General features: G+C 40.2%; 2 protein-coding genes across 2 annotated transcripts; one reads left to right on the top strand and one right to left on the bottom strand.

The window, feature by feature from the left end:
- The first annotated feature begins 41,832 nt into the window (after positions 1–41,832).
- On the top strand, positions 41,833–58,347 carry LOC143878879 (uncharacterized). Its single transcript, XM_077381091.1, has 3 exons — positions 41,833–41,944; positions 45,469–46,711; positions 58,184–58,347. The coding sequence occupies exons 2-3, from the start codon at positions 45,595–45,597 to the stop codon at positions 58,345–58,347; spliced, it is 1,281 nt and encodes a 426-aa protein (XP_077237206.1). The 5' UTR covers positions 41,833–41,944; positions 45,469–45,594.
- Positions 58,348–68,978: 10,631 nt separating this feature from the next.
- LOC143878878 (uncharacterized) lies at positions 68,979–70,268 on the bottom strand. The gene has a single exon (XM_077381090.1). It carries the CDS (start codon positions 70,266–70,268, stop codon positions 68,979–68,981), a length of 1,290 nt encoding a protein of 429 aa, XP_077237205.1.
- Positions 70,269–72,089: the final 1,821 nt, after the last annotated feature.

The following is a 72,089-nucleotide window of genomic DNA, read 5'->3' as shown; positions in this document are numbered from 1 at the left end:
AGAAAAGGAAGTTACATTGGAGGCTAGTGAGTTACCAATCGTTGGTAGCGAAGTATATTCAAAATTTAGCGTGAGTCAAATACCTGAAATCACAATTCGAGACCCACCAATTGCGAAGACCAAGGGCCGTCCAAAGAATCCAACACACTTGAAATTTGGCTTAGAGACATATGTATCCCAACCAAATAATCGGACGTGCAAATCTTGTGCCGGAAAAGGACATTACAAGTCGACATGTAAAAATAAAGGCCAGGTTTGTTTTCTTGCCTATTGATTCATTTGTATGTGTACATGGAGTGATATTTGTTAATGTTTATATATTGATTCTGTTATGGTGAATGCTAATAGAAGCCTAAAAGAAAGTGCCAAAGAGAAAGGTGACGTAGATGAAGATGAAGATGAAGAGGAAGAGGAAGAAGAAGAGGCATAGGAGGAGTACGTATAAACTATGATGTAACTCATGTATTTATTTGAACCATTTTTAGTTCAAATAGATGGCAACAGTTCTTATTATTATTATTTTTATGATCCAGATGGAGGACCCTGGTGGATGAAGATACTTTACAGACTGGGTAAAATATTGTCTTCTTTCACAGTAAACTAATACTTTACATGCTTAAATAATCCACTTCATCTTGCTGTCCTTCTTTAAAAAATGATAATATTGAACTGCGAGTGGTGTTTTCCTTTCTAAATAATAATGAAAACAACATGAATGGTAATTGCTTTTCTTCTTTTTGCAGTTGAGTTCGCATAAACAATGCTTCCTAGTTGAGTTCGCATAGACAATGCTTCCTGATATGAAGACACCAATGATATCAAGACACCAATGCTTCCTGATATGAAGAAACCAATGATATCAAGACACCAAATGCTTCCTGACGTTGTGGCAATTTTGGGGCCATTGTGGCAATTTTCTCACTTTTTTCTCACATTGTTGTGCATCTCGGCAATTTTTTTGGGGCCATTGTAGCAATTTTTTGGGGCCAATGTGACAATTTTTAAGGGCTATTGTGCCAATTTTTTTGGGCCAATGGATACATTATGACTCTTTGTAAGACAAATTTGGAATGCAATTAGAAAAATCCTGACTTTCCTAATGGTAACGCCATGATGCCATATTAAGACTAGCAATGATGCCGTATCAAATTTGGGGGAAGACACTTTGGCGAGTTATGATTGCCTGAATTAGGAATTGGAATCGACATCATATTCTGGTTTATATTCCGATCCTCCCTTAAGGGGAATGAGAAAAAGAAATAAAAATAGACTTTTTAATTCAAAAATCTAATAAAAGTTCCATGTCAATTCTGTCCCTCTATTCCTTTTTTTTCTGTAACCAAACGTTGGGTGGATTGGAATCAGATCTCCATTCCAATGCCTGAGTCAGGCAATCGGATCACACCATGACTTTCTTTTTGGAATTGCATTCGTAGATTGGAGCAAATTGTGGTGGCCTGGAGTAAAGTTGGGGAGCTGTAGGAGTTGGTGAACACTTATCCCTCATGAAGTGGCATAAGGGACTCTTGGTTCTACCAAACCCTTGTGGGCTGCCTCTAGATGTTCTACAAGATCAATGGCTCTAATCTTGCATAAATGCCCCCCTTATGCCCCTTGTAGGACATTAAAGTTAGCTTTTACCATTGATTGTAAAAGTGACTTGCTGTATAGTCTTTCTTCTTTTTGAACAGTTGGGTTTGTCCAATTATAAGAACATGGCCACTTCATGAGGAAAAATATTAACAGTAAGCAATTTGCAATTCATACTTTTTCCCCACCATCTGCCTTTGATATTCAAAAGGGAACAAAAATCTCCCATCAGATTTTTAGTCAATTGATGGGTGTATTTTTCATGGTTGCCAATTCGTTTGTTTATCTACAACCATTAAGAATGAAAATAATCAATTCACAAAATGCTCTTATGATTTTAATAAATGATTGGCAAGATAATGGAAGGCTGAGCAGTGTCAGATTGGTTTAAAGGAAGAAAAGAAATCATATAATGGAGGCAAAGTTTCTACAAAGAACATATGCTATTTAAAACAGCATTTACATCCCAAAGTAGCAGAATTCTTGTAATTAATCAGTTAGTACCCATCAGATTATGTCACTTGAATAGATATCAAAAACCCAAGAAAAAAGGGCAACAACTCCAAGTACTTTATTCCACCCATTCTCATTCACTAGTCCTTTCGAGCGTCGCAGCAAAAGCTTCAATTCAGCTACCGCTTCCTTCGTCTCTTGATTCGACATGTTCAATCTCGATACCTCATCTCCCAACCTTCTCAGAAGGTTATTGGATTCCCTCTGGCACCCAACCAAGCTAGATAACGCATCTCCCAAATCAGCTACCGCAAGGGCCGTCTCTTGCGTCGACATGTTCAATCTGGCTACCACTTCTCTCAACCTTCTCATATGGTTATTGGATTGCCATTCGTACCTAAATTCTGGGTTGTTTAACACATCATCCATCCATAGAAAATAATTGCACCTCCAAGTAATGCCATCCTGCGCGTTATACAGATGTAAGTTCGACCTCTGAAATTGCCTAGAAATAAAATATCACTTAAACCATCTTTACTTACATTGAAATGGCATGAGTAGAAGACCCGTTCTTAGTTACCATGCACATCAGTCTCGGCTATTTTCAGAGTAGCTTTCTTCTTACAGTGACATTGAAGTACGGGGATTCTGAAGAGGGTTGACCTTCCATCAGTACGGGAAGATGAAGCCATCAATAGCAGCTGAATGCAAAAATAGAAAAAGGTAAAAAGCTTAGTTTCCGTCGAATGAGCAGCCTGAAACCAAAATGGGCAGAAGAAGGGGAAGCAAAAGAGAAGAAGGGGCAATATTCTTGGGACAACTGAAATAAACAGCAATTATTTATACAAAAATAACTAAGGAAAGAGAATTGCTTCACAGACCAGGAAACATCAAATCTTTTCAATCCCTAGTTTGGAATAAAAAAGAAACAAAAAACACTGGTTTGTTAGCTCAAATCAGATTACAAACCCTACAAAATATAGCTTTTTACTCTCTTGTTCAGTGTTTTCACTAAATAACTACTCTCTCCAGAATAACAAACCCTATTGGCAACAACCTGTGGACCCCGATCCGAGAGAGGCGGGGGGACGGGCCGCCCCAGAAAGTCTCTAGATCATCCACGTGAAGGAGAGCTCCACCAAGGAACTCTCGAAAGAGTGCCCCTCACAGCATGAGTGGCGATGTAAAGTGAGATACCTCTCGATTCGGGGACCAACCCGGATTCGAGACGCACCTTAAAAAAAGAAAGAGTCGCCATCCAAGGAAGTGGGCCCTGGATCCCATGCAGTGCTCTGTCGCAACAGATAACCAGAGATATAAAAGGTCCATGCCTGATGACGAATGGGGAAGGGGTTAGGTGCCCAAATTCGCCCAAGTGCAAGCACCTGGTCTCTTATGCCATTTATTATTAACTTTGAAGAGTTTTGGGCGAAAATCATGCGAAATGGGAACGAATATCCCTGAGATAACGTCTAGCTAATCATGCATGTCTCGGAGATGAATAAGAAGCACACACAAAAGAAATGAAAGACATGACACCTAAGAATAGCTAGGTTATGAGTGTCATGCCTAATTGGTGTCTAAGTTCTGATGGGCAAACACATGCATGCTAAAGCTAAAGGTATAGGGTCTGTACATGAAAGTAAGAAAACACAGCAAAACATACAACACAACACGACTCCACACACGACTCGACACGACAAACCCTAGACTCTAATGTGATACTTGACTCGGACCAGGATGGCCGTCCATCCTGGCTGCACTACGTATCCCGGCCTCGGGAAGAATCAGAGTCAACGTAGTTCGGCGACCTATGCTAAACTACAATGCCTAACCTTCTAGGACTGCTATCCTAGACTCGATCAACTAGACTCGACTAGTTTTTAAAGCTTCTTGCTATTACTTAAGTTCAAGTGAATTGTAATTTTTAGGACTCCCTATATGCCCTAACTAATGCAAGTGGACCCTACACCCTATGTGTGACTAGGCTGTGCGTCCTAAGGAAAACCATGGGCTATCTAAGCGCATTCTAGTCTAGCCATCGGCTCGACTAAGTGTCCAACAGACCACGACTCGAGGCCTCCTAACTCTGAGGACACCCACACGACAAGACTCATTATATCAACACAAACAGGACAGACTGCTAACTCTAAGACACCCCAAATGCCTAGGACAGACTCCTAACTCTGTGGGAAGATCTTTTGAAAATGATTTGCAAGGTTATTTTGAAGAATTTTTGTATTTTGGGAAGATTTGAAAGGTTTTGAAGCTTATGGAAGTTTTTGAAGTTGTGAAAGTTGTGACTGAACTCAGGATGCTAGCTGCACGCCTGAGCTGCCTACGTACCCCTCAGCTAGGGATCAAGCCATCCGTAGTCCGGACTGGGGTTTCCTAACTACACTCTTAAAGACTCAAGATTTTTGAGATTTTTAATGTTTTGAAGTGTTTTTTGTTATTTTTGACACAAGAGGATAGAATCCTATCATCATAAGGGTAGGACAGACTCCTGATATCCCGTAAAGGTTGGACGACATCCTATGCTTTGTGGGGGGATTTGACAGAATCACGACTCTGCAAGGGTTGGACAGCATCCTATACCCTGCAAGAGCGGATAAAAATCACATGACTTGATGAGAGGATGAACAGAATCCTAACCCCTATGTTAATAGGACAGACTCCTGAAAGATTGACTCTCTAGGTAAGGACAGAGTCCTATGCTAAAGGACTGACTTTGAAAGATGGAAGGACGGAATCCTAAACTTTATGAAGGGATAGGACAGAATCCTAAACTCTACAAGGGTAGGACAGACTCCTAAACCCTGGGATGGTAGGACAGACTCCTAAACTCTCTATGACTGACTCTAAAGAGGAAGAAATCCCTTAACCTGCGAAGACTCTAAGGCAGGAAGGGAAGGGGTTGGCTCGAGATACATTCCGTCATAGCCGAAAGCCGAAGGGGGGATTTTTACCCTAGAAGAGGTCGTTCAAATGCAGATATTCTTATACCAAGGGTTGGATCCATAGTCTTATTATCGAATCGATATTTAAGAAACTAAAACTCATGGAGAAAATTTAAGGAATTGGAGGCATACCTAATCATGGGTGAAGTTAGCCTAAAAACAGCTAACCCGAGATATCAAACAAGAGGATTATTCTCAAGTGACGAAATAGGGATACCAAGCACTCAAATATGACTCCGAAAACTGTAAAGGTCGACCTCTTGTTCCAAAATTCCCAATTAGTACTAACCAAACTAAAAAAAGAAACATTATGAATGCCAATCTCTAAACAAAATTAAAGAATAGCGTAAATTTCAGACCCTGAATCAAATGAAATTAATAGGGTTGCTTTCATGTAAGTCCAAAGGCAAATTAGTGAATGGGTTTGAACAGCAGAATGAATAGCCAGCTATGGAATAACTAATGGATTGTCCGAGGGAAGATAACTCAGATCTAATGGGTGCAGAGTTTAAGCAAAGTCATACGCTACATGCTGTAAATCAATATAGCATTTCCATCAAACAAGAGAAGTGCAATTCCATTTCAACATGAAGAACTTCCTGACACATGCATCAGAGCTATAAATGCACATTCAATCAAAACACTTGACATACGCATAGGGCCTTCACGCACGTCTCAACAACACTTGGCACGCATACATTATAATACCCTTCGCTAAAGTGAAATCATCCTGAATTCCACTAACCCAAATGAGCCCAAACAGTGAATTTCCGAATTGGCAAATCCAAACAGGGCACCTTCCGATTCCAACCACAATACAAGTAAAAACCTTGTTATAAGGAAATGGAGGCCAACAAATCATCCCTTGCAATAATACCTTGAATTAATAGCTCATGTATTTTGCTTCCAAAGCCCACAGGCAATACAATTGGTCATAAGATGCATAGCATATCTTCTAAGACTATTGAACTCAAGCAGTATAAGAAATCAAGAATGCAAAGAGGGCATTAGCAATTTGTTGCCTGTCTATGAAATAGGCCAATGACATCAATATTATTAGCATTTCCCTTAAAGAATATCACAGTCTCTATAAATGTCTAGATAGGAAATCATTTGGAATAGAGAAAAACAGGCCGAGTTTGCTATTTAACCAGAAATCAAAGCATTTTACCAAGGAAATTAAAAGAGAAGGAAAAGGTTACCGGGTTGGGACGGCCTCGAATCGCCTTTGCCGGAGCTCTTTGACAGAGAACCAATTCCCACAATGTCGAAGGCAAAATTTGCGAAGCAAAAATCAGGTTGGCGGCCGACTAAGATGAGCCGCCGACCCCTATCTCTCTTCCTCCTCCGCTCAGATTTGGCTCAAGTACAATAGAAGCTATGTGGATCGAAGCCACACGAAAATTTTCGGAATATGATGACCAAATCCTTGGTCCTCTCTTCTTATTCCTGAACAGGGAAATTGATCTTTGATTGAGATAGAGATGGGAGTGAGAGAGCAGAGGTGGGTTGCAAAGGTGTTGGTGACCGGATTCCGGCAGGATCGCCGGAATCAGTGGCTGTAGAGGTGAAAGCTAGAAATGGGTTTGCGGAAAATGGGGTTTTAAGAGGAGATGAAGATGGGTTTCAAGGGGACGGCTGAGAGAAGTGAAGAGGGTTTGAAGATAAAAATCGAAGTGGGTTTTGGGGGGAATGGCAGAGGATGGAGAAGATGGCTGAGGAGAATGGTGGTAGAACCGATGATGATGGTGGAGATGGTTGTATAAATCCGGCCGGATTTAATGGACTTCTTGGTCGGAGCTATGCCGGAACGGCCGGAGAGTGAAGAAAAAATGTAGAAAATACGGTGGCAAAAGGGGTTTAATGGGGTACGGTGGCTGAGATGGCAGTGGAAGATGGGTGTGATTTGCAGAGGAGGTGGGGTATGGGTGCAATGGGTTTGGTGGTGGGTAGGGATCGGAGATGGAGGTGATGAGGAGATAAAGCTGAAATGGGTTTATGGTGGCCGGCCGAAGTTGGGTTCGGTGGCTAGTGGGTTTCAATGGGTTTTGATGGTGTGGTAGAAGAAGAAGAAAGTGGAGGTGGTTGCGGTGAGGGCAGCTGGCCGAAATGGGTGCCAGATTCTAGCAAAATCTGCCGGAGGAGATGGAGATGGGCTGGCCGGAGATGGGGCCGGAGGTCGGATTCTAGGGTTTCAGGAGGAAATGGTGATAGAAAGGAGAGAAGAGGGTTGCTGGAATGGGGATTACGACTGATGTGGGAATGGAGAAAATGGTGGAGAAGGATTCCGGTGGGACTTGCCGTGGAAGATGACCGGAAGTCCCCCTCTTTTTTTTTCTTTTTTTTTCACAGCTCTCTGTTTTCTCCTCTCTTCTCTTTGTTGAATGAAGAAATGAAATGGGGGGAAATGGTGGTGGTAGTAATGAGAAGAAGAGAAGAAAAAAGGGAAAAAAAACGAAATGGGTTTGGGCAGAGATGATGGCTGAGATGGTCGGAAATGGTGGGCGGCTGGCCGGAGATGGGGATGGTAGGAAGAAGATGAAGGTGGCTGGCAATGGAAGAGGGGAGGAAGAAGGTGGAGATGGTGGTGGTGAATGGATGCCGGATTCCGGCACAACTTGCAGGAGAAGAAAGGTTTTCTCCTCTCTCTCAGCTCCTCTCTTGCTACGAAAAAATGAAAACCCTCGCTATTCCCTTTGTCCTTTGTTCTTTTCTAAATAGGGTTAGGGACCTAGTTCTAATCCTAACCCTCCATCTCCTTTGATGGCCTAGATCACTTCTCCTTGTGCTAAAGTCTAGAACCCTAAACATGTGCTTTCCATCATGGCCCTACACTTGTCTTTTTTTTTATCTTAGGGTCCTTGCTCATTGCTTATAGAGGAAGCAATGAGAACATCCAAGAATACCGTTAAAGATGGGTTGATTTCCTTCTTGCCCAACACCTCTATTTTGATTTTTTTATTAAAGAAGAATGATATACCCGACCCCCCTTTTTGCTCTAGACAGCCCCATCTAGTGTATTTTAACTACTCTTCTCTTTACAGGGGGTGGCTCGGGTAGGAAAAGGGTAATAATAAAAAAAATAAATGATAAAGTTGACCTCCCATGCACTTGCCTTGGACAGCCACTTTCTAGTGTATTTCATTCTCTTTTTACTCTATTCAGGGGGTGGGTCGGGTAGGAACATCGATCAAAGGGCTTGGCAACAACAATATTTTTTAGGTTTTTCGGGTTTATTTCGCACTTCGAGACCTTATTCAACCTCGGGATTTTATTCGAATACGCGGGTTTAAGGCCTTGTCAAAATGGGGTGTCTACAGATGCCCCTCTTTGGCAGAGTGTGCTTGTCGCACGAATGCCAAAGCCGAACAGACATCACATTTTGACTGGCCCAAGGCTTCAAACAAAAGGGATGTAAGGGGTGAACAAGGTTGACTGACGAGACAGATTCTCATCGGATCAATCAAGAAAGAAATGATAAAATGAATTGACGAGACGGATTCTCGTAAAGGAAACTGAGACGCTGAAATATTGAGACAGACTCTCAACTGAAGTGTGAGACAGACTCTCAACGGACTAATGAGACAGACTCTCAAAAGGGGGAATGAGACAGACTCTCGAGATGGCACAAATGAATGGTTAGACAGCCTCTAATTAAGCCACTCAGGGATTTAGAGGATTACAGAGCAGAATGATTAGACCATAATTAAGATCAAGCCGATCCAGGATCTGAGAAGACGGCTTCTTAACAGATCAACAAAGCGGAAATGACTATGTAATTATCATAATCAAACCCAAATTAGGATCTGAGAAGACGGCATCTTGACAGATCAACAAAGTGGAATGATTAGACCATAATTAAGATCAAGCCGATCCAGGATCTGAGAAGACGGCTTTTTAACAGATCAACAAAGCGGAAATGACTAGGTAATTATCATAATCAAACCCAAATTAGGATCTGAGAAGACGGCAGCTTGACAGATCAACAAAGCGGAATGATTAGACAATCATCATGATCAAACCACTCTAGGATCTGAGAAGACGGCTTCTAAACAGATCAACAAAGCGGAAATGACTAGGTAATTATCATAATCAAACCCAAATTAGGATCTGAGAAGATAGCATCTTGACAGATCGACAAAGCGGAATGATTAGACAATCATCATGATCAAACCACTGTAGGATCTGAGAAGACGACCTCTAAACAGATGAACAAAGCGGAATGACTAGACCATCATCATGATCACTCCCAAATTAGGATATGAGAATACGGCATCTTGACAGATCAACAAAGCGGAATGATTAGATGATTTTTGACTTGGAAAACGCGTTCAAGTTTCTCAAATCTTGATTTGTCAAGACTGCCATCTCAACTATCAACGCATGCTAGGTATCTTTTATGGCTTGGCTTTCATCAGGACATAAAAGATGCCCCTAGTACAATTTCATTTCCAATACAGGATTCTTAACAAAACTCGAACAGATTCAAGCTTTCTTTCATGAAATTTGGGTTACAAAGATTTTGAAGGTACAAGAGACTGATTCTTGCTGAAGGGTCTACCACTTTTATGTCAATAGCAGGGGCTTCGGGCCTTAAAGGCTTTTCAAATGTACAAGAGACTGGTTTTGCCTGAAACACCTTCAATTTTCTACCACCTGTCAGAATTTCAGGTTACAATGGTTTTCAACTTCCAAACAGACTGATTCTGCTTGACACATCTTCAACCTCCTGCCTGCTGTAGGAATTTCAAATGGGCCTAAGAGCTTGCCGCGCTTCTAGACCATGTATAGGTCATTTCGCCTTCTGGAGATGCGACTTCATTTTTTGGTACCTGTTACCCCAGCTTTTGAAAGGATACTGGACCAAACAAGTCATTTTGGGACACACCTGACTCGACTGAGTACATGACTTTGACTTCACAAAGAATGACCTTGACAACTGCTTGACAAAGGACTTTTGGTGAGTACACAACCGAGTTACAAGACTGACTTTCAAGAAAGACTGAATCTACTTCTTAATTTGATAATTGTTTTAAGATGGTACAGCTTACCACTCTTGGAATTCTTTGAATACCGCATTTTAAGGTGATTCCGCCTCTTTCTGGTATTTAGTCCTGGTTATTATACCCTTTGGATTGCTCGGTTTTAACCCCTAGCTTAGAGGAATATCAAAGGAAGCCTTGTCGGCACTATTCAGACCTTAGAAGTGATGCCGATACAGGTATGAAAGTCTTGCTAGCTTCTAAAATTTAGTCCTTCGTGAGAAGCCACTGCCATGACCAGATTGCCCTTTTGGGTTTTCAATCTGACGGACCGTTTGCCTTAATTTTTGCCTGGACTGCCTACCCTTGCAGGTTTTCCGTCCAGCAGGCTCAGCACCCTGATTTTTGCCTAAGCCGCCCTTTCGGGTTTTCGGCTTAGCGGACGAATGACCCTAACTTTTGCCTAGACCGCCCTTTTGGGTTTTCAGTCTAGCGGGTCTAAGACTCCATTATTCTTTTCTTTCTTTTTTCTGTTTCTCCACAAACCTTTGCCTTATCACACCAGGAGGACTTCTAGGTGGGTTAGGGTTTGAAAGAATTGGATCAGGTTGTTTGCATTGACTGGACCAAATCTGGACCCTTCCAGATAGCCTACGTACCTCCAAAGAGTGAGGATCAGGTCCGCGTAGTTCGCCCATTGGGGACTTTGGGTTGAGATTGTTTTGATTTGACTTCTTTTTTTTTATTTTTTTTGAAAGTTCCCCCCCCCCCCGTTTTTTTAACAGCTTTGAAAGATTTGACCGAACCCGACCTTGTCAGGTTGCCTACGTACCCTGTGGAAAGGTATCAGGTCATGGTGTAGTTCAGGTCTGTATCTTTTATGACGCAAGTCATAAAAGATGCCCCTAGTTTGAGAGTGACAAAGAAATTTTGATTTTACTTATTGGCTCAAAGGGGTTGCAAACGGTATTTGACTTTTCCTTCTTTTCTTTTTTTTTAACTGGATTTTTGGATTTGAAGCTCAGATCGGCCAAGGATGGCCTCCTGGTGTCTTAGGCATAATACTTTTTAAGCTGATCAAGGTTTGTAGGTTCTGTTAGATTTTCACCATTTTGATCAAGGAGTCTGACGGCTTTTCCAGGCAGGACTTCATCGAAAATGTAAGGACTTGACCAGTTTGGTCTGAACTTCCCTCGGGGATCATAGACCGGTGCCCTGTAGGATTTCAAAACGAGGTCTCCCTTCTGGAGATCTCTGATCTTTACCTTCTTGTTAAAAGCTTTCTCAATTCGATGCTGATATCCTTGGACATGATACAAAGCTCTGAGCCTCTTCTCATCAATCATCTGTAACTCTTGATACCGGGCCCTTGCCCACTCTGATTCTGGCAAATCAGCTTCCATCATTACCCTTAACGAAGGAATTCTCAGCTCAACTGGTAGTACCGCTTCCATCCCGTACACTAATGAATACGGCGTAGCTCCCGTAGAGGCCCTGATCGACGTTCTGTAAGCCCACAAAGCATATGGTAGCTTATTTGACCAGTCCCTGTACGTCTCTGTCATCTTGCTGATGATGGTTTTGATGTTCTTGTTTGCGGCTTCGACGGCTCCATTCGTCTGAGGCCTATATGGTGAGGACTTGTGATGCTTGATCTTGAACTCCTCACATAGGTGTACCACTTCTTGCTTGAAGTGTGATCCATTGTCTGAGATCATCTGCAGATGATATTTGTCCGAATGAATTTGGTGACTGAGGCTGAGGTCAGCGATGCGAAGGATGCGGCTTCGATCCACTTAGTGAAGTAATCGATGGCTACCAGGATGTACTCATGCCCACTTGAAGATTTCGGAAACACCTTCTCAATAATATCGATTCCCCAGACTGAAAACGGCCACGGCGAAGTCAGAGAATATAACTCAGAAGGCGGCACATGGATGAGGTTGGCATAAACCTGACATTTATGACACTTCTTCACGAATGCAAAGCAGTCAGCTTCCATGGTTGGCCAGTAGTACCCAAGTCTCAGGATCTTTCTTGACAGCATGTTTCTGTTCATGTGAGGCCTACAGACTCCTTCATGCGTCTGCTCTATGAGATTAGCTGCTCGACTTCATCTACACAAAGAAGATGGATTCCATCAAATGACCTCCTGAAGAGCTCATCGCCGCAGATAATGAAGTTAGCCGCCAACTTCTGGAGAGACCTCCGCTCTTTTCCTGACGCTTCAGGGGGGTGCCCTTGGCCTAAAATAAGATTCTTTATATCAGTGTACCAGGGCTTTCCATCTGGACATCGGGCTGCTATCTCTATAGCGTTCACATGCGCTGGAGCCCATTGTAACCGCACTGCTAGAGGCTGAACTTCCATCGATGCAGAGATATCTAGCATTGAGGCTAGTGTAGCCAAAGCGTCCGCGAAATGATTTCTTGTCCTCGACAGATGAGTAAACGTAACATTCTTGAATCTCCTGACCAAAGAATCTAGATACGTGTTATACGGGATCAATCTATCTTCTTTTGTTTTCCATTGACCATTGATCTGACAAATGATCAAGATTGAATCCCCGAAAACATCTATCTCTTGAATATGCAAAGCCAAGGCTGCTTCGAGACCAGCAATGCAAGCCTCATATTCGGCCTCATTGTTGGTACACTTGAACTGTAATTTGATGGATACGGGGATGTACTCTTTCTTCGGAGATATCAACACTGCCCCAACCCCTTGACCTCGGTTGTTCACAGCACCATCGAAATACATCAACCAACTGGTGCTTTGGACCTCATCTTCTACAGCCATGATCTCTTCATCAGAAAAATCTGCCGTCAGAACTGCATTCTCATCTATAGGCGTATCAGCCAACTGCTGAGATATCACACGCCCTTTAACTGATTTCTTGGTCACATAGGTGATGTCGAATTCAGACAATAGCAGCAACCATCTGGATGTTCTCCCGGTGAGGGCGGGCTTCTCGAACAAGTACTTCAACGGATCCATCCGTGAGAGTAAGAGAACCTTGTTCGATAACAGGTAATGCCTAAGCCTCTGAGTTGCCCAAACCAGTGCCAGACAAGTCTTTTCCAAGACAGAATATTTCATTTCGTACTCTAGCATCTTCTTGATGATGTAGTAGATAGGCTTTTCTTTCTTCGACTCAGGGTCTTGCTGGGCTAACATGCAACCCATAGTTGTGTCAGTGACAGATAGGTACAGCAACAGTGGCTGGTCCGGAATAACTGGTGACAAGACAGAAGGCAAAGTTAGACACTGCTTGACTTTCTCAAATGCTTCCTGACACTCATCATTCCACTTCTTCAGAGTATTCTTCTTCAGCAGCTTGAAGATGGGTTCACACGTCATTGTCACCTTCTTAGGTACTGAACCTTTCCCAGGAAACCACGGATCTGCTTTTCGGTCCTTGGCGGCTCCATCTCTTGGATTGCTTTGTTCTTTTGAGGATCTACCTCGATTCCTCTTTCGCTAACCATGAACCCCAACAACTTCCCTGAAGTGACCCCGAATACACACTTGCTCGGATTCAAGCGAAGCTTATACTTCCGGATCCTTTCAAAAAACTTCCTCAGGACTACGGCATGCTCTGGTCGAGTCTTAGATTTAACAATCATGTCGCCGACATAAACTTCGACCTCTTTGTGAATCATGTCATGCAATAAGGTGGTAGCCGCCCTTTGATAGGTTGCCCCAGCATTCTTCAGCCCAAACGGCATCACTCTGTAGCAATATGTTCCCCATGCAGTGGTGAACGCAGTTTTTATCATGTCCTCTGGAGCCATCTTGATCTGATTATATCCGGAAAACCCATCCATAAAGGATAACAAAGCATGACCAGCTGTATTATCCACCAGGAGATCAATGTTCAGCAAAGGAAAGTCATCCTTGGGACTCGCCTTGTTCAAATCTCTGAAATCCACGGACATTCTGACTTTTCCGTCCTTCTTGGGCACCAGTACTATGTTAGCGAGCCATTCTGGATATTCAACCACTTGAACGAAGCCCACATCTAATAGCTTTTTGACTTCATCATGGACTTTCAATTCCCATTCTGGTTTTAATTTTTGAAGTTTTTGCTTTTTGGGCTTGGCACCTGGGATTAGGGGAAGACGATGCTGGACGATGTCTTCGCTTAATCCCGGCATGTCATCATAGGACCAAGCAAAAACTTCTTTGTATTCCTTAAGCAAAGTGATTAATTCTTCACGCTCCTCCGGGGATAACGTTTTGCCAATCCGTATTTCCCGGATTAAGGTTTCATCACCTATGTTGACGGTTTCAATTTCTTCTTCAAGTGGTTTAGCTCGACACTGCTCCTCCTGAGTAATCATGTGTTTGATCTCAGGGGGAGTTTCGTTGGCATCCTCATAAGAGGGGGAGTTTTGATCATTGTTATTAGTTTTATCAATTTGAGAAGCAGAAATAGAGACAGGAAGATACTGAAATGAGTCCTTTATTTCATTCATAGAATCAAGAATTCCATCGCTGATCAATTGGCCCACAGCAGGCTCTACAGTATGCTTAAAAGAAATGTTTGTATTGTCAACTGAAATGTTGACACCTGACTCAACTGGACTATGTATAGACTTTGTGGTATATTCTATAACAGACTCATCTTTATAGACAGCATCTATACCGGAGGACTCGCCATCTACACCAGGAATGTATAAGCTTCCTAAGGTACCTGCATCCAAAGAATTGTTAGAAATAAAAGACTTTATATTCGACTCGGAAACAGACACATACTTAGAAACTTTAGACTCTTGTGGAGGAACATGATCATACTGAAGAACTAATTGAGGAATGACCTGAGAGGTCCAGTTATCAAGGGGTACCTCAGCTGGGGTAATTCGGCCCTTAGGGTTTAGGATGCGCGCATCTTCTCCGATCACGGCAATGACCGGTGCCTCAACCTCGAAGAGGGAGTCTAGAAGCTGCGGCTCTAAGTTCTCAGCCCAATCGGATTCCTGTTTTTCAACTGCTGTAACCTGCCCATAGAAGTACTCATCTGGCAATTCATCAGTGAAGAAAATTTCAAAGCCTGGCAGCTCTTTCCCAGACTCATCAAACCACGGCTCGGGGAAACCATAGAACGGGTGATCAGCTCCTTCTTTCCTGTACTTACCGTTCATCATCAGACTGAATGGTCCCATAGGCAGCTCTAGGCCCCGACGACGCAGCTCTGCCCACTTCAGCATGTACTGTTTCCTTTCCCTGATCTCCTTTCCGGTGGGTTCATATCCTAACCCAAATAGATTATTTGCGACCTTCAGCTCCGGCCACTCAGTTAAACCTTTCAGATTTCTCCCTAGACCAGTTCCATGAATATACCTGAAATAAACAAGAGGGGGGTGAATTGATTTTAACACTAAATTATGCCTTTTTAAATTTAAGTATTGAACCTAATTTGAATTTTCTTCTCTTGATTAGATTTTGGTTAGTTCAAATGAGATCAAAACAAAATGAAATGCCAAACCAAAATCAAGAATGAAAGTGCAAGAAAAAGAAGGAACACACCGATATATAGTGGTTTGGGCAAAGCCCTACTCCACTCTTCTTAAGATCGTCCTTAAGGATTTCCACTATGCGAGACCTCCACAATGCCCGGCTCCGAGGCGATTACACTTCCAAGGGATATTAAATGAGGATGCCCTTGACACCTTTACACCGACTCTCCTTCTTCGCCGAGTTCTAAGCGATACTCCCTAGGGTATTAAGATAGGATGCCCTAGCTACCTTTACAAGAAAATAAGATGAATAGCTTGGCTTCTCTTGAAAGCTTGATGCACGTTGCAGTCCCTTGAATGCTTCTCCAAAGTAGGTTGCAAGTTGAAAACCCTAAATCCAAACTCAAAAGATTTGCAAGTGCAAGGCAAGTTTGGGGAGAAAACAAATTCTTAAGCTCAAATGGGTTGCAAGTTTGTTTGAATGCTTAAGGAGGTTTTTCCAAAAATTCAAGAGAGGAAAATAATCCTCTTGAATGTGTATTTATACCCTCTTGACAAAATATGACCGTTTGGGGTTATAAAAATAAAAAACCAATTTTTAAATAAAAAACCAACGGCTCTATTTTGAGCTGTTGCGATGTTTTCGGAGTTCCGAGACAAATTCTCGGAGTTCCAAGAGAACGGCCAGAAGAAGAAAAATTCTACTGGACCATTTCTCGGAGTTCCGAGAGAATGGCCAGAAGTTGTCAAAAGCTACTGGACCATTTCTCGGAGTTCCAGCTCGGAGCTCCGAGAAAAATCTCGGAGTTCCGAGAAGCCTAAAATCAGCACTCTTTATAATTTTTATTGCTATTTGATTTTGGGCTTTTGGAACTCAATTTCTAAGATAATTTGGAATGTTATGAGGGTCCCAACATGTTGGTCCACCACATAACCATTCACTAAACCATTTAAGTTCTAAAGTGTTTTTGAAAACTCTTTTGAAAAATCCTTGCCTTGACTTATAAATCTAAAGAGAAAAGATGTACATGGAATTTAGGTAACCTTCAAACTTCTCTTTAGCCTTGATCTTCAATTGCTCTTCCATTTTGTGTATGCTTGCTTGAGAGATAATGTGAGCTTCACTTAGCTCCTTTTGACTCTTGTGTGGTACATCTTCAAGCATGACCATGTGGTGTGTTGGTTCCTTCAATGATCAACCTATCTTAACACAACACTTCAAGGCAAATTGATTAGTATTCAAGAGCATAATTAATTATGTTTAGAATCATCAAAACAAGATAGGAGAGTAGACCCTTGGGCTTACAATCTCTCCATTTTTTATGATGACAAACAAAATTGATTATGAGGTGTGTGTGGAGTGACATAATAGGCAAGTGAATGCAGGAACTCCCCCTCAATATATGCACACTGATAAATGATGAAAAGTAAAAGCATATAGTGCATATAGGCAATTGAATAGATAATCAATTTCAAACTTCTCCCCGTTTTGTCATCGACATAAAGGGCGAACTAAAATGTATAGCAGTTTAGGAGTGAATGAAGATTGAGTTAGGTACTCCCCCTAAATCAATGCTTATGGTATAAAATATGTAGCCAAGTAATGCACATATACCTGTTCATGATCGAGATGTTGATATATTGTCAAATTGTTAGGTATTTTAATTAAGGTTAAGGTACCTCTCCATTTTAGAGAACTAAGAAGGCCAAGAGTACCAATTGAGTGATTTTTAAGATTAATGTTTGACATCTCATTCATGCAGATACTACCAAACAAGGATGATATATATATATATATATATATAATAGATAAGCTGTTGAAAGGCACAAAGTATTTATTTGGCAATTTCTTTGACTTGATCCACACTCCAAATGTTTAAGGACTTCAGATATAACATATTCTATTATCACTAAGGGGTTTTATAAAGATATCAGCCAATTGTTCCTCAGTATTGATATATTTTAAGCAAATATCCCATTTTTGTGAGTGATATCTAATGAAGTGGTGCCTAATCTCAATATGTTTTGTTCTAGAGTGTTGTATGGGGTTCTTTGTCAAGCTTATAGCACTAGTATTGTTACATTGGATGAGAATATTTTCCATTTTAATTCCATAGTCCATCAATGTGCTTTTCATCCATAGGACTTGTGCACAGCAAGCTTCAGCTGCCACATATTCTGCTTTTGTTGTGGACAGAGCTACTGAATTTTGTTTCTTTCTAAACCAAGAAACAAGTGATTTGCCCAAGAATTGACAAGTCCCACTAGTGCTTTTCCTATCCACTCTACATCCAGCGAAGTCTGCATCTGAATATCCAATGAGAGTGAGGGCAGTAGATCTTTCATACCATAGTCCCAGACTTTGGGTTCCTCTTAAGTACTTGAAGATTTTCTTGACTACCGATAGGTGAGACTCCTTTGGATCCGATTGAAATCGAGCACAGAGACAGACAGTAAAGATAATGTCTGGTCTGCTGGCTGTCAAATAGAGTAAACTACCTATCATACCCCTATACATCTTTTGGTCCACCGATTTGCCAAATTCATCCTTTTCTAGCTTAGCAGTTGTACTCATGGGAATTCTTGATATCTTACTGCTATCCATGCCATACTTCTTTAATAACTCATTTGTATATTTTTCTTGATTTATAAATATCCCATTTTGGTATTGTTTAATTTGGAGTCCTAAGAAGTAGGTTAACTCACTCATCATACTCGTTTCAAATTCATTTTTTATTAGAGTTGCAAATTCATCACACATATTTTGATTTGTTGAACCACAGATGGCGTCATCCACATAAATCTGGACAAGGAGGATATCTTGATTTTCTCTTTTGATAAATAATGTTTTATCCACCTTTCCCATCTTAAAACCTTTTTCCAATAGGAATGTGCAAAGCCTCTCATACCAAGCTCTAGGAGCTTGCTTTAAGCCATATAAAGCTTTATCAAGCCTGAAGACATGATTTCGATGTTTATAGTCTCCAAAACCTGGAGGTTGCTCAACATACACTTCCTCTTGGATATAGCCATTTAGGAAAGCACTTTTGACATCCATTTGATATAGTTTAAATCCTTTATGAGATGCATATGCCAAGAGTATCCTAATAGCTTCCATACGGGCAACAGGAGCAAATATCTCATCATAGTCTATTCCTTCCTCCTGATTGTACCCTTGGGCTACAAGCCTAGCTTTATACACCCATTCGTGCCAATGACTGGATGATCATTAGGCCTAGGCACTAGCCTCCACACCTTGTTCCTTTCGAATTGACTCAACTCTTCTTGCATAGCCATCAACCAATATTCATCCTTTTTGGCTTCCTTCATGGACTTAGGTTCTAATTCGGATAGAAACGCCAAGTTATTACTCACACTATGATAGTATGATCTAGTTCTTACCGGCGATGTGGCATCACTTAAGATTTAGGATTCAGGATGATCTACCAATATTCTCCTATCCCTAGGCAATGAGTCATCATCTACATTCTCAACTTCCTCACTAGGTAATGTATTACTTGTAGATGCATGGGGAAGAGCATTTGTCTTAGGTAAGAGATGTTCAATAAGTTCATCCTCATCATGTAGCCTTTCTTGAGGTGTTGGCTCTCTCTCATCAAATGTCACATGCATGGATTCTTCTACAACTAGGGTTCTTCTATTAAATACTCTATATGCCTTGCTATGTGTAGAATATCCTAAGAATATGCCATCATCCGACTTCTTATCAAATTTGTGTTAGTTATCTTTAATGTTCAAGATATAGCATTTACAACCAAACACTCTAAAATAGCTTATATTTGGTTTCAAGTTTTTCCAAAGCTCATAAGGTGTTTTCTTAGAAATTGGCCTCATATATACCCTATTTATATAGGAGGCGGTGGTAACCGCCTCCGTCCAAAAGTATCTAGGGAGATCATTTTCATGCAATATAGTTCTAGCCATTTCTTGGAGGGTTCGGTTCTTTCTTTCTACAACCCCATTTTGTTGAGGTGTCCTAAGTGCCGAAAAATTGTGTTTGATGCCATGTTCATTACAGTAAGTGTCAAAGTGTACATTTTTAAATTCCGTTCCATGATCACTCCTAATGTAAGATATGACAATACCTTTTTCATTTTGGATTTGATTACACAACTTAAGAAAATTTTCATAGGTTTCATCTTTAAGTGCTAAAAATATGACCCATGTAAATCGTGAGTAGTCATCCACAACTACAAACACGTACCTCTTTCCACCTACGCTACTTGTCTTCATCGGTCTAAAAAGATCCATATGAAGTAGTTGCAAGGGGTAGGTGGTTGAAATCATATTTTTATGGGCAAATGAGCTCTTCAATTGTTTGCCTAATTGACAAGTTCTACAAATGTGATCTTTGGTGTATTTGAACTTAGGCAATCCTCTAACAATGTCTTTTGAGGAGAGGGTCGAAATGAGATCCATTCCGGCATGACCCAACCTCCTATGCCACAACCAAGAATCTTCACTAATGGCATTAAGACAAGTCACATTTTGGAGTCTAAGATCATCTAGTCCAATAGTGTAAATATTATTGTCTCTAGAACCTATGAATTTCACTTTTCCATCTATCTTATTTTTAACAATGCATTTGTCAGGGTTGAAGACTACTTCAAAACCATTGTCACACAATTGACTAATGCTAATAAGATTATGGGATAAGCCATCAACATAAAGTACATCATGTATGGGAGAGGTAGAGTTTACCTATGGTGCCTTCTCCTTTGACTTTTCCTTTCTTATCATCTCCAAAGGTAACATCTCCACCATCCTTGAGTGATAGGGATGCAAATTGAGTGAGATCTCCTGTCATGTGTCTAGAGCATCCACTATCAAGGTACCATGTGTTCTTCTTGTTATGGCTTTTAATTCATACCTACATATGAATAGGCAAGTGAGATCCTTTAGGTACCCAAATCTTTTTAATCTTGCCAAGTTCATTTATTTTCACTTTAGAGTTCAATTTGATTTTATCTTGTTTAGCATACATGCAAGCAATCTTATAATGTCCTTTTAGACCACAATAAAAACAAGTTTTAGTACCACTAGAAGAAGCCTTTATGAATTTGTTTTTATAGTTTGATATTGTCGTATTCCATTTATGTCGAAGTCCACTTTTATCATGTGACAATCTTTGAATATTAACAAGCCTATCCAATTTTAGTGAACTATGTTCAAATTTTTCAAAAAGTTTCTTTACTTCATCATGTTCATGAGATAGTTTACTATTTTCATGCTTTAGCTTGTTGTTTTCAATAGATAGTTCTTGTCGATTTTCATTTAAAATCTTGATGGTAGCATTTAAATCATGAATTTCAACTTTATATTTTTCATTTTCATCATCTAAAAATTCATGATCCTTTTTTAACCAACCAAATTCTTTTGTCATGTTAGAAAGAGAATTTTCAAGTGATGCATTTTTATCAAATTCAATTTCAAGTTCATCATGTGCATTTTGCAAGGAATCAAGAACTTCTTTTAAAATAATGACATCATTTAAAGAATTTACCTCTTGATTGTCATTTGTTGAGGCCATGAAGCAAACATTTTTTGCTATCAAGCAATCTTCTCCATCATTTGGTTCACCTTCACTTTCATTTTCCTCATCCCATGTGGCGGTCATTCCTTTCTTGCCTTCTCTTCTCTTGAAACGATTATTTGAGGTAGGCTCATTGTTGAGTGGACAATCCGGGCGAATGTGTCTGAGTTTCTTGCATCCATAGCATCGGGGTTGAGATGATCCGTCACCGAGCTCTTCTTTCTTCTTGAATGGAGGATTGGTCCTTTTATTTCTCATGCCTCCCATATTCCTTTGCAAGAACTTGATCCTTCTTGTTAGGAGGGCTACTTCATCTTCCATGTCTTCCTTTGCCTCTTCGTTATCACCTACATTGCAAGCAAAAGCAACACATTTGAAAGAGTTCATATTGCCTAAATAGATGATTCATTTTAGATTCTTTAACTTGGTTGGTTCCCTCATGTGTAACTTCTAGGATGTCCCAAATTTCCTTTGCCGAATTCAAATTTGACACTCTATTGAATTCTCCGGGTGACAAAGCACAAATTAGGCAATTCATGGCTTTAGCATTGTAGTTTGAGGCTTGTTGTTCGGCTTCGGTCCAATCATTTAAATTTCTAGTGTGTAATGTATATCCATTATGAATGGCTCTCCACATTTAGTAATCTTGGGTTAAAAAGATTTTCATTTTGGTTTTTCAAAATCCATAATTGGTTCCATCAAAATAGGGTGGCCTAGTGTTTGAGTAACCTTCATAGTGTTGAGGGTAGTTTGCCTTTTTTTTGGAATCTTTTCTCTAAACCGGTTAAGGTTTTAAATTAAGTAGAGACGAGGCTCTGATAGCAATTGAAATAAACAAGAGGGAGGGTGAATTGGTTTTAACACTAAATTATGCCTTTTTAAATTTAATTATTGAACCTAATTTGAATTTTCTTCTCTTGATTAGATTTTGGTTAGTTCAAATGAGATCAAAACAAAATAAAATGCCAAACCAAAATCAAGAATGAAAGTGCAAGAAAAAGAAGGAACACACCGATATATAATGGTTCGGGCAAATCCCTACTCCACTCTTCTTAAGATCGTCCTTAAGGATTTCCACTATGCGAGACCTCCACGATGTCCGGCTCCGAGGCGATTACACTTCCAAGGGATATTAAATGAGGATGCCCTTGACACCTTTACACCGACTCTCCTTCTTCGCCTAGTTCTAAGCGATACTCCCTAGGGTATTAAGATAGGATGCCCTAGCCACCTTTACAAGAAAATAAGATGAATAGCTTGGCTTCTCTTGAAAGCTTGATGCACGTTGTAGTCCCTTGAATGCTTCTCCAAAGTAAGTTGCAAGTTGAAAGCCCTAAATCCAAACTCAAAAGATCTGCAAGTGCAAGGCAAGTTTGGGGAGAAAACAAATTCTTAAGCTCAAATGGGTTGCAAGTTTGTTTGAATGCTTAAGGAGGTTTTTCCAAAAATTCAAGAGAGGAAAATAATCCTCTTGAATGTGTATTTATACCCTCTTGACAAAATATGACCGTTTGGGGTTATAAAAATCAAAAACCAATTTTTAAATAAAAAACCAACGGCTCTATTTTGAGCTGTCGCGACGTTCTCGGAGTTTCGAGAGAACGGCCAGAAGAAGAAAAATTCTACTAGACCATTTCTCGGAGTTCCGAGAGAATGGCCAGAAGTTGTCAAAACCTACTGGACCATTTCTCGGAGTTCCGAGGGAACTCTCGGAGTTTCGAGAAGCCTAAAATCAGCAGACTCTTTATAATTTTTATTGCTATTTGATTTTGGGCTTTTGGAACTCAATTTCTAAGATAATTTGGAATGTTATGAGGGTCCCAACATGTTGGTCCACCACATAACCATTCACTAAACCATTTAAGTTCTAAAGTGTTTTTGAAAACTCTTTTGAAAAACCCTTGCCTTGACTTATAAATCTAAAGAGAAAAGATGTATATGGAATTTAGGTAACCTTCAAACTTCTCTTTAGCCTTGGTCTTCAATTGCTCTTCCATTTTGTGTATGCTTGCTTGAGAGATAATGTGAGCTTCACTTAGCTCATTTTGACTCTTGTGTGGTACATCTTCAAGCATGACCATGTGGTGTGTTGGTTCCTTCAATGATCAATCTATCTTAACACAACACTTCAAGGCAAATTGATTAGTATTCAAGAGCATAATTAATTATGTTTAGAATCATCAAAACAAGATAGGAGAGTAGACCCTTGGGCTTACAATACCCATATCGGCACATTATTCGGGCTACCTGCGCATTTGCGCTAGACATAAACAGAATTTCTTCGCTCATAGCTTCTTCCATATTAGTGGTCGAAACTTCAAGCGAAAACCCTGTCAGACTGACATCTATGGTACTTGAACCGATCTGCTCTTGGGAAATCTGTCCAACCTCTGGTTCTGGATCCCCTCTAACTGTGATAATTCTATTATTCTTGATGAACTTGAGCTTCTGATGGACAGTGGAAGGAACCACTCCGACTCTGTGAAGCCAAGGTCGGCCGATAAGGAGAAAGAAAGAGGTCTTGATATCAAGAACTTGGAATTCTACGTCGAATATTTCACCTCCGATCTCAATTTCGGTGACTAAAGTTCCAATGACATCCCTTCTGGTCCCATCGTAAGCCAGTATCCCCTGCTCTGACGGAATATAGTCATCTGGCCTAAACCCCAAGGCAGTAGCGTTGTTCAAAGGACACACATTCAGAGCTGACCCGTTGTCAACCAAAACCTCCGGTACTTTCTTCTTATTGCACACGCCGGTAATTCTGAGAGATTTTGTATGATTCTTACCTTCTGGAGTCAGATCTTCATCAGAGAAAGACACGTTCATAGCTGATCTGGCCATAGATACGAGTCCAACCAGCTCATCAAGGGTTATATCAACGGACACCTGTGCTGTATTCAGTTCACAAAGTATAACCTGACGATGCTTAGGCGACGACATTAACAGACCCCAGATGGAAACATTAGCCTGAGTCTTCCTAAGCTTGCTTCAATAGAATGTCTTCATCTTCTTCCGGACTCAACCTCTGATTCTGGTTTTCAACGGCTCTGGCAATCTCAGCGGGATTCTCTGCTCTCAGCTCAAGAGGCTTAAAGACACGTCCACCACGAGTAACATGGCGAACCTCATCACAGGGATTGTTCAACAATAGCAAGTCCTCATCCTCAAGCTTAAGGACATATGGGACTCCGCTTTTCTCTTCCTCCCCCTCAAATCTGAGGACATAAGGACATTCAGAGGTTTCCCATCTTCTTGCTTAGAGGACAAGACATAAGGCCTTTCGCATTCAACCTCGTCATCATCGGATTCCCACCTCAAGATGTACAGCTCATCAGAAATAACGGCACATATACGGGAATGATCCAGGACAACCTCTTCTGTAAGAATAGCATAGACATTCGGAGGAGGCATAGCATGCATTGGCAATGGATTCCTGGTGACATTAGGAAGAGCTTCCACCGCGATTTCTTTTGCCTCAATCTTATTCTGGATCTTATGCTTTAGTGCCAGACATCTGTCAGTCAAATGCCCAACACTCTGGTGATATTCGCAATACTGGTCTTTTCTCCAGTACTTCGGGAGAGGATTGGAAACTTCCCGGGGTTCTAGCAGGGTGATCTTCTTGTCCCTCAACAGCTTTCTGAGAGCTACAGATAGGGAATAGGGTAAAGGAGTGAATTATCTGGGCTCATTCCTCTCCGGATGACCTCCTTCGGGACCTTCTCTCCTAACTGGACGAGCAGTATTCACATTATTAACTTCCTTCGGAGGCGCCATAGGCCTTTTCCCCTCTCTGACATCTGAGGTGGAGGTCCTAGTTCTCAAGCCGCCCTTGGCCAGTATATCTTCGATTCTCATCCCGGTCTTGATCAGGTGATCAAAGTCATTGAAGTACTAGATTGACATATGAGGAAAGTAAAAAGGGGAAAGATTCTTGACGGCAATCTTGATAAGATCTTCATCCGGTAACTTATTGGTCATTTGCGCTGCCTTTCTCCTCCATCGCCGAATGAAGGAAGTAAATGTCTCATTGGGTCCTTGCTTCAGCAATTTTAGGTCCCTTTTTGTCACTTCAATCCCCTCTTCCATGGAGAATTGCTGGACAAATTTGTTAGCTACACCTTCAAGGGTCCTGATTTCTTCTGGCATCAGATGCAGAAACCACTTCTTGGCTGTCCCAGTCAAGGTTCTAGGGAACACCAGAGCAATCTGTTCTGGGGACAAACCATGCTGTTGCAACAGATGAATGACAGACTTGAGATGGCTACGAGGGCACCCCATTCCGTCGTATTTGTCAAAGTCTGGCATTTTGAACTTGGGTGGAAGTACGACCCCTGGAGCTATCATGAATTCAGACATATCCAGCTTTTTGGGACCTTGGCACTTCATGGTTTCCATATCCCGGGTCAGCTTCTCAATTTGGTCAGCCAATCCTTTTGCTTTATTAGGATTCCCCAGGTTAGGAAGACAGTTCTCTTCTGCATATTGGTCATCATCAAAGTCCTCGAATTCAGGAAATACAGCTGGCCTGGGAGAAACAAGAGGGACGGAAGGTAAAACTGGAGGCTGCCGATGGGCAGGCTCTTTAGAGGTAGAAAGACGGTCATTTTTCAAGAGGGCTATATCATCCTTCATGGCACTCGGCTGAAGAAGAATAGCCTTCATCATCTCATTCGTATCAGGATTGTTGTTTCCGGTCTCTTCCATTGATTCAGATGCAAGTTGAATTGGTGAAAGTATTTCTGGAAGACCAAGGAGAAGCGGCGCAGGAGAAGTAAAGGATTCTGGGGAAGAAGAATATCTACTCAGCTTGGAATCTGAAGACTGACGGGACTAGGCCGATTTTGAATTGACTTTCTTGGGAGCGATGGTGTCCAGTTAAGACTCCTGAATGGAAGTTAATAAGTTACATTGCACATTTGATAATTGAGATGGAATACTTCACACAACTTCAAGACGAGAGAAATAGAAAAGAACACATTTTCATTGATCCCAAATCAAACAGCAGTTACGATTGATAAAACATGTCACTTTTAATTACAAGTAAATGAAACCAAGTGAGCATAATGAAACTTGAAACTAAAATGACAATTGTATGAAAATGGTCTTCAATGTTCCATGATCCGAGCTCTCTTTCCCGCAGGCTCTTCTGGTAACTCCTTCCGTTGGACTTTAGATGATAGAGCAAATCTCTTATCGGTAACCTTGTTTTCCCAAGCAGCTACAATAGACTTTATGAGACCGGGGGTAAGCTTTTCGCAAGGAGGAGGGGTTACAAATCCGGGAGGACATGGATTTCCCGTGATCTGGTAAAGAAAATGAGTGGGAGCATAAAAGGTTGACTTTTCCAAACCCATAAGATACACAAATGGATGCAAGTAGGTGCTAATGATAACGTGTAAGCATGAATGACTCACCCAGTGAAATTGATCATTCTCCATGTGCTGTAACCAATTACACCACGCATCAATGGATTGCGGTTGGTTGGCCATTGGTTGCCAGGATGGAGAATTTTTCAGGGTGTACTTATCGCGGTTTTTTGGCTGGAGGATAGTGAGTTTTTCACAAAGCCATACGTATAACAATTTGGCACACCCATAGAAACTATTTTGAACCTTTTGATGGTCAATCCGGTCTAGTACAGAAAAGGTTTCTGCCAGCATAATAGGAACAGGATTCCTTCCTTTGTTAATTTGGTCTACTACACCAAGTAAAGCCAACGGGGTGGCACGAGAGTCTCCACGAATGACATGATGCGTAAGAACTCCAAAGATTAAGGCATTACGCCAACAAGTCTGAAAATGGGAGTTAGCAGGGTCAATGTTCTTTGAAAAAAGTTTAATGAGATCATAAACTTCAACGTATGTGCCCTTGAAACAAGGTAGAGCATCAACAGTATCATTTTTGAATAGTTCACAGAAGAGGGAAAGGGAGTCCATGCTTGAGGGTCGAATCCAAAGTCCTTCAGGTGGGATTTCTAACAGGGCGCACCAATCTTCAAAGATTGGACAGAATTCGAAAGGACCAAATCGAAAAACATGAAGGGTGTGATCCCAGAACTTTGCAGCTGCTTGGAGAAATTTTCGATTCACGTCGGATACACTCAAATGATTGAATGTGCTTATAAATCGATCAACCATGCTCCTTTCATACTCATGCGGGAGAGCTTTGGTAGCCTCACTAATCCAATCCTTCAATACATTATTTGACATGGTTAAACCTAATATAGAGATAGGATAAGATTATTAGAAAATGAAGATAACCTGGTATAAATAAATGACAAGGATAAATTTAAAGATTAATCGCATGGGAAGGATACAATTGATGACACAGAATTTTTCATCACTGATCAAAGATGATCAGCAAATCAGAAAGGTAGACCATGGCCACAAAATGACAGAAGTAGGACATAGACCAGATCTAAATCTGATGATGGATACCAACAACTATTCGATCAATATGATGAAAAATGATAGACCATGGTCATAAAGACAGCAGCCAAGCCATCAACCAAATTTAAGACACCACGAGTAGACAAGTAAGGATCTAATCCTACTGAGTAATATATACATAAGATGAATTTACGATACAACCAAAGAATGGATACATAACCAAAGGGTAGCCAATAAATTATGACCACGAGAACGACCTGCACAGGCCACTAATCGAGTGAAACTGAAGGGGATGCAAATACAACTGATCAAACCAGAAGTTTTCACTAGAAATGGGTTTTGAGCTAATCGAGGCTATACATGGGAATTGAAACAAGGTAAACTGACTCTAAAGAATAGCAGTCATGCTTAAAAATATTTTACGAAAAATTCAGCAGCATAACGGCTAGACAAGAGAGTCAAGATAAGGTAAACTCATGGTTTAACTAACTTTAAGAAACAGCGGTCGTGCTCAAAATGTTCTGGATAAAATCCTGCAGCATAACGACGCTAAACAAGAAAGTCAAAGTAAGGTAAACTCATGATTTTCCTAGCTCTAAGAAATGGCGGTCATGCTCGAAATGTTCTGGACAAAATCCGGCAGCATAACGGCATTAGACAAGAAAGTAAGGTGAACTCAGGGTTTTTCCTAACTCTAAGAAATAGCGGTCATGCTCAAAATGTTCTAGATAAAATCCGGCAGCATAACGGCTATACAAAGGATTCCCACAGCTCAACCAAAGGGTATGTAAATGGAAAGAATAATAGTACAAGACTCTCAGTAAGAATACTACTACTCAACTGACAGTAATAAGATAAGCTCACAATCGGTAAACGAATCGTGGTCACAAGAGAAAGATAATCTAATGAATGACTGACTGCAGATGAGAATGTATGACAACGGAGCAACTCCTACAATCAACAAATCAAAGGACAAATCATGGCCAAGGTAATCGCAATCAAAAGCCACTGACTAGATCTAGATTTGAATAAGGAATGGGTACCACCGATTGAAATAAATAAGGAACTCTAACTAAGAGGAGAACCTTAATATACATAATCAGTATATATAGGTATATACACATATACATATATCCTAACCAAGGGCACCAGCCCTAAACTTAATCTAGCGGAGTCGAGGAAGTCTCGACTCAAGACAGACTGATGAGTGTACTAGGACCGTGCTGTAGCCATGTAAAATGAGCTACCCTAGTCTACAAATGGGACAAAGCTCCTAACTCTAAGCTTTACATGTGTAAGCAACACATGTTTGACCCTTATATGAATGCAATATATATAAACACGTATACTTCATAGTTGGATTTCACTAAGTCAGTAAGTATAAACATAATATATAAAACAAAGTAGGGCTCCAGACTCAATCTATCGGGTACTATGCTTATGAACCATACCTAATATGTATAACTCAAGTGCACCGAGTGTTATACATAATATGCTTCATTGCTCATCGGCTGCTGTAAACACAAGTGCACCGAGTGTTTACGGGCGCAGCGCCGGCGCATGGCTTGGAAATAGATTCAATAGCACCATCAGGGTAATGACATCCCAGTCGGGCGCCCATTGTATCTATCCCGTTGAGCCAATAATAAGGAAAAACAATGAAAGAAATAAAAAATAAATAATATGATAACATATGATGTGCAGTGTGTGAATCCCTTGTTATAATTATGCACCTATCTGGTGCCCCTGGATTTCTAACGATAAAGTTCCCATTTAACTTGGTTTAGATCCAAATTTCTTCAAAATTAATTAAAATGGTATTTTTACAGAGTTAGGCAATATTTCAAGAAATCCCAGCAGAGTCGCCAGCCTGTAGAGCCCGATCCGAGAGAGGCGGGGGGACGGGACCCCCAAGAAAGTCTCTAGATCATCCACGTGAAGGAGAGCTCCACCAAGGAACTCTCGAAAGAGTGCCCCTCACAGCATGAGTGGCGATGTAAACTGAGATACCTCTCGATTCAGGGACCAGCCCCGATTCGAGACGCACCTTAAACAAAGAAAGAGTCGCCATCCAAGAGAGTGGGCCCTGGATCCCATGCTGTGCTCTGTTGCAACAGATAACCATAGATACAAAAGGTCCGTGCCTGATGACGAATGGGGAAGGGGTTAGGCACCCCCAATTCGCCCAAGTGCAAGCACATGGTCTCTTATGCCATTTATTATTAACTTTGAAGAGTTTTGGGTGAAAATCATGCGAAATGGGAACTAATATCCCCGAGATAACGTCTAGCTAATCATGCATGTCTCAGAGATGAATAAGAAGCACACACAAAAGAAATGAAAGACATGGCACCTAAGAATAGTAAGGTTATGAGTATCATGCCTAATTGGTGTCTACGTTCTGATGGGCAAACACATGCATGCTAAAGCTAAAGGTATAGGGTCTATACATGAAAGTAAGAAAACACAGCAAAACACACAACACAACACGACTCCACACACGACTCGACACGACAAACCCTAGACTCTAATGCGATACTTGACTCGGACCAAAATGGCCGTCCATCCTGGCTGCACTACGTATCCCAACCTCGGGAAGAATCAGAGTCAACGTAGTTCGGCGACCTATGCTAAACTACAATGCCTAACCTTCTGGGACCGCTATCCTAGACTCGATCAACTAGACTCGACTAGTTTTTAAAGCTTCTTGCTATTACTTAAGTTCAAGTGAATTGTAATTTTTAGGACTCCCTATATGCCCTAACTAATGCAAGTGGACCCTACACCCTATGTGTGACTAGGCTGTGCGTCCTAAGGAAAACCATGGGCTATCTAAGCGCATTCTAGCCTAGCCATCGGCTCGACTAAGTGTCCAACCGACCACGACTCGAGGCCTCCTAACTCTGAGGACACTCACACGACAAGACTCAGCATATCAACACAAACAGGACAGACTGCTAACTCTAAGACACCCTGTTAGCCCAAGGGTTCCCCATGGGTTCATTCAATCACCTTATTTTGATGATTAACAAACGCAAATTGATTAGTCTTTTATGGACTAATTGTTTGCCTTGAGTGTTATGTTATGGACAGGAAATTCACAGGTTAATCCATGCTAGCACACACCATTGATTGACTATGCTTGAAGATGAACCAAACACGTGTCAAAGGAGCTAGAGCATACAAAGGATCAATCATACCTTGGAGGATCAACCAAGGAGAAGCTCAACATTAGTCATCTCAAAGCATTGAACAAACAAAGAAAGATCAATGAAGGCCAAAGCTTGGAGATCAACAACTTGTCAAGGAGCTTGAACCAACTTGAAGCAGTGATCCATGCAAGAGACCAAGACTTGAAGATGAGCTTTAAAGTTGAAGATGTGAGTAATGAGTCTTGTGTTAGATTGTATAATTTAATCTCACTTAGGTATCCTTTGTTGAGGCATAATCAAGTCACTAATAAGGTCCCAAATAATATTAGAATATAAGGAAAAGACCCGTGGACCAAAGCCCTAGTGCCATAGATAGCTTAGAATTGTAAAAGATTCAAATCGACACACTTAGACTTGAATTTTGAGATCAGGTCATAAATCCTATCATAACTGATCATAAACATTTTTAAATATTTTTAAAAATATTTTTAACAGAAAGAGCTCATCATTTCCGTTCAAATCGAGTATAAGAACGTCGAAATCCGACAAGAAACGAGTGAGATATGAATTTTACAAAACCGAGTCTGAAATCTGAAAAATGTCAAAAATGCCCTGAAATAGATCCGTTGGAAAGTTACCTAGAATTATAGAAATGCCTTTGTAACGGCTAGTTTTGGGTTTCCTCTATATATGGGTTCCCTAAGCATGTGAACCAATCTCTCTCATTCCTAAACTTGTTGTAAACATATTAGAGAGTGGAAAACACCCTTGTGCCTCAATTTGGGAATATATAAAGGGATTAGACCTAGGCTTATCTTTGTAATTATCTTTGAGAGACTCTTGTCAGCTTTACATTGTATCAAGCCTTCAAGAGGCTAAAGAGTGTGCTTCAATCTTCTTCTTCATTGTAAACTTGGCAACAAAGGGCGCCGTATTTAAGACCATTAGAGCTTAGACTCTTGGATTGTACAAGGCGAAAGGAACGCCGTATTTAAGTTCCTTGGAAGATAGTGGATTCCTCAAGGAGACAAAACTTGAGAAGAGTGAAGTAGGTCTTGGGGTTATGACCGAACCACTATAAATCTTCGCGTCTCTTGTGTGGTATTTATCTCTCTCACCCTCACTCTTATTTGTGTTTGCATTTATATACTTAGAATTGAGTGAGTAGTTAGCAATGGTAATTAACTTGCTTATCTAGTATCTTGCTAATTAGCCCATTTAATCTTGTTAATTAAGTTTGCATGAGCCTTCCACTAAGTGTTTGAAAAAAGGCCTAAAAGAAACCATTCATCTAATTCCTTTACCTTGTTGTCGGATTTACAATCTTTAATCAACCACCAAGTATTTTCATAGAAAGATTAAAAAGGGAATAATCAACTAGGGTTTTCAAAAGCCATCTAACAAGTGTTTGACAAAAGGTCTAAGATAAAATATTCATTTAAGATTTTGATACTAATCTTACAAAATTTTTTAAAGAGGATAAATTTTTTTAAAGACACCCAATTCACCCACCTCTTGGGTTGCCTAGTGGGATTTCACTTGGTATCAGAGCTAAAGGCTCTTATATAGATTTTTGAACTTTCAAATTTCTTCAAGAGAAAAGATCTATATTGGTAACCTAATGGCTTCTAGACTTCCTTGTTTTGATGGAACCAACTATGGATCTTGGTCGATCCATATGAGGTCTTATCTCAAGAATCTAGATAGTGAATTATTGAAAGTGATTGAAAATGGTTTTATCTTAAACTCCAAATATAAGAGAATTAGTGAACTCCAAATCTAAGAGAATTAGTGAATATGATAAAAGATTATATTGCTTGAACTCAAAAGCTATGAATGCCATATGTTGTGCCTTATCTTCTCATATGTTTGAGAAAATAGCTAATTGTAAAAATGCCAAAGAAATATGGACCTCACTTGAAAATATTTTTAATCTTAAATGTTTTATGGCATTAGAAAACAACAATGAAGAAAATAATGATTTTGATATGGATGAGCCTCTTACAATTGAAGAACTTCTTGATGGATGTGAGAAACTAAATAACGCCTTAAATCTTGAAGTCTCCAAGAATCAAAAACTTAAAAACTCTCTAACTCAATTTCTAAGGAATTTGAAAACCTTGAAAATGACTATCAAAATTTGCTAAATAAAGAAAAGAAGTTGATTAAAGATAACAATATTCTTGAAAAGATAAATTTTGAATTAATGGAGGAACTCAAAATCTTGATTGAAAAAGAAGATGAAGTAAAAACATCCCCATCTCATGAAGTAAATCACTTGAAAATAGAAATTGAAGAACTGAGATTGAAAAATAAAAATCTTGAGTTAGAAAATAAATTACTACGAGAAATGAATGCTAAACATGTTTGTGTGCCTATGCATTCTTGTAATTGTTCATCTAAATTCTCATCTACCTATTCTTATGATTCATGTGATTATTGTGGTAGATTAGGTCATCACAAATCCATGTGTAGACTTAGGTTTGTGAAATCTTGCAAGTATGTGTGGATTAGAAAAGATGATCTATTTCATAGAACAAACTTGCATGGATCCAAGATGGTTTGGGTTCCAAAACTCCCTATTTGATCTATTTATGACTTAGTAGATGTAGGGATGTGCTTCAATGTTTATATCATAAGAAAATGGTTGTTTGGATACAAAAATGTCTATCTTGCATGAATGCCATGTATCCATATTTTGTGCTTAAATATTTATCTTTTTGAAAATCCAAAGTCTATATGCTTAAAACTTGATTTGTATTAGACTTTGACACATTGCACTAAATTGTTATATCTATTGAAAAATATTCCCTAGATATCTCACTTGATGTCTAGTTTATGTTTGAGCTAAAATTGTCAAATCCCATGGAATGTATACTTCTAGATACAATATGCTTGATTCCCATGTATCTAGTTAATCTTGAGCTTAAATGCCATATCCCTTGAGTTTATTTGGGTACTAGATGTCACATTAATATTTTCTTGCATCTAGTCTCATATGTGTTTTAAAGATCACATTTTTTTAAAGAAACAACTTATAGATACATTAGACTTATATTGTTTGATTCTTGTGTATCTATATATACTATTCTAAGTGCACTCACTAAGACTTAGATCATTTTTCACTTAGTAGTCATCCACATGTAAAACCACAACAAAGCAGTTAATGTGAAAAACATGATTGATCTTATATGAATATCAACATCTTCATTGCCCATAAGTTAAAGTTAAACTCATAAGAGTAAATATTTCATATTTGAACTCTAATTTGGATAACAATGGCATTTGCTAGATTAGTATATACTGGAATTGATTTATTTATTTCTTCTAGCAAAATTATGTGCTTAAATGTCATGTTTAGGAAAATTATTTCAAATCCTTTCTTAGACAACTTTTTATGCCCTAGGTGAGAAAATGTATTTGAAAATCTCTGTGCACCTAGTTATCCTTTACACTATCACTAGACTTTCCTATTATACCTAAATGGTTATTATTATATGTAAAGTCTTTGATGAGTTGTAAGTATATGTATTTTCAAATATTTTAATTGGATATTTTTTTCATGACTAATGTGAATCTTGCTCTTTACAAGTAATATAAATTATTCATATAGTCTTAAAAATCCTTTTTGGAATACATATGTCCAAGGTATTAACTTGATATTTATCCTTAGAGTCCTTGGATCAATCCCTAGAATCTTATAGAATATATTTTGTAGGAAAAATTAAAAATGGTCTAGATTCAATGTATTTAATTAAAATTGAAAATATCTTGTGAATCTAGTATCTTATTTTGGCATATTTCACCTTGGTGGTTGATACCCTATACCTTGTGATGGGAACATGTGTCTCCCACGCATTTTGGTTTTCCTATGGGCTTATGCACTTTGTGCCTAATGCCTTGTCTTTATATTGGTTGTTTGTAAATGTAAATGCAAATATTTGGACCATGCACTCTATATGTCATGTTCTTTATGTCCAAACATGGTAGACTATCTATGAATGTTTTGATATAAATTATATCTTCCCCATGATTACCCATAGTGGTATACTCTCACTCATGAGCCATGGATGTCTCTCTTAGACATTGTATAATTATCCATTCTTATATGTCTAAATCCTATAGAATTGATCCAAATTGGTATATTTAAATAATCTATAGTTATCACCCCTGGTTGGTAGTATCTACATAATTGAGATGTCAAACCTTAACCTTAAAAGCTACTCAATTGGAGCCCTAGCTCACTTTGACCAAAGGGGGAGTCGGTACCTTCACAATAATTAAAATACTTAATCAATTGGCCATGTGTCAACATCTCAATCATGAATAGGTATATGTATTTGTGTGATCTCCCTAACTTGTTTGTATGTGTAGACACCCCATTTTGACCGTGCCCTGCACCTCCTTGTTTTGTGCATAACTTTTTCAAATCAGTGTGTATGGACCCCGAATTGCACCCTAGGCTAGCTCAGGGTCCCACCGAGGTCCCTGTAAAATTTCGTCGAAATCCGAACTAATTAGCCCAGCGAGCAAACCTCAGAAAGTTTCGTGGTACAAGTTCAGAAGGGTAGCGATTTAGCCTGAAAAGGGGGTGCTCTGGAACCTAAAAAGCCAGTTCAAATTTGCCATAATGGGTTGTCCAGGGAGATATAGGGGGTATACAGATTAGTGTGTAGCAAAATTAGTTAGGGAGAATCTTTGGAAGCTTCCTAGGTGGTTAGGCTTCCTTTGATCCCAGCCCTTAAACAAAAATTTGATTTGAAGGGCTAGGATCAAAGGGGTGAGAAGATATTTTGCAAGAATTTTCCCTTTGTTTTTCTACTTGGGCCGCCCCCTGCTGATATAAAGAATAGCCATAAATACCCCGGAGGTGGGCTGTCCATGGAAAGGGAGGGGATGTAAATATATCATTTCCCATTATATATATATATATATATATATATATATATATATATATATATATATATATATATATATATAAAGGGATCGAAAAAAAGGAGGATATTTTCATTTTTTTTTCATCTGAGAAAAACCAGAGGGAGAGCGAGATACAGAGAGAGAAAGAGAGAGGGTGTCGACCGGAGAGGTCGTCTTCCCCAACCCCATCTCCGGCTAACAACATCAGTTTCTTCTTCTCCATCTTCTTCTTCCTCTTCTATCCCTTCTCAAAACCCATTTCCATTGCCATTTTCACCCAAACCACCAAACCCACCTCCCATTTCTCTGCAACTCCGGCCGGCCACCTCCATTTACCGGCCATCTCCTCCGGCTCCATCTCTCCCACCTCCAAGTTCCGATTGGATTCTCAACCCAAATCCACCTCACCCATCTTCGGCCACCACCACAAATCTCATCTTCCCACCACCGGTCAACACCACCACCTCAAACCCATTCTCCTTCTTCTTCTTCTCTTATTCTCAAAACCCACACCCACCATTTTCCCCACCATCTTCTTCTCCGGCCGGAATCCGGCAAATCCCATCCCACCACCATCCGAGCCGTGTCCACCTCCGATCTTCTTCCTCTTCTTCTCCATCTCCACCTCCAGTCGTCATCCCCATAGCCACCTCTACCTTTGGTCCTCCACCATCTCTGCAATTTCTTCATCTCCGGCAAGGTATTGCCGGATTCCGACCAACTCCGGTCATCTATCTCCACCAATTTCCTCCGCCATAACCTTCTCCCATCACCATCAGCCACCGTAACCATCTCCATTTCTATACCATTCTCAAACCCATTTTTATTTTCTCATCAAATCCCATCTTCTTCCCAAAATCGCCTCTGCAATCTCCTCCATTCATCAAAACCACATCAAAGCCATCACCACCACCATCGCCACTACCCTTGTCTCCTCTAACCCCAGTGGAAACCCATCCCCATTTTCTGGAAGATACAGAGAGAGAAGAGAGGAGTTGCAGCTTTCTTCTCCGGCATCACTACCGGAGATCCGATCGGCCACTAGCATCTTCTTCTTCTTCTTCTTCACAGAGCCCACCATCTTCCCGCCACCACCACCACCATCTCAACCATCATAACCTGATTTTTAGCCCTCTCTGCTGGTGTGTAGTTAAGGACCTTAGATTTGCACCTTCCCCCTTTCATAAATTCCTTGTTCTTATTTTTGAAACCCTAACTCTTTCCATCCCTTTTCCTCCGGTGAGTCCTTTTCGGCTGAATTGCCGGAGCTCCGGCCAATTGCTTTTTCATCCGATCACTTTTGTGACCCGCAAACGTCACCATTGCCTTGCTGACATTGTTCTCAATCCAGGAAAAGAGAAAAGCCCTAGCACATAGGTCTCCAATCATAGGTAATTGTCATTCTTTTTCCTTACTCTTTGTTTCTTTTGCCTGTTCCTTGCATTGCATTTTGCATGATTTGAACTTCATATGATTTGGTTTTGGTTTTGGAAAATCAGTGACAAATATGTGCTTTATATGTGTGCATGAGCTACTGGGTGAAATGCAATGTTTAAGTCACATTGGCTTTTCTTGGGTCAGCTTATATGTGCTGATTGTGATATGAAGTTTTATTCTTTGAAATTATAATACATTAATTCATGGTTGCTCATCTTGTTTTCGGCTGTTGTGGCATTGCTTCTGGCTTTGGATGTTAATTTGATTCTTGAATGCAAGATGGCAATCTTATTTTCTGTGATGAACGGATGGTGGAGGGATGTATGCTTAACTGATGTAGGAAATCAGGTTATTACTCATACCCATGTCATGGGTATAACTATCATCTGATTTCACAGGAGACCCCATGTCGAGGGTTTGGTTGTATGAACTATTTGATCTCATTTCCCTACCCTATGTTGTGGGTATTACTGGAAGGATTTGTTTTCGCTTATTTCTGGAGCATCTGTAAATTCCTGGAGTTTAACATTTTCATATATTTCCTGAACCTTTCTTTGGTTGAGTTAACCTTTGGTTTCTATATTTTGATTTGAAAATAGCATGTATTAAGTAGATGATGTTTCTGGCATGACTGGTTTTTATTATTTGATCCCTTTTGGATTGCTTCTAATACCTGATTATTGTGAGGATGTCATTTCCTTGAGACATTCACCTGTATTCCTAACTGAATGTGTTTTGGGCCTTCATTTCGGATGGCTATGATGAGGCTACTCGGAGCCCCTCATTTTCTTTTTTTCTTTTTACCTCTGTGGGTTTTGGTATCGATATTCGGGTTTATTTGGAATTTCTAGAGCTAACCCTTGTTATCTTGATTTCCATTAGAGCTTAAATTTTTCACAAGTGTTTTGCATTTCCATCGATTTTTGAGAATTTTCCTCTTGGGGTTTTGGCGACGATGGAACGCTCCTTGAGCCGACCTCTTCCTTTCCTGCCTTAGAGTTCTCGCAGGTTAAGGGATTTCCTCCTCTTAGAGTGTTTAACTAGTTAGGACCCTTCCTCAATGACTGATTGTTTAGTAATTCTTCTTATAGAATTTTTGTCTGTCTCTTTTGTTTAGAAGTCTACCCTTAGGGTTAGAAGCTTTTCATCTATCGTTTGTTTAGGATTTTCCCTCGCGGGTTAGATATCGTCTCCTTTGGAGATTTATTAGGGCTCGTTAGTTTTGTTTTCGTCTCTTCGAGATTGTTCTTTTCCTTGGGACTTTAGTTCCCCCGTTTTGATTTCTTCCCCCTTAGGCTTTAGGGATCCCGTTTCCCTCTGTAATACTCTACTGCGATATGGTGGGTATAGAGGCTCTTCTATCGGATCCCCTTTAGCTGAAGGGTGTTAACACAGTTTTTAAACGTCAAAAATATAAAAGCACTTCAAAAACATTTGAAAACATCAAAAACCTTTAAAAAAATCTAAAGTGTTGAGTTTTATAGCATATCAGGAAAGCTCATTTCGAACTACGTTGGCTTGATCCTCTCTTACGAGGTACGTAGTGCAGCTTGGGATTTATATCCCAAGTCCAGTCAAGCTTTGTAAATAGACTTTGTAAATCTTTCAAAAATTATTCAAACAATTTGTTTTCAAAAAGATCTTCCTCTAGAGTTAGGAGTTTGTCCTAGATAAAGAGTTTTAGAGTTATGATTTTGTCTTTGATATGTTGTGTGGTTTGTTTGTGTTTGTGTTAAAGTTAGGGGTTTGTTACGCCTCTGTCCGATCAGCTGGCGATTCATATCGCCGACTGATGACAAGGTCTAGGATACGCTAGTGATCCCATTGTTCCTTATGACACGCAGCCTAGTTACACATAGGTTGTAGGAACCACCTGCATTAGCTTAGGGCTAAGGCACATTTAATTAGGGCATATAGGGTGTCCTAAAATCCACAATCCACTAGAATTTAAATAATCGTTCAAGAAGCTTTAATAACTAGTCCGGTCTTTTAATCGAGTCTAAGATAGAGGTCTAGGTGTCTTAGGCATCATAACTTAAAATAGGTGCGAAGAACTACGTTGCCTTGATTCTCGTGGAGGCGGGGATACGTAGGCTTCTTTGGATGAATACCAGACCATCCGAGGACTCGGGCTAAATCGTTTAGAGTCTTAGGATTTGTTATGTTGTATGTTTTGTTATATTCTCTTACTTTCTTGTACTGATCCTATACCTTTAGATGTAGCTTGTATGTGTTTTTCCATCAGAACTTAGACACTAGTTAGGTATATCACTCATAACCTAGCAATAATTAGGTGGCACCTCTTTCATTTATTGTGTGCTTATTATTTCTATTCTCAGGAAATGCATGCTTAGATAGACGACTCCTGAGGATTGTTCCCATTTCACATGATTTTTGCCCAAAACTCTTCAAGGTTAATAATAAATGGCATAAGAACCAAGTTTTCGCACTCGGGCGAATTGGGGGCGCTCTTCAGACCTTCTCCATTCGTCATCAGGCACAGACCTTTTGTATATCTAGTTATCCATTGCAAATAGAGCATTTGTTTTGGTTCCATGGCGCATCCGTAGATGGCGACTCTGAGTTATTTTCAGATATATCTGGGTTTCGAACCCTGGCTCCGGATCAGGATGTATCTCTTTCTTTTTATATCGCCACTCATGCTATGCTGTGAGGGTGGCAACAGTTTCGAGAGTTCCTTGGTAGAGATCTCCTTCACTTTGTGGATGATCCAGAGGGTGTTGGGGACCCGTTCCCTCACCGTCTTCGGATCGGGGTCCACAGTATCCTATATACTTAGGGAAGAAAATTTAAAATTGTAAAAAATAATATCACACTTAGGGGGAGCATGAGCCAAAAATTGTAAATCTTTTGTGCTATGCTTATTATCATGATGAGCTAAACTATGGCTATCATTTTGATCATGATAAACCGACATTTAGAGAGTAAGTGTCATTGTAGCCCAAGGGTTGAGTCTAACTTGGTATCTTTTGGAAAATATATCCAAAAACCCTTGGTAATTATGTATTGGACAGCCCTTTGGATTCATACTTTGTATGAGTCTCTAACAAAGGGGGTACTATATATGTAATATATGTCCTTCTCATCTTATCATATGTTGTTTAATATATATACTTCATTACATATGATAAGTGCACTCATTTGGAGCATGGTTGCTCCATATGGGTTGTTTTGGCATTGTCTTGTGCTTGTATATGTATTTTGAGTTTAAGAAAAGTAAGCCCATTGCCTAGATTTTAAGGTCATATCCTATTAGGCTTCATACTTATTGTGGATAATCGAATGTGTTATCATCTATTCCAAAGATAAGTTTTGTTGGCCATGTACTCACTTTCATTCATTTGGCCTATTGTGTCATATCATGCCTTGCCATATAGGTTTCACCTAAGGCCAATGACATAAACCTAGGGGGAGAGCTAATCTTTGCTATCTTCATGTGTATATGGGTCATTGTGAGATGCTCACATTGTCCATTCAAACATATCCCCTCTAATTGAGCTAAGAATTGCATATCATTTTAGATATTCATTCATAGGAGTGAACTGAAATTGCCAATCTTAGTTCCTATGGATTTGATTGCTTATCATGTGTCATTTCACTTCATGATAAGTTTGTCTGTCATGCTATATTAGGATCAAATGCTCATTTCTATGCATGTCAATTTCAGAGAACGTTTTTAACTTGAAAATATCTATTCTTGCTTATCATGATGGGTTCAACATTATTTCATCCATCTCTTCATGATAAGATTCAAATAGGAATTCAAAAAATTCGGGGGCTTATCATGCTAGATCTAAATCTTGCTATTTTTCTTTTATGATAAGTAAAATATAAGCCTTAACTTGCTAATCTAATATTGTATTATGGGTCATAGGGTGGATTTATATTGGATTTATATATATACCAAGATATATCCTAAAATTTATGCTAAATTGGTATGTCTCTTTGTTTTTCTAACATAGGCTTGATTTGTATTAGTTTATTCATCTCTTCTGTTGTTATGCTCTTATCATGCCATATGTACTTTGATTTTAATTGGTAAATCATGATAAGAAGCTAGGGAAGCATCTAGTTTGATTAAAAATCTTTGATGCATTACTTTTGTACTTAATTGTGTATCCTTCCTTTTTGCTTATGCCAAAAGGGGGAGAAGTATGAAATTGATTAGATTGTCCATAATCCATATACATGTCTGCTAAAACTTGTTAAATTTATCTTATGCATATGTTGAGGGGGAGTAGTCACACTCATCTTTCTTATCTAATCCTCATAAGAGGATCCTCCCACCTCTCTAATCAATTTGGTTTGTCATCACTAAAAAGGGGGAGATTCTTAGCCCAAGGGTTCCCCATGGGTTCATTCAATAGGCTTATTTTGATTATTAACAAACGCAAATTGATTATTCTTTTCTGGACTAATTGTTTGCCTTGAGTGTTGTGCTATGGACAGGTGTAGACACCCCATTTTGTTTTGTTTTAATCAACAAATAAATTAGTGTGTTAAATCCATGTGAGAACCCCCTCTATCATTGATTTATATGTTTTAGGTCATTAATATCTTGATCTGACTTTACGGATCATCAATCGGGACAAAATAAGCTAGGGTCACTTCATAGCCCGGACCCTGATTCCATTCCGAGACCCGATTTCCGTAAATCGTTAGATCAATGGCAGATCATGACCTGGGTCTAACCATCCAAAACCACCTAACCTCTCCTCTCATCCTAACCATTCAAACCTCACCTAACCTCACCTAACCTCTCCTCCCATCATAACCATCCAAACCTCACCTAACCTCACCTAACCTCACCTAACATCACCTAACCTCACCTAACCTTACCTAACCTCACCTAACCTCACCTAACCTCCTATCCCATTCTCCTATAAATACCCTCTCATCTCACCAAAGAAAAGAAGGAAAAAAAAGAAAAGAGGAGAGAACCCCTCTCTTAGAAAATTCAAGCCCTCTCTCTAGACCAAATCCCTCTTCTCCATAAGTTTGCATGGAATATCGTCTACAAAAAGGTATGTCTTTTGGAATTTTATTTTCTTTTCTATATTTGTAGGATTGAGTGTTGTTTTGCGTATATTTTGGTTGATGTCATGTTTAATTTTGTACTAGTTTGGCCTTGGTCATGTTCTCACTTATGCTAAATATGATTAATGTGTTAGGGTCATTAGAACCTATTTGCAATGGGATGTTGAAATCATTGGCTTGTTAGGGAATTTAGATTTCTTTTGGGAAAACAATTCATTAAAAATTTTGAACATTTACAAGAAAGAAAACTTGAATTTTACATGAATTATCAAAACCCATTTAATTTGGCTTACAAAACCTCCATCTTTCAATTGATAACAACAGCCCCCACTCCAATTTGATAACAACAGCCCCCACTCAATCTCAAGAACCCAATATCCATACCCCACCTTGCCAAGTAGATAAAAACAACCCCTTTTTCAAACATCCCATTCGAATCTAATCTCAGGCCCATTCAAGCCATTTTTCATATTCACCGTCTTTTAATCACTAAAAAAATAAGAACTATCAAAAGAAAACATGGGGGTGCCAATATCATTCCCGTCATAGTGCTAGCTGTTAGACTTTAAACAGATTTTTCGACCTCTAAACAACAGAATCGTGGGAAATGGTTAACTACAAAGTCGTAGATATTTTCGTGCCGTTTCCAACGAGTATTCGTGCTAGATCAGACAGCGAGCGGTTAAAAAGTTAAGTCCAAAATGGTTGCGGCACACCTTTAGGCATTTCCAGTTTAATGTTGCTGTCCTTTTGTTTGCAACACAAATTCGAACCTCTAAATCACAGATTTACAAACAATGGAGAACTACAAAGTTGTAGCCCTATAAAAGATCTTTCCAACGCATGTTTGTACGTTGAATTTGGCCAAGCGGTTAAAGAGTTACGACAGTTTTAGTGGGCTGCATTTGTCAGATCTTTTAATGGTCAATGGTTTGTCGAATTTGTGCAATTGTCAAAACTTGGTTGTGTTAACGTCATTTTCCAAACCAAAATCGAAAGACATTAATCTAAAGTACATCCAACCTAAAATTAACAAAACTAAAATTCACCCATTTAAAATCCACTGATAAAAATCCGTTAAAAGCCATTAACCAAAAGACCACTAAAAATTTCAAATGAAACTAAAACCTTCTAAATAAACAACTTTAAAAGCTACCAAACACACTAAATACCTTCAGATAATAAAAGCTTCAAGAAAACTCTAAAAGTTTCCACAAACCCAAAAGAATTCGAGATTCCCAAGAGCCGGTGGATTCAAAATTCCTTTAGGAACCCTTAGAGCCCAATTTAGGAACACTGGTGTCGTGTCGTGTCGTGTCCTAAGTTTTAGGGAGTCTTAGGTTTTAGGGAGTCCTAGAGTCAGGAGTCCGGCCTCATCACGGACGCTTGCTATGTATAGCAACCGTGCCATAGGTCTAGTTACACTAGTCACCCAATCTTTCCCTAGGACAAGCCTAGTAAACTAGGATGTAGGCAAACCTGCATTAGTCTAAGGGACCATTTGCATTTAGATGAGAATCATATAGCATCTTAGATGAAATCTTAAGATAATAAAATCCTCAACTTGAATTAAATAACTTCTCCTAAAACTGTTGAAACAGTCAATCCCGTCTAGGTCGGTGTCCTAGTTGAGTTAGGCATAAGTAGCTTAGCTTAGGCGCCACCGAACTACGTCGACTCTGATCCCAGTGAGGTTTGGGTACGTAGGCAGCTTGGATGTCTGATGGCATACCACCCGCGAGTCGGCACCACAACAAATTGTGGTGTTTTGTATATTAATTTTCTTGTAAATGCTTAATCAAATCACTTAGGACTTTCCATGAAATTAGAATTTTAGGAGAACTTTCACTTAGATTGAATCCAGACAAATTAATAAATCAAGATACACATTTAGGATTCACATTGAAATTAGATGTTAGGATGCATGTCACTTAGTTCGCACTTTAACATAGAGTTGAATGAGCCATTTAAAATAAATTTAAAAGAGTTAGCTTTTGGAATCGAAGACCGATTATCGGGCAGGAATGGTGCATGTGGTGGATAACTCCCCATACCTTCCATTCTCGTAACCAGGTAGCGAGTCTAGATTTCTGGTTAATTATGGGTCCTAGATCCCATATCTAGGTGGCGACTCTGTCAGTCTCTTTCGTGTGGAATTCGGATTGCCTTAGTGATCCCAAGTTCACAGGAAAGATGAATTCAAATCAATATTAAAATGCACACGCCAATCGCGTGGGAACGAGAGACCAAGAGAGAGAGCGCGGCGGCGCGCGCCCCACCCCTCTCGCGGGATCGGGTACCACAGTTTGGCGACTCTGCTGGGGATCACCTAACTTCATTAAAATTTCAAAAGATAATTCATTTGAATTTAATTTAACTGGCTCATAAAAACTCTATACTTGTTAGATTAGTTTGTCTTGTTTTATTTTCTCATCACCTTTTACTTGAACTTAATCTAACAAAACCTGAAGGCATCATAGATTGCGCAAACATATTGCACACACTTACATCACTTGCATCTAAACCCTTGCATCTCACGTGCACACACGTCCTATTTTAGGAACCCGGAGTGTTATCTAGCATGGTTGACTGGGATTTCATCACCTGGTGCCTCTGTGCTAGAGAAGCATTCCACCCTTAGCCTAGTACCTTTATGGTACGTAAACGGATCTCTTGTTCACGTACTGATACGCCGGACACTGGTACAGTATATCGAACAGGGATTCGCGCTAAGGGAACTCTTGGCCTTACCCCTAGATTAACCCACACATGCATGTAGTATACGAACACATGTGCATCACGTGTGTGAGCCTAGTTTAGGATATCCTACCTATTTGTGTCTAGATTAGGCCGTAGTCCATCTTCCAATGGCTACGATCGGTCCTTAGATACACGAACAAAGTCATGAGTTGAGATCCTCTCTCCACTCCGCTAGATTAGGATTAGGGTTGATACCTTCAGGTAACACTGATAAAATGTGTGAAGATTAAAAAACTTTCCCTTTGGGGTTAGGATATAAATCCCATCATTTCCAAAGATCTCATAGGATTAGTCATTCATGATCTATCCGTTGAAAGCAATCTTATGCTATCTCATCTAATCTCTTGATCGTGCGTCTTTCATTCTTCTGCCATACGATTCGATCGTATCTTCATGCCATCCCCTAACTGGCAGGAGCACAATCTCACAATCTTTCGATTATGCAATCTCATGATCTGATCATGCCTGGTCCAGATGATCCAATCTTGCTTGTACTCTTAGTCTTTCTTACTCTAAGGACAACCTTCTTCGAGAATATTTTGCTAAGTCCTTCAGAGTTCACTCTCATGATCCATGAACTAGGGGCATTTCCTTATACGATTTTATTATCATTGTCATATCTTGGTCTTTTGGGATTCACTCTATTGTCCCAATTACTTGCTTAAATGAGTAATCTTTGTTTTAGTCATTGAGAATGAACACTCCATGAATGTCAAGCTCATATACCTCGTGTTCATTATTTCCATCACAGGAAGTTGACACAATAGCTAACCCCACTGCTCCTTGGGTTCGGGTCTCTTCACGATTGGAGAGGAATTCTGTCTCTCTACCATCCTCTCTGAGAACCCCAGCGTCTCCTTCTTTCTCATCCTCACCAATGGCAGATAACCAAGATGGCCTTCCACCTACTGCAATTACCGATACTCTTACCTTGATTCTCCAGCAGCTTCAAGAACTCAAAGAAGAAAACCAAGTTATCAAGGCTCAGCTTTCTGAAAAGTTGGGACCATCGTTGTCCAAGGATAAAGGGCCTATGCACCAAGCGGCTACTTCAACAGCACCTGCCCATCCAGTGTTCATCAATACCCATGATAAAACCGAAGAAGATTTGGAAAAAGAGCAATATAGCGAGAATCGCAGTAGGCCTTCTCAGTCCATGGTTGATAAGTCTGTTATGGAGAAATTAGAGACTCTTACCAGGAAAGTTCAAGACATTCAGTTTCAAGACCAGGGTGGTTTCAATCCCAGTGATCTTACTCTATTTCCCGAAATCCGCCTTCCTGCCAATTTTCAAATGCCCGATTTCGACAAATATGATGGTGTGGGTTGTCCAATCACACATTTGCAAATGTTCACCATTATGTGTCAGCCTCAAGGCTTATCTCCTGAGCAAATGGCTCAATTATTCCCAGTTTCCTTAACCAAGGTTGCTAGGAGATGGTTCATGGTCTTGGACAAGACTCGTTACAGGACATGGAAGGATATCGGCGAGCAATTCATCAGGCAGTTCAAATATGATGATGGGACAGAAATCACCAGAAAGGATTTAGAGAGAACAAAGCAAGACTCGAGGGAATCCTTTCTGATTTTTGTGAAAAGATGGAGGAGAGTAGCAGCTCAGATGATGGAGCGCCCGTCTGAGGAAGAGCAGGTCCAGATAATCATGAAAAATATTTCCCCCCAACTCCAATATCACATGTCGTTGCAGTATTATCCGGACTTCAAACACTTTATCGTGGCAGGCACCCAAATAGAGGAGGCTATGGCTCAAGGTGTATTCAACCGAAGTAACCCGAATACCAGAGAATTCAGGAAGTCTCCATCAGCTGAAATTAATAACCTTTCCCGCTCCAATCCTCAGCCTTCCAAATCTCAGAACCCCATGGTGATGGACTATACCCAACCTGCTGTCGCACCTCGACCACAGGCCCAAACAAAATTTACCCCTCTCCCTCTTCCACCATCTGAGATACTCAAGGAGTGTCTAGCCTCAGGTCGCATAATCCTGCCCGACATTAGGGCTCTTCCCAATCCTTTACCAGCAAATTGGCGAACAGATCAACACTGCGAATACCATAGAAATTCCGGCCATCTCACTGATAATTGCATCGCCCTAAAATTCAGGATCCAGAGGTTGCTCGACAACAAAGATCTTGTGTTCGAGCCAAAACCCGATAACTCATTACCTGGTCATGCAAACCCTGCTGATGCTGTTAATGCTATAACCATAGGGGACCCAAAATTTGATCCTCTCACTCTTATCTGTGCCTTAGAACCTACCTTTGAAACGTCTGGGTCGGAACCTTTTGAAGAAGAGGAAGATGCAGACAGTGGAGATGTTCTAGTAGCTACTATCCCGATACGAGCCAGCCTTCGCCGAGCCTTCAACGCCAAACGGTTGCAGCAGTTAAAGTTTTAGTCACTTACTATTTTATGTTGAGTCAGTCATCATGGTCAGTATAATTGTTGAGTCCGGTCTTACAGTTCAAGGTCAATGCCTAGTCCAGGCAAGTTATCTTCTGTTTCTCTTTAGAGTTGTGAATCCTGAGCATGTTCAGGATAGGTCGTCAAATGTAATAGCTTTTCTTTAAATAAAAATTTCAGTTCCAAATCCTTAATGTAATTCACTTGTGTCTGTTTCTTAAGTATGCTTCTGATCTTAAAGTAAGACTCCCTCCTCAAATGAGAACAAAATTGACGAAACTCCACTTGAGTCAGCAATTACTTGAACAAGAGGAGGAGCGCCAATCCCAACCTTTCAAAGATGAAATTGAAATGATAAACATTGGCACTGAAACTTTGATTCAGTGAATACCGATTGAAAATACATTACCCTCTGAAGAGTGTGAAGAATTATTTCAAGAATAAGAAGATTGTCTAGAAAAGCTACAACCAATACCAGGGGCAAGACATGGATGGAAAGCTCAAAGAAAATGAAGAAAGTGAGAAGATATATGCTATACAAGGGGCATAGAGTGGAAACAACTTTCATATTTTCAATCAATGACCTTGGTTCTCAAATTCATAACATAAAGCCAACAAATTCAAGATAAGAAGTTCAAGAGCAAGCATTGAAAAGTGATCATCAGATATCAAGAGTACGAATCCATAGATGGAGGATGTCAAAGAACAAGTTTCGCTCTATGAAAGTCTAAAGCACGCTTTAGAATCTTGGAAAAAGAAGATCCATTATCTCTTACCTGGAAATGCCGTCAAACTCCGTGAAAAAAAAAACAACAAAAAAAGAAAAAGAAAAAAAGAAAAAAATAATCACTACCAGACGGACTCTAGTAACCCAGATCGATTCCCAATCTGAACATCGAAAGGCCTCATTTGGCCGATTAAATCCCAAAATCAGAACCCAATGTCAAAAGAATACCGGTTTGCAAACCCTTCGAGCCTGAATAAAATTTTCTTGAAAACCCATCAAAGCAGGGGCATTTCCCCGAACTACGCGAGACCTGATCCCTATACTGGGGTACGTAGGCAACTCGGTTGAACCGAGTTCGGTCGATTCAAAAAGGAAAAGAAATTCAATCCTTTCAAAAAAAAAAAAGAGGGACAAGTTCCAAAAGAAGAGAAGTTAATTGTTCCAGAAAGAAAAGAAAAAAGGAAAAAAAATCAATTAACCTTCAAACAATTTATCTTCAAACTAGGGGCATTCGCCCTGAACTACACACGACCTGATTCCTACCTTGGGATATGTAGGCGACCTGTTCACAGGTTCGGTCGAAATCTTTGTTGAGCCTTAAGCCATTCTTTGAAAAGCCCTATCCTACCTATAAAAGTCCTTCTGGTGTTCAGAACTAATGAGCTAGGTCCTGAGATACAATAAAAAAATGAAATGATGATGAATAAGAAAAATAACGGAGTTTGAAGATCTGCTAGACTGAAAACCTGAAAGGGCGGTCTAGGCAAAATTTAAGATCATTCCCCTGCTAAGTTGAAAACCCGAAAGGGCGGCTTAGGCAAAAGCTAAGGGGATAGCCTGCTGGATCAAAAACCTAGAAAGGTGGTTCAGGCAAAAGTTAAGGCTAGCGCGGTCCGCCAAGTTAAAAACCCCGAAGAGGTGACTTGGTCACGGTAAGAGAATCATTATAAGAAGGCTACAGCTGGTATCAAGACTGAAGATCAACTGAAGTTCAAGCAAATTCAAGTGATATCCTCAAAACTGGGGGCATTGAAGCTAAGCAATCTTAGGGGGCGTAATTAAATCCTTGAGGCATTACTGTTTTAAGGAAAAAGTCCAGTGTTTACCAATTGAAAAACTATTCCTCGAAAGGATAGACTTACCAAACAAAATATTAACTAAGTCAGAAGCATCACTGTGTTTGTCAGTATAGTCAGTCAATCTTTGTTATTCTAAGTTCACTCCTTCAGGGCTGCTCAATCCTTTGAGTAGTGCCTTTCATCTAAGTTTTCTCTTTAGAAAGAGTCAATCGTCGTTCCTATGTCCAAATGATGTAACTGTCTTGGTGAAGGAGGCCCGGCCTAGGCAGCTCCCTGCAATTATACCTGAAAGGGTTCGAGAATCTAGTCAAACAGCTACATTTCAAAGAAGATCAACTCAGAAGAGTTCAGAAGTAGAAACATCAGAAAGCCCAGCTTCCGTAAAAAGATCATACCCCAGGAAGGCACCTTAAGCTTGGAAGAGCCCCAGATGCAATGGTGGTTGAGCCAATTTCTCAGAAAGATGAACCATTAAAATTCAGAATTTCCTTCCGGTTAGTTAAATACTATCCTGGTCAAGAAATGTTCATCTAAGCACCTGTAAAAAACAGATCCCGCTTTTCCATGTTAGAGAGCCGTTATTCTAAATTACCAATTTCAAGTATCTTGTTCAAGGTTTCAGTTATCAAAATCCCCAGAAGACAAGACCAACAGTCTCATTGAGAAAAATCTTGTTGAAGTTTCATAAAAGTGTTCCTAATCCATTCTTGTTACTAATGGTTCTTCGTTCATAAGGTTGGTCGTCTCATCATTCGTCAAAGTCTTGGTTTCCAATATCTTTACTGGGCACGATCTATAATGTCCCCGATTTCATTGAGTTCAAAAAAAAAAAAAAAAAAAAAAAAATCCAAAATTCATCAAATCCAATCCCCGATTCAAACAAATCCAATCTTACGTCAAATTCAAGTTCATGAAAAATCTCATGTCCTCTTTGAGCCCTTCTGTGAAAGGTGCCTCATTTCTCGAGGCCGTTTGTGAATGGTCTCGTCTTCTCCTTGAGCCCGTTTGCGGACGGTACCTCATTTCCCAAAAATAAAAAATTCATCAAAACCAATCCCCGATTCAAACAAACCCAATCTTACGTCAAATTCAAGTTCATGAAAAATCTCATGCCCTCTTTGAGCCCGTTTGTGAACGGTGCCTCTTTTCTCGAGGCCATTTGGGGATGGTCTCGTCTTCTCCTTGAACCCGTTTGTGAACATGTTTCTCATTCTCTGAGTCCATTTGTGAATGGTCTCATGTCCTCTTTGAGCCCGTTTGTGAACGGTGCCTCTTTTCTCGAGGCCATTTGTGAATGGTCTCATCTTCTCCTTGAGCCCGTTTGCGGACGGTACCTCATTTTCCAAAAATAAAAAAATTTATCAAATCCAAATCCTTAATTAAAAAATAAAAATAAAAATCCATTCCTACGTCAAATTCAAGTTCATAAAAAAATCCCTAAATTCTTCGAGCCCGTTTGTGAACGGTGCCTCATTTCTCGAGTCCATTTGTGAATGGTCTCGTCTTCTCTTCGAACCCGTTTGTGAACAGGTGTCTCATTCTCTGAGTCCATTTGTGAATGGTCTCATCTTCTCCTTGAGCCCGTTTGTGAACGGTGCCTCATTTTCTGAGTCCATTTGTGAATGGTCTCGTGTCCTCTTTGAGCCCGTTTGTGAACGGTGCCTCATTTCTCGAGTCCATTTGTGAATGGTCTTGTCTTCTCCTTGAGCCCGTTTGTGAACGGTGCCTCATTTCTCGAATCCATTTGTGAATGGTCTCGTCTTCTCCTTGAGCCTGTTTGTGAATGGTGCCTCATTTCTCGAGTCCATTTGTGAATGGTCTTGTCTTATCCTTGAGCCCGTTTGTGAATGGTGCCTCTTTTCTCGAATCCATTTGTGAATGGTATCGTCCTCCTTGAGCCCGTTTGTGAACGGTGCCTCATTTCTCGAGTCCATTTGTGAATGGTCTTGTCTTCTCCTTGAGCCCGTTTGTGAACGGTGCCTCTTTTCTCGAATCCATTTGTGAATGGTATCGTCCTCCTTGAGCCCGTTTGTGAACGGTGCCTCATTTCTCGAGTCCATTTGTGAATGGTCTTGTCTTCTCCTTGAGCCCGTTTGTGAACGGTGCCTCTTTTCTCGAGTCCATTTGTGAATGGTTTTCTATCCTCCTTGAGGCCGTTTGTGAACGGTGCCTCATTATCCAAGTCCATTTGGGAATGCTTCTTATCCTCGTTGAACCCGCTTGTGAGCGGCGTCTCATCTCCTTCTAAAAACTGTTTGAGAGCGATCTTTGTCCTTTCCCTTCAGAATCCATTCGAAAATGATATCTCATTCTCTAATTGCCCGTTTGTGAACGGCGCCGCATCGAGTTTTTATTATTATTCAAGTTCTAGGGTTTCATCTAAGGTTTTGCATTATGTTAAGGTGCGTTGTGTCTAGAGAGTCCTTTGTCGATTAAAACTACGCAAAATGGTTCTGTCATTTTTAACTTTGGTATTCAATGACTACGTCATCTCTACCAAAGAGGGGCATCTGTAGACACCCCATTTTGTTTTGTTTTAATCAACAAATAAATTAGTGTGTTAAATCCATGTGAGAACCCCCTCTATCATTGATTTATATGTTTTAGGTCATTAATATCTTGATCTGACTTTACGGATCATCAATCGGGACAAAATAAGCTAGGGTCACTTCATAGCCCGGACCCTGATTCCATTCCGAGACCCGATTTCCGTAAATCGTTAGATCAATGGCAGATCATGACCTGGGTCTAACCATCCAAAACCACCTAACCTCTCCTCTCATCCTAACCATTCAAACCTCACCTAACCTCACCTAACCTCTCCTCCCATCATAACCATCCAAACCTCACCTAACCTCACCTAACCTCACCTAACATCACCTAACCTCACCTAACCTTACCTAACCTCACCTAACCTCACCTAACCTCCTATCCCATTCTCCTATAAATACCCTCTCATCTCACCAAAGAAAAGAAGGAAAAAAAAGAAAAGAGGAGAGAACCCCTCTCTTAGAAAATTCAAGCCCTCTCTCTAGACCAAATCCCTCTTCTCCATAAGTTTGCATGGAATATCGTCTACAAAAAGGTATGTCTTTTGGAATTTTATTTTCTTTTCTATATTTGTAGGATTGAGTGTTGTTTTGCGTATATTTTGGTTGATGTCATGTTTAATTTTGTACTAGTTTGGCCTTGGTCATGTTCTCACTTATGCTAAATATGATTAATGTGTTAGGGTCATTAGAACCTATTTGCAATGGGATGTTGAAATCATTGGCTTGTTAGGGAATTTAGATTTCTTTTGGGAAAACAATTCATTAAAAATTTTGAACATTTACAAGAAAGAAAACTTGAATTTTACATGAATTATCAAAACCCATTTAATTTGGCTTACAAAACCTCCATCTTTCAATTGATAACAACAGCCCCCACTCCAATTTGATAACAACAGCCCCCACTCAATCTCAAGAACCCAATATCCATACCCCACCTTGCCAAGTAGATAAAAACAACCCCTTTTTCAAACATCCCATTCGAATCTAATCTCAGGCCCATTCAAGCCATTTTTCATATTCACCGTCTTTTAATCACTAAAAAAATAAGAACTATCAAAAGAAAACATGGGGGTGCCAATATCATTCCCGTCATAGTGCTAGCTGTTAGACTTTAAACAGATTTTTCGACCTCTAAACAACAGAATCGTGGGAAATGGTTAACTACAAAGTCGTAGATATTTTCGTGCCGTTTCCAACGAGTATTCGTGCTAGATCAGACAGCGAGCGGTTAAAAAGTTAAGTCCAAAATGGTTGCGGCACACCTTTAGGCATTTCCAGTTTAATGTTGCTGTCCTTTTGTTTGCAACACAAATTCGAACCTCTAAATCACAGATTTACAAACAATGGAGAACTACAAAGTTGTAGCCCTATAAAAGATCTTTCCAACGCATGTTTGTACGTTGAATTTGGCCAAGCGGTTAAAGAGTTACGACAGTTTTAGTGGGCTGCATTTGTCAGATCTTTTAATGGTCAATGGTTTGTCGAATTTGTGCAATTGTCAAAACTTGGTTGTGTTAACGTCATTTTCCAAACCAAAATCGAAAGACATTAATCTAAAGTACATCCAACCTAAAATTAACAAAACTAAAATTCACCCATTTAAAATCCACTGATAAAAATCCGTTAAAAGCCATTAACCAAAAGACCACTAAAAATTTCAAATGAAACTAAAACCTTCTAAATAAACAACTTTAAAAGCTACCAAACACACTAAATACCTTCAGATAATAAAAGCTTCAAGAAAACTCTAAAAGTTTCCACAAACCCAAAAGAATTCGAGATTCCCAAGAGCCGGTGGATTCAAAATTCCTTTAGGAACCCTTAGAGCCCAATTTAGGAACACTGGTGTCGTGTCGTGTCGTGTCCTAAGTTTTAGGGAGTCTTAGGTTTTAGGGAGTCCTAGAGTCAGGAGTCCGGCCTCATCACGGACGCTTGCTATGTATAGCAACCGTGCCATAGGTCTAGTTACACTAGTCACCCAATCTTTCCCTAGGACAAGCCTAGTAAACTAGGATGTAGGCAAACCTGCATTAGTCTAAGGGACCATTTGCATTTAGATGAGAATCATATAGCATCTTAGATGAAATCTTAAGATAATAAAATCCTCAACTTGAATTAAATAACTTCTCCTAAAACTGTTGAAACAGTCAATCCCGTCTAGGTCGGTGTCCTAGTTGAGTTAGGCATAAGTAGCTTAGCTTAGGCGCCACCGAACTACGTCGACTCTGATCCCAGTGAGGTTTGGGTACGTAGGCAGCTTGGATGTCTGATGGCATACCACCCGCGAGTCGGCACCACAACAAATTGTGGTGTTTTGTATATTAATTTTCTTGTAAATGCTTAATCAAATCACTTAGGACTTTCCATGAAATTAGAATTTTAGGAGAACTTTCACTTAGATTGAATCCAGACAAATTAATAAATCAAGATACACATTTAGGATTCACATTGAAATTAGATGTTAGGATGCATGTCACTTAGTTCGCACTTTAACATAGAGTTGAATGAGCCATTTAAAATAAATTTAAAAGAGTTAGCTTTTGGAATCGAAGACCGATTATCGGGCAGGAATGGTGCATGTGGTGGATAACTCCCCATACCTTCCATTCTCGTAACCAGGTAGCGAGTCTAGATTTCTGGTTAATTATGGGTCCTAGATCCCATATCTAGGTGGCGACTCTGTCAGTCTCTTTCGTGTGGAATTCGGATTGCCTTAGTGATCCCAAGTTCACAGGAAAGATGAATTCAAATCAATATTAAAATGCACACGCCAATCGCGTGGGAACGAGAGACCAAGAGAGAGAGCGCGGCGGCGCGCGCCCCACCCCTCTCGCGGGATCGGGTACCACAACAGGAAATTCACAGGTTAATCCATGCTAGCACACACCATTGATTGACCATGCTTGAAGATGAACCAAACACGTGTCAAATGAGCTAGAGCATACAAATGATCAATCATACCTTGGAGGATCAACCAAGGAGAAGCTCAACATTAGTCATCTCAAAGCATTAAACAAACAAAGAAAGATCGATGAAGGCCAAAGTTTGGAGATCAACAACTTGTCAAGGAGCTTGAACCAACTTGAAGGAGTGATCCATGCAAGAGACCAAGACTTGAAGATGAGCTTTAAAGTTGAAGATGTGAGTAATGAGTCTTGTGTTAGATTGTATAATTTAATCCTACTTAGGTATCCCTTGTTGAGGCATAATTAATTCACTAATAAGGTCCCAAACAATATTAGAATATAAGGAAAAGACCCGTGGACCAAAGCCCTAGTGCCATAGATAGCTTAGAATTGTAAAAGATTCAAATCGGCACACTTAGCACTTGAATTTTGAGATCAGGTCATAAATCCTATCATAACTGATCATAAACATTTTTAAATATTTTTGAAAATATTTTTAACAGAAAGAGCTCATCATTTTCGTTCAAATCGAGTATATGAACGTCGAAATCCGACGAGAAACGAGTGAGATATGAATTTTACAAAACCGAGTCTAAAATCTGGAAAATGTCAAAAATACCCTGAAATAGATCCATTGGGAAGTTACCCAAAATTACAGAAATGCCCTTGTAACGGCTAGTTTTGGGTTTTCTCTATATATATGGGTTCCCTAAGCATGTGAACCAATCTCTCTCATTCCTAAACTTGTTGTAAACATATTAGAGAGTGGAAAACACCCCTGTGCCTCAATTTGGGAATATATAAAGGGATTAGACCTAGGCTTATCTTTGTAATTATCTTTGAGAGACTCTTGTCAGCTTTACATTGTATCAAGCCTTCAAGAGGCTAAAGAGTGTGCTTCAATCTTCTTCTTCATTGTAAACTTGGCAACAAAGGGCGCCGTATTTAAGACCCTTGGAGCTTGGACGCTCGGATTGTACAAGGCGAAAGGAACACCGTATTTAAGTTCCTTGGAAGATAGTGGATTCCTCAAGGAGACAAAACTTGAGAAGAGTGAAGTAGGTCTTGAGGTTAAGACCGAACCACTATAAATCTTTCCGTCTCTTGTGTGGTATTTATCTCTCTCACCCTCACTCTTATTTGTGCTTGCATTTATATACTTAGAATTGAGTGAGTAGTTAGCAATGGTAATTAACTTGCTTATCTAGTACCTTGCTAATTAGCCCATTTAATCTTGTTAATTAAGTTTGCATGAGCCTTCCACCAAGTGTTTGATAAAAGGCCTAAAAGAAACTATTCATCTAATTCCTTTACCTTGTTGTCGGATTTACAATCTTTAATCAACCACCAAGTATTTTCATAGAAAGATTAAAAAGGGAATAATTAACTAGGGTTTTCAAAAGCCATCTAACAAGTGTTTGAGAAAAGGTCTAAGATAAGATATTCATTTAAGATTTTGAAACTAATCTTACAAAAGTTTTTAAAGAGGATAAATTTTTTTAAAGACACCCAATTCACCCCCCTCTTGGGTTGCCTAGTGGGATTTCACACCCCAAACGCCTAGGACAGACTCCTAACTCTATGGGAAGATTTGAAAGGTTTTGAAGCTTATGGAAGGTTTTGAAGTTGTGAAAGTTGTGACTGAACTCAGGATGCCAGTTGCACGCCTGAGCTGCTTACGAACCCCTTAGCTAGGGATCAAGTCATCCGTAGTTCGGATTGGGGTTTCCTAACTACACTCTTAAAGACTCAAGATTTTTGAGATTTTTGATGTTTTGAAGTGTTTTTTTATTATTTTTGACACAAGAGGACAGAATCCTATCATCATAAGGGTAGGACAGACTCCTGATATCTCGCAAAGGTTGGACGGCATCCTATGCTTTGCGGGGGGATTGGACAGAATCACGACTCTGCAAGGGTTGGACAGCATCTTATACCCTGCAAGAGCGGATAGAAATCACATGACTTGATGAGAGGATGAACAGAAGCCTAACCCCTATGATAATAGGACAGACTCCTGAAAGATTGACTCTCTAGGTAAGGACAGAGTCCTATGCTAAAGGACTGACTTTGAAAGATGGAAGGACGGAATCCTAAACTTTATGAAGGGATAGGACAGAATCCTAAACTCTACAAGGGTAGGACAGACTCCTAAATCCTGGGATGGTAGGACAGACTCCTAAACTCTCTATGACAGATTCTAAAGAGGAAGAAATCCCTTAACCTGCGAAGACTCTAAAGCAGGAAGGGAAGGGGTTGGCTCGAGATACATTCCGTCATAGCCGAAACCCGAAGGGGGGATTTTTACCCTAGAAGAGGTCGTTCAAATGCGGATATTCTTATACCAAGGGTTGGATCCATAGTCTTATTATCGAATCGATATTTAAGAAACTAAAACTCATGGAGAAAATTTAAGGAATTGGAGGCGTACCTAATCATGGGTGAAGTTAGCCTAAAAACAGCTAACCCGAGATATCAAACAAGAGGATTATTCTCAAGTGAAGAAATAGGGATACCAAGCACTCAAATATGACTCCGAAAACTGTAAAGGTCGACCTCTTGTTCCAAAATTCCCAATTAGTACTAACCAAACTAAAAAAAGAAACATTATGAATGCCAATCTCTAAACAAAATTGAAGAATAGCGTAAATTTCAGACCCTGAATCAAATGAAATTAATAGGGTTGCTTTCATGTAAGTCCAAAGGCAAATTAGTGAATGGGTTTGAAATAGCAGAATGAATAGCCAGCTATGGAATAACTAATGGATTGTCCGAGGGAAGATAACTCAGATCTAATGGGTGCAGAGTTTAAGCAAAGTCATACGCTACATGCTGTAAATCAATATAGCATTTCCATCAAACAAGAGAAGTGCAATTCCATTTCAACATGAAGAACTTCCTGACACATGCATCAGAGCTATAAATGCACATTCAATCAAAACACTTGACATACGCATAGGGCCTTCACGCACGTCTCAACAACACTTGGCACGCATACATTATAATACCCTTCGCTAAAGTGAAATCCTCCTGAATTCCACTAACCCAAATGAGCCCAAACAGTGAATTTCTGAATTGGCAAATCCAAACAGGGCACCTTCCGATTCCAACCACAATACAATTAAAAACCTTGTTATAAGCAAATGGAGGCCAACAAATCATCCCTTGCAATAATACCTTGAATTAATAGCTCATGTATTTTGCTTCCAAAGCCCACAGGCAATACAATTGGTCATAAGATGCATAGCATATCTTCTAAGACTATTGAACTCAAGCAGTATAAGAAATCAAGAATGCAAAGAGGGCATTAGCATTTTGCTGCCTGTCTATGAAATAGGCCAATGACATCAATACTATTAGCATTTCCCTTAAAGAATATCACAGTCTCTATAAATGTCTAGATAGGAAATCATTTCGAATAGAGAAAAACAGGCTGAGTTTGCCATTTAACCAGAAATCAAAGCATTTTACCAAGGAAATTAAAAGACAAGGAAAAGGTTACCGGGTTGGGACGGCCTCGGATCACCTTTGCCGGAGCTCTTTGACAGAGAACCAATTCCCACATTGTCGAAGGCAAAATTTGTGAAGCGAAAATCAGGTTGGCAGCCGACGAAGATGAGCCGCCGACCCCTATCTCTCTTCCTCCTCCGCTCAGATTTGGCTCAAGCACAATAGAAGCAATGTGGATCGAAGCCACACAAAAATTTTCGGAATATGATGACCAAATCCTTGGTCCTCTCTACTTATTCCTGAACAGGGAAATTGATCTTTGATTGAGATAGAGATGGGAGTGAGAGAGCAGAGGTGGGTTGCAAAGGTGTTGGTGACCGGATTTCGGCCGGATCGCCGGAATCAATGGCTGTAGAGGTGAAAGCTAGAAATGGGTTTGCAGAAAATGGGGTTTTAAGAGGAGATGAAGATGGGTTTCAAGGGGACGGCTGAGAGAAGTGAAGAGGGTTTGAAGATAAAAATCGAAGTGGGTTTTGGGGGGATGGCAAAGGATGGAGAAGATGGCTGAGGAGAATGGTGGTAGAACCGATGATGATGGTGGAGATGGTTGTATAAATCCGGCCGGATTTAATGGAGTTCTTGGTCGGAGCTATGCCGGAACGGCCGGAGAGTGAAGAAAAAATGGAGAAAATACGGTGGAAAAAGGGGTTTAATGGGGTACGGTGGCTGAGATGGCAGTGCAAGATGGGTGTGATTTGCAGAGGAGGTGGGGTATGGGTGAAATGAGTTTGGTGGTGGATGGGGATCAGAGATGGAGGTGATAAGGAGATGAAGCCGAAATGGGTTTATGGTGGCCGGCCGGAGTTGGGTTCGGTGGCTAGTGGGTTTCAATGGGTTTTGGTGGTGTGGTAGAAGAAGAAGAAAGTGGAGGTGGTTGCGGTGAGGGTGGCTTGGCCGGAATGGGTGCCGGATTCCGGCAAAATCTGCCGGAGGAGATGGAGATGGGCTGGCCGGAGATGGGGCCGGAGGTCGGATTCTAGGGTTTCAGGAGGAAATGGTGATGGAGAGGAGAGAAGAGGATTGCTGGAATGGGGATTACGGCTGATGTGGGAATGGAGAAAATGGTGGAGGAGGATTCCGGTGGGACTTGCCATGGTAGATGACCGGAAGTCCCCCTCTTTTTTTTTCTTTTTTTTTTCACAGCTCTCTGTTTTCTCCTCTCCTCTTTGTTGAATGAAGAAATGAAATGGGGGGAAATGGTGGTGGTAGTAATGAGAAGAAGAGAAGAAAAAAGGGAAAAAAAACGAAATGGGTTTGGGCAGAGATGATGGCTGAGATGGTCGGAGATGGTGGGCGGCTGGCCGGAGATGGGGATGGTAGGAAGAAGATGAAGGTGGATGGCAATGGAAGAGGGGAGGAAGAAGGTGGAGATGGTGGTGGTGAATGGATGCCGGATTCCGGCACAACTTGCCGGAGAAGAAAGGTTTTCTCCTCTCTCTCAGCTCCTCTCTTGCTACGAAAAAAATGAAAACCCTCCCTATTCCCTTTGTCCTTTGTTCTTTTATAACTAGGGTTAGGGACCTAGTTCTAATCCTAACCCTCCATCTCCTTTGATGGCCTAGATCACTTCTCCTTGTGCTAAAGTCTAGAAACCTAAACATGTGCTTTCCATCATGGCCCTACACTTGTCCTTCTTTTGATCTTAGGGTCCTTGCTCATTGCTTATAGAGGAAGCAATGAGAACATCCAAGAATACCCTTAAAGATGGGTTGATTTCCTTCTTGCCCAACACCTCTATTTTGATTTTTTTATTAAAGAAGAATGATATACCCGACCCCCCTTTTTGCTCTAGACAGCCCCATCTAGTGTATTTTAACTACTCTTCTCTTTACAGGGGGTGGCTCGGGTAGGAAAAGGGTAATAATAAAAAAAAGAAATGATAAAGTTGACCTCCCATGCACTTGCCTTGGACAGTCACTTTCTAGTGTATTTCACTCTCTTTTTACTCTATTCAGGGGGTGGCTCGGGTAGGAACATCGATCAAAGGGCTTGGCAACAACAGTATTTTTCAGGTTTATTTTGCACTTCGAGACCTTATTCAACCTCGGGATTTTATTCGAATACGCGGGTTTAAGGCCTTGTCAAAATGGGGTGTCTACACAACCCAATTCCAAATTTCTACAACCCAAAGTAACCCAAATCAGACTACTAAAATCTGAAGGAAAGTGATATATTCGCCCCCTCTTTACTTGAGACAGCCCCCTTTAGTGCATTTATGACTACTCTTTAACACTAGAGTGAGCTGCCCCAAGTAAAAAACAAAAGAGGGGAATATATCATTTCTGAAATCTGAAATAAGCTCAAATAAAGCTATAAAAAACCATAGATTAATCTCATTTGAAAGAACCATCACCCCCATAAAAATCTATTTTCTATAACTCGAATCTACATATTCAGACCCAAATCTTAAATTACAAACAAAACCCAACTCCGAAACCCTAACAAAACGAAAAAAAAAATGATGAAATCTAACATACATTACACGGCTCTAATTTCACCATCATCTCCTTCCTCAATTTTTTCATCGAAATTTTTAGAAAAAAATCAGACTTTCTCCTTCTCTTGTTGTATGGAAGGAAAGAAAAAAAAAGAAAAAAAGGGGGGGTTTGAAGGGAAACAAAAAACAAAAAAAGATACTAACTCTGAATGTTGAATGTAAAAAAAAAAAAAGATAAACCCTCGATTGATAGGTTTCAGAGAGAAAAAAAATATAAAAAATAAACTAACCTGTGTGTGAGCCATTTTTTTCGTCGAAATGGTCGACGATGAGGGGAAGGTGAGAGAGCTGAAGCAGCAGTGGGGCGCCTTTTTTTCTCGTGGAAGAAGAGAGGGCGAAAGAGAAAAAACCCTAACTTCTTATCGTAAAAGTCTTAACGTAAAAGGAGGGAGGGCCACTTCAGCGACCAATGGGTAGACCCTTTTAAACCTTCAGCGCACGACTTTTTGGTGCGCTTAAGCATACCAACAGTTTTCTATATATATATATATATATATATATATATATAGAGGAAACTGTTGGTGAGCTTAAGCTCACCAAACTTATGGTGAGCTAGCTTGCCCAATCACATGGGTCCCACATTTTGGGGAGTGATCCAAACCATTCATTTGCTTAAGCCGATGACCAAAAGTGTTGTAAGAACTTTGCCTCTTTGACCTTTGAATGTTTTCAACTCTGAACTTCAACCCCCAAGAACTATGGATTGCACATTTGTGACCACTTATTTTTTAGATATGAACTTTTGATTCTTGTCTTCTATTCGACTACTCCGAATATATGGAAACTTCGGCACTTGGACTCATTTCAACATAATTGTGATTATCATTCTGTGAACTCTTTTCTAGCATGCTTAACCCACACTGAATTGATTTGTTATTATGTACTCGGCTTCGGTTGACTGAGGATTAACAATTTTCAAATTTCGAACCTCGAGATGTTGACGAGGGAGCAGAAGCCTAGGACATTCCACATTCATTTAGTAGATTTGCTTGATTAGATATTGATAGTGAGTATTGTTTTGAACATTTGACAAAGTCTGCATTTGATTATTGTTTTGGGTATATGGGAAGAGTGAGAGCCAGCTTTGTATATTGGAAAAATTGTCAACTGGTGACACAAAAATACGAAAATAGTGAATGGGTGACACCCTTTTGAAATTTTGTGAACGGAGGTCGAAATACCTTTTCTGACATGGCCTTTTACGTAAATACCCTTGAGAAAGAAAAACCCATTTTCTCTTCGTTTTTAACTGTACATAGGCTTCTTTTTTTTACTTTTACTCTCCATTTTCATTTTAACCACCTGAAACCCATCTTCTCCGGCGTGAGGTGTGACCGGCGTGAAGATCTCTCATTTTTCTTTGGAGTGGGGCGGTTTCCTGCATTATTCCAAACCTCTCTCCTCCGTTATCAAGTGTATTCCGGTGAGGGCTTCATTTTTCTCCGGCGAGGGATTCATTTTTTCCGATGTGGGCTTCATTTTTCCCCCATCCCCATCGTGCAGGTATGTTAGGGTGTCGTATTTCATATTTTTTTTACTTTTTTTTCGTTCTATTAAGTTACCTTTGTGGTGTATTGTTTCATTGTCAGTATTTGGAAGTCTTTACACATTTAGGGTTTAAATTTTTTTTTTTGTTCCCTATTTTGTTTCATTTTGACTGTGGAGAACCCCATTTTGATAATCTCTCATTCTCGATGTTGAGAATCCCCTTTTGAGATTGATAATATCCCTTTTTCAGTGTTGAGAACCCATTTCCAGTGTTGGGACCCCCCTTTTCCAGTGTTCGGATGCTTTATATCCAGTGTTGGGAACCCCTTTTGAGGTTCATAATCCCTCAATTTAAGTGTTGAGGACCCCCTCCAGGTAGATTGATAATCCCTCATTGCCAGTGTTGAGAATCCCCTCATTTCCAGTGTTATTAACCCTCTCTAGGATGTTGATAATCCCCCATTGCCAGTGTTGAGAACCCCCTTTAGGTAGTTCATAATCTCCCATTTGCAGTGTTGGGAACCCATTTTCAAGCTGATAATCCCCCACTTTCAGTGTTGAGAATCCTTTCTAGGTACATTGATAATCCCCCTTCTCCACTGTTAAAAACCCCCTATTGAGGTTGATAATCCCCCTTCTCCAGTGTTGAAAACCCCTGAAGGGAGGTTGATAATCCCTATTTCTAGTGTTGGGAACCCCCTGTTGAGGTTGATAATCCCCATTCTCGTGTGTTGAGAACCCCCTGTGGTTGATAATCCCCCTTCTCTTCTGTTGAGAACCCCCTGTTGAGGTTGATAACCCCCCTTCTCTTGTGTTGAGAACCCCCTGTTGAGGTTGATAATCCTCATTGTCCAGTGTTGAGAACCCCCTGTTGAGGTTGATAATCCCTCTTCTCCAGTGTTGAAAACCCCCTCAAGGGAGGTTGATAATCCCCATTTCCTGTGTTGAGAACCCCCTGTTGAGGTTGATAATCCCCTACTCCAGTGTTAAAACTCCCTATTGAGGTTGATAATCCCCCTTCTCTAGTGTTGAAAACCCCCTCAGGGAGTTTATAATACCCATTTCTAGTGTTGTGAATCCCGGTTGAGGTTGATAATTAATATTTGTAGTGTTGAGAACTCCCTGTTGAGGTTGATAATCCCCCTTCTCCAGTATTGAAAACCTCCTCAAGGGAGGTTGATAATCCCCATTTTCAGATTGTTGCCAATCCTCTTTTGGATCATTGTTCATATAGTAATTTTTGGTATGGTTTCTACACTTGAGAATCACATATTTGAGTTGCGAACCCCATTTTAAGAAACATGAACTTACATTACAATTAATTATGTTCTTCTTTTGTCACAGTGATAATATATATAGTTGGATTGGGAGAAGGCAAAGTCTACAATGAAGACGTGTGTAAGTGTAGTCTTTTTTGTTCTCGTTTTAGATTGTTAGTCAATAGAATGCTCTTTTATTCTCTAATTATGTTAATAGGCAAATGAGAGCCGGAGTCAAAAGTCTAATAGGAAGCCCGCAATGGGTTTAAAGAATGAGGAGATGAAAATGAAAGGTGGTAAGGAGAAAATGAAATTGAGAGGTGAAAAGGGAGAAAATGAAACTGAAAGGTGAGAAGGCAAAAATGAAAAATAGAGGTGAGACGAAGATAGTTGAAGTGAAAGGTCAGAAGATGAAAACCAAAGTGAAAGGTGAGAAAATGAAAACCGAAATGAAAAGTGAGAAGATGAAAAGCAACGTGAAAGGTGAGAAGAGTGAAGTGAAGGCGAAACATGTAAGTGTATTTGATCTTTACAGTTTTAATCTAAGTTACTTGATAAAAGTTCAAGCTCTGATTATGTATGATGTTTTACAGGATCCATATGTCCCTGCACGATGTTCTCCATCGTGCTTTATTAAGGAGATGCGGAGTACACATTTCTGGCAGTCCCACTATGATGCTATAGGCAAGACCCCTTTCAAGGACTTCATCCGCCTAGAACAGAATCCACTAGAAGAGGCTGTCATGCATAAGCCTCTAATTAGAGCACTACACAGTAAGTGGGTTCTGGCGACGAAGACATTCATGCTAGGAGGTATCGCAGTTCCATTTAGGGCTAGCAATGTTGCATTGGCTTTAGGCCTTCCACTTAGAGGGGAAAAATTAATTTGGCTAGGGTTCCGTGGACGGACAAGAGTAAACCCACTCATTTACTGCCTGGGTGGCAATTTCGTAGAGGATCTGTTCTGGCATCTGACCTTTCTGTGCAAATCAAGGCCTTAGTTGGTCTAGAGGACCAACCCTCCATAGAGACTTGTGTGAAATATGTCGTGCTACACCTATTCGCTACTGTGTTATTCACTCAGGCTGCACATCGGGCCGACCAGCTGTTTTGGCCCTATATCGATGATTTAGAGAAGATGTGCGACTATAACTGGGGGGAAGCAGTATACAATTGGTTACTCGAGTATTTAAACGCATCCGTCGCAGGGGGAAAATATCTTGGAGGTTGCTCCCTCACATTGCAGGTATCATGGCCTCTGCAATAGTTTGCCTTTTTATTTATCTTCCTATTAATAAAATATTAACAAAGTCTGTCTTGTGTGTGCAGGTGTGGCTTTTCGAGCATACGAAGTTGTGGATACCAAAAATCCAGATGCCTGTCCACGTCTTCTGAAGTGGAAGTCGAAAGGAAATGAATCGAATAAGTACTATATGATTGAGCATGGGAAGATAGACAAATCTGAGGTGAGACCCTATCTACTAGATACCATTTTAGATAGTCTGTAATATTTTCTGATCTAACAACTTTCTCGAATCGTTAGGTAGTGGTGACATTGACGCCACGAGAGGACGAACTGCGGTACATTCCTGAGCAGGTATCGCAATGGACCTCTTTTTATATTATGTTTTATTTAACTTGGTAATGTTTACAAATTTTGTGTGTTGTATCCCTTATTTGTATATTAGGAACCCGAGGAAGATGGAATCATTGGGTAGGGAGAACCATTAGGGCAGTCACCTACTGTCCCAGCATTGACCGGCACACCTGCGTTTGAAGGAAGGGATATTGTAGTTGAGGAGGGTGGTGAGGAGGCCAGTGAGGATAGGAGGATAAAAAGAGAGTCGGAGAAGATAGGAGAGGCATGGGACAATATAAAAAAAGAGAGGGTACATAATGAAGAGGAGAAGGAGAGGTTAAGAAGATTCAGGGTGGAGATGGAGGCGGAGAAGGAGAATTTACGAATACAGATTACAGCTGAGAGGGAAATTATACAGAAGGAGTGGGAACCGATGAGAAGACAGGAGGGAGACGAAGCTGAAATGGAGAAGGAAGAATTGAGAAAAGATGGGGAAAAAAGAAGAGAGGAGGAAGATATGGAGGTCATAAATGTGATGAGTCAGGCTGAAGATGTTGGCTTCGGAAATGAAGCAGTTGTAACAGGAGCGTCAGATGCTGTTAACATTCTCGATAGCCCTGAGGGTAAAGAGAAGAGGAAGATGACGGAAAAATTAGGGAGCATTGAGAGGAGAGTGAAAAATCAGAGAAGGGATAGGAAACCAAGCTACGCCAAGAATAACCCCTATACAGTACCCCCAGTGACAAAGAAAAAAAGTGAGAGGGCAACGAAGAAAGTAACATGGAGGCGAATTGATCTCATTCAGAAGTTGAAAAAACAAGACCAAAGGCAAGTACACTTGTTTTCAATTAACCATTATTCAAAGTTAGATACTTGCTTCCTCTAACCTTTGTATATTTTTGCAGTCGTATTCTCATTACTGTTGACGGGGTAAAAGTCTTGGCCAAGGATCTCGAAACGTTGTGGAACCTGAAAGGAGTCCTCAGTGGCCAAGTAAGTGTCATTTTTTAAATTAAGTGTTGTCTTCAATACCCATTGTTGAGGTAATTAAGAATTTTTTTTGAGTTGTAGGTGTTGAATGTATATGGGAAGTATTTGTGCGCCTCCAGCAATGCCTTGACTGGACGGATTGTATATATTCCTTCGTCAGTACATGTAAGAGGCTTTTTTGTAGCTATACATGTTACTTTACAACTTATCCATCATTTAGTGTTCCCACAAAATTCATTTCATTGTACAGGGATATAAGACTTCAGGGCGTGATTCAATGGATGACAAAAATAAGTTGGACTCCGATTGGTTGGCGAACGAGCTATTGCATCGTACACTTGACCATATCTCGTTAGAAGATATTGGGATGCTTTTAATCCCATGCTGTCAAGACTTTCATTGGGCTCTTGTGCTTGTTGTTATGGTGAATAAAAACATGGTCGAGTTCAACTCAATGGAAGGGGACTCATTTCAGGAGCGAGCATCTCCCACTGTAAGTAAATTAACATCTTCCGTAACATTTAAAGTTACTTCCATATGTATAACACTCAATATTCCTTCGTTGTCTTAAATTCAGGTAGCATTAATGAAGGAATATTTGAAGGGCCGGGGTTGCAACATCGATGACTTTCCATATTCACAGATGGATGGCTTCCGAAAGCAGAACAATGGGTGGGTTCAAACTTAAAATTTTTGAATTTTTGTTAGTATTCCTATCTCATTCGTAGTTAGCTTAAAAGTAACTCCATTCAATGCATGCTTTTATACAGGGTTGATTGCGGCGCTTTTGTCCTAAAAGTGATTGAGCATCTCTACCATGGTCAACCACTGAACTTTGGGCCGACAGACATTCCTGAATTTCGGGTACAACTCTGTGAGAGATTTTTACGAGGAGAGTTATGGGACTGCACACTTATATAGGAACACCTTCTAATGTTCATGGATGTTTATTTTTTCTGATGATCATGCTAAAAACTTTATTTTTTAATGGAGATTGGCAGGGGAATTGTTAAATGGCAAGGGAAGTTGTTATGGTCTGTGTTTTTGTTTGTGAATGGGTGGAGAACTTGTAAATTGAAATAGGTTTAATGGAAGTGTGTTTGTGTTTGTGAATGGGTGGAGAACTTGGTTGGTGAAACAGGTTTTATGGAATTGTGAACTTGTTTATGAATGTTGAGAAGTTGTAAATGTAAGCAGGTTTTATGGAAGTGTGTTTGTGTTTGTGTTTCAATTTGAATATTGGAACTTGTAAATTTAAACAGGTTTTAGACATGTGTGTTTGTGTTTCTGAATGAGTAGGGAAGTGATAAATTAAAACATAACATGATGTGTGTTTGTGTTTGAGAACAGAATATGAAGTATGTTTGTGTTTGTGTTTAAACAAGTTTTAGACATTTTCAATTCCAGCAGCTTTACTCCCCTGGAAAATGGTTGGTGACCCTTTTTCTGGGTTGGTAGCCCACATTCCACGGTCAATCACTCAAAAAAAAGGGAGGTTGGTAACCTTAAGTTTCAATTCCAGCAGCTTTACTCCCCTGGAAAAATGGTTGGTGACCCTTTTTCTGGGTTGGTAACCCACATTCCACGGTCAATCACCCAAAAAAAGGGAGGTTAACCTTAAGTTTAAAGTCCAGCAGCTTTACTCCCCTGGAAAAATGGTTGGTGGCCCTTTTTCTAGGTTGGTAACCCACATTCCACGGTCAATCACCCAAAAAAAGGGAGGTTGGTAACCTTAAGTTTCAAGTCCAGCAGCTTTACTCCCCTGGAAAAATGGTTGGTGACCCTTTTTCTGAGTTGGTAACCCACATTCCACGGTCAATCACCCAAAAAAAGGGAGGTTGGTAACCTTAAGTTTCAAGTCCAGCAGCTTTACTCCCCTGGAAAAATGGTTGGTGACCCTTTTTCTGGGTTGGTAACCCACATTCCACGGTCAATCACCCAAAAAAAGGGAGGTTGGTAACCTTAAGTTTCAAGTCCAGCAGCTTTACTCTCCTGGAAAAATGGTTGGTGACCCTTTTTCTGGGTTGGTAACCCACATTCTAAGGTCAATGGCCCAAAAAATGGGAGGTTGGTAACCTTACATTTCTATTCCAGCAGCTTTACTCCCCTGGAAAATGGTTGGTGACCCTTTTTCTGGGTTGGTAACCCACATTCCACAGTCAATCACCCAAAAAAAGGGAGGTTGGTAACCTTAAGTTTCAATTCCAGCAGCTTTACTCCCCTGGAAAAATGGTTGGTGACCCTTTTTCTGGGTTGGTAACCCACATTCCACGGTCAATCACCCAAAAAAAGGGAGGTTGGTAACCTTAATTTTCAATTCCAGCAGCTTTACTCTCCTGAAAAATGGTTGGTGACCCTTTTTTCGGTTGGTAACCCACATTCCAAGGTCAATCACCCAAAAAAAAGGGAGGTTGGTAGGCCTAAATTTTAATTCCAGCAGCTTTACTCCCCTGGAAAATGGTTGGTGACCCTTTTTTTGGGTTGGTAACCCACCCAAAAAAAAGGGAGGTTGGTAACCTTAAATTTCAATTCCACCAGCTTTACTCCCCTGGAAAATGGTTGGTGACCCTATTTTTCAGTCGATCACCCACTTTCGAATGTTGGTAACCTCGTTTTGGGGGAGTCGATAACCTGGATTTTGAATTCCAGTAGCTTTATCAACCAAGGGAATAGGTTGATGATCCAATTTTGTGTGTTGATAACCTCACTTCCGATTGTTGATGACCTATTTTGGAGGAGTCGATAACCTGGATTTTGAATTCCAGTAGCTTTATCAACCAAGGGAATGGGTTGATGATCCACTTTTGTGTGTTGATAACCTCACTTCCGATTGGTTGATGACCTATTTTGGGGGAGTCGATAACCTAAAATCCAACATTCAAGTACCTTTATCAACCAAGGGAATGGGTTGATAATCCCATTTTGTATGTTGATAACCTCACTTCCGACTGGTTGATAACCTATTTGGAGGGAGTTGATAAGCTGAATTCCAACATCAAGTAGCTTTATCAACCTAGGGAATTGGTTGATAATCCTATTGTTTGTGCTGGTAATCCAATTCTGACTGTTGATAGGTCCATTTTCATGGTTTAGATGTAGGAGAGCGACAACTAAATAGAGAACAAATAGCATATCTATATCCAAAAAAATTGTTTATGTATTGATGTTCCAATTACAACCATTCTTTACAAAATAACAAAAAAGAAGTCATTACAATATTTGAAAACATTCAAACAATTCAATTACACCCTTACACAAAGAAGGGAGCTTGGCAAGGTACGCCCGACCTACTGAGTATGGGTGCAGAAGGCCCAATAGCAGTTTGGTCAACTTGTTGTCTTACCACGGGTGGTTCTTTGCAACTTCTTCTATCGTGGCCAAGTTTTCGACATCGGGTGCATTTGTAATGTAATCCACCTTTCAATTTGCGATCAGTTCTTCTCGTACGCGGCCTTCCCGGTGGTCGCTTTGCAATCGGTGGCAATAATGTCATCAAGGATTCGGGATTTAATTCCCATTGGGTCCTGTCTAGTGTCGGGTGCAAAACTTCAACGTACGTATCCCGATATCTCTCTACATGAAACCATTTCTCACAGTAATCGTATGCCATGGCATGTCCACACGGGAGTCCAAATGTTTGGAATGCACGACAACTGCACGTGCGAAGTGCCAAGTTTACGCCATCTGTATGTTCAAGCGACCGTACTACTTCATATTCATGAACCTCAACTCGATAAGTTGTATACTGGCGACTCTCTTCCCTCGCTAATGTTATACGTTCTTCTGCGTAATGAGTCAACTTTCTTTGCCAACTATGACCCAATTTCTGACGCTTTTGAATGAAGTCTGTAGTCTGATGTCTAGTGTGCTCTACCAATGATGCAATCGACAATCTTCTCGCATCCTTCAGGACAGCATTGAAACACTCCGATCTATTTGTAGTCAATACATCATACCTATCCCCCTTAAAGTAAAAACTAGCCCAGTGTTCGTTCACAATGTCACTTATCCACTTGTGTGCACGTTCATTCCTCACCTTAATCTTGTCCATTGTTTCTCTGAACACACTCTCTCTCAAAGTCCGTGCGGCTTTCCAAAACAATCTCTTAAGTAGAACATCTTTGAACTCGGATCGCAAATTGGCGGCGAGGTGACGCATGCAATAACTATGATGAGAATTGGGAAATATATTAGGCACTGCCTGCAACAGCCCCTTCTGTCGATCGGAGCATATGGTGAATATGTTCATCTCCGCTGCCAATACGTACTGCCTCAGCAACATAAAAAACCACCTCCAACTATCTTCGTTCTCCGTCTCAACAACCCCAAATGCTAATGGATATAAACCGTTGTTACCATCGACCCCGATTGTAATCAATAAGATTCCTAGATACTTCGCTCGCAGATGTGTCCCATCAACCAAAATTATAGGCCTGAGTGTTCGATGAAAAGACCGTATGCTGGGACCAAATGTCCAAAATAAGCAAACAAATCTATCATCTCTCCTAGGTCGTAAATCTCTGGCTCTGAAAACACGCATATAGCTGCCGGGATTTCTTCTCATCATCTGAACTGTAAGTGCAGGCAATATTCAATAAGAGTCCTCCACATTTCCACACTTAATCTCAAGTATGATGTTCATCGCGTTGTACGCTTTCCAATAGCTTATAATTATACCCCAATGCATCTTGATATATTCTCGTATGATCTTCGTCCTCACATCATCTGGGCAAGCAAATAAGCGTAAACATGTCTGAGCAATCCAAACTGCTGTGACAAGAGGGTGATCATTGCCCCTTAATTTAGTTCTACACGTATGGTCGGGGACAAACGACTTCACTAACACACAGGTCATATGATTAGTACCTGTTATACGCCATTTGCAACCCTCTACCTTGCATCGAACGGCATACTTCTTCGGTGTTGATTTTGACCTCACGAACATAAACCTCTACCGAATAGCGTACTCTTTGACAACCTTTTTGAAGTGTTGCATATTAGAAAATATTGCCCCAACCGTTAACTGCTCAAACTGAAGATTATTAGTATCTACATCATGGGCTCCAACAAACATCCCATCTGCTTTCATTGGCCGACTACTGTCAGTCAGAACCGGTTGAGATCCCTCTCTGATAAGAGAACCCCCTCTGATAGGAGAATCCGCACTGAAAGGCTGAGCGCATGGACTAACACCGATATTTCCATAATCGTCATCATCATCCTTCTCCTTCTTCTCCTCATCCTCCTCATCATTATCATCACTACCATCGTCATTATCATCATCATTTCTTTATTCTTCTAAATCTATACCCCTCACACAGAAACCGTCTTCAAACATTACTGAAGTCCACTTCAAGATCTCCCACATTTTGAAAGTCATCGATACCTCCACTAACATGGTTGCCATACAAATCACTTGCCAATGTTTTATTTAAGTCAATTTCAGACCTGCATAGTTCGGCAATATATAATCAAGTTGGATCCATATGAATTATAAATTAAAATATGGAAGTATTCAAACATTGCCAAAGAACTACAATACCTTATGACAGGTTCTGCTGGAGCACCTCTTATCTCTTCACTTACATCTTCACTTACATATCTCCCATCAAATTCACTTTCGTAGTCTTTTTGCAAGTCCACTTCAAAACGATGACGTTTTTGGGACGGAATCGAAGTAGAAGGAATGCTACGATTAAGAGAGGGTCTCCTAGTGCAGAGTTTGTTTGGGGGAAGCATTGACGAATTCAATGAATTAATACATTTGTCATTTATGCTCTTAGTTATGTATATCATCACAGAATTGAACATGTATCTGTCAAACATCCTTAACATTGTTTGGAGGACATCATCATCATCGACGTCGATTAAAGTGACTATATATGGATCCACAACATATCGACATTTTATCGATAGTAAAACCTGCCTTTCTATAACACCAATCCTTCTTCGGATTGCAGCTTCAAATTCATCGAAATTGATTCCGCGGCTGACAGATAACAATGTCTTCTTCCCTCCGACGTATTCCCAAGAAACATCATCCTTCAAATCTCCATCATAGTGTAAAAGAAGAGAAACCATTGTTTCGGACATTTTTATAAAATTCTAAATAGGGGTTCTAAACAGAGTTGTTGCTAAAAGGGGATCTTCATATCTTCTTGAGGGGTATTCAAGTGTACACAATGGGTTACCAAGTTCATAAGTGGGGTTATGGACTCTAAAGGGGGTTTTACTACCTCAATGGGGGTTTGAAGGTCAGTCCACAAGGTGTTCTAAGAGATTATCAGCTACCTAATGGGTGATTCAAGTCCGTACGGAGGCTTCTGTAAAGGATAATCAAGTTGCAAATTAGGGGTTTCCA

Source organism: Tasmannia lanceolata, unplaced genomic scaffold, assembly GCF_043159265.1.
Source record: "Tasmannia lanceolata isolate RefF3 unplaced genomic scaffold, GAP_Taslan_0.1 ptg000006l, whole genome shotgun sequence".
Classification (NCBI taxonomy): Eukaryota; Viridiplantae; Streptophyta; class Magnoliopsida; order Canellales; family Winteraceae; genus Tasmannia; species Tasmannia lanceolata.
Note: the sequence above shows the minus strand (reverse complement) of the source record. Positions and strands in the feature narration are given on the sequence as shown.

Excerpts from the sequence above, each read along its gene's own strand:
- LOC143878879 (XM_077381091.1), top strand. The coding sequence starts at position 45,595 with ATGGCAGATAACCAAGATGGCCTTCCACCTACTGCAATTACCGATACT. Across the intron at positions 46,712-58,183 it reads CAAGGAGTGTCTAGCCTCAG|ATAGAGATGGGAGTGAGAGA; the intron begins GTCGCATAATCC and ends TCTTTGATTGAG.
- LOC143878878 (XM_077381090.1), bottom strand. The coding sequence starts at position 70,268 with ATGCGTGTTTTCAGAGCCAGAGATTTACGACCTAGGAGAGATGATAGA.